Source organism: Phaseolus vulgaris, chromosome 1 (assembly GCF_000499845.2).
Source record: "Phaseolus vulgaris cultivar G19833 chromosome 1, P. vulgaris v2.0, whole genome shotgun sequence".
Classification (NCBI taxonomy): Eukaryota; Viridiplantae; Streptophyta; class Magnoliopsida; order Fabales; family Fabaceae; genus Phaseolus; species Phaseolus vulgaris.
Window position 1 is genome coordinate 6935558 of NC_023759.2, and position 72089 is coordinate 7007646.

General features: G+C 30.6%; 4 protein-coding genes across 11 annotated transcripts; 1 reads left to right on the forward strand and 3 right to left on the reverse strand.

The window, feature by feature from the left end:
* Nucleotides 1-6321: 6321 nt before the first annotated feature.
* LOC137813411 (RNA polymerase sigma factor sigC) lies at nt 6322-11490 on the forward strand. Of its 4 annotated transcripts, none has more exons than XM_068615636.1 (7): nt 6322-6592; nt 7091-7248; nt 7482-7988; nt 8071-8301; nt 9672-9812; nt 9918-10115; nt 10776-11490. In XM_068615636.1, the coding sequence occupies exons 1-7, from the start codon at nt 6493-6495 to the stop codon at nt 11055-11057; spliced, it is 1617 nt and encodes a 538-aa protein (XP_068471737.1). In that variant the 5' UTR covers nt 6322-6492; the 3' UTR covers nt 11058-11490. The 4 variants fall into 4 exon arrangements, 2 of the variants coding, with proteins under 2 accessions (XP_068471737.1, XP_068471738.1); XM_068615637.1 differs by having other exon boundaries at nt 9918-10088; XR_011081423.1 differs by having other exon boundaries at nt 6334-6592; nt 9932-10115.
* A 14461-nt stretch (nt 11491-25951) lies between these two features.
* Nucleotides 25952-29084, reverse strand: LOC137815425 (protein CUP-SHAPED COTYLEDON 1-like). Its single transcript, XM_068618560.1, has 4 exons — nt 28935-29084; nt 28564-28786; nt 27876-28147; nt 25952-26666 (listed from the first exon to the last, which is right to left on the reverse strand). Exons 1-4 carry the CDS (start codon nt 28938-28940, stop codon nt 26097-26099), a joined length of 1071 nt encoding a protein of 356 aa, XP_068474661.1. The 5' UTR covers nt 28941-29084; the 3' UTR covers nt 25952-26096.
* A 5196-nt stretch (nt 29085-34280) lies between these two features.
* Nucleotides 34281-41088, reverse strand: LOC137813413 (group 2 truncated hemoglobin 3-2). Its single transcript, XM_068615639.1, has 4 exons — nt 40845-41088; nt 40631-40761; nt 34674-34818; nt 34281-34592 (listed from the first exon to the last, which is right to left on the reverse strand). The coding sequence occupies exons 1-4, from the start codon at nt 40979-40981 to the stop codon at nt 34499-34501; spliced, it is 507 nt and encodes a 168-aa protein (XP_068471740.1). The 5' UTR covers nt 40982-41088; the 3' UTR covers nt 34281-34498.
* Nucleotides 41089-46823: 5735 nt separating this feature from the next.
* LOC137813414 (exocyst complex component EXO70A1) lies at nt 46824-50447 on the reverse strand. 5 transcript variants are annotated; one of them, XM_068615642.1, is made up of 3 exons: nt 47747-50447; nt 47156-47207; nt 46824-47060 (listed from the first exon to the last, which is right to left on the reverse strand). In XM_068615642.1, exon 1 carries the CDS (start codon nt 50023-50025, stop codon nt 48013-48015), a length of 2013 nt encoding a protein of 670 aa, XP_068471743.1. In that variant the 5' UTR covers nt 50026-50447; the 3' UTR covers nt 46824-47060; nt 47156-47207; nt 47747-48012. The 5 variants fall into 5 exon arrangements, with proteins under 5 accessions (XP_068471743.1, XP_068471744.1, XP_068471745.1 ...); XM_068615643.1 differs by having other exon boundaries at nt 47156-47276; XM_068615644.1 differs by lacking the exon at nt 47156-47207.
* Nucleotides 50448-72089: the final 21642 nt, after the last annotated feature.

The window sequence follows — 72089 nt, forward strand, 5'->3', positions numbered from 1 at the left end:
AAAAGGTCCACATATATCAATGTGTATAATTTCAAGAAGCTGAGTACATCTTGTGGCTCTCTTCTTTGTGTGTTTTGTTTGTTTGCCTTTAATACAATCCACACATACATTCAGATCAGTAAAATCCAAACTTGGAAGTATTTCATTCTTTACCAATCTCTCCATCCTTTCTTTGGAAATATGTCCCAAACGTTTGTGCCACAAGAAAGCAGAACATTCATTCACCAAACTACGTTTAGTGCCAACATTATGATGCGAGGTCATAAGAGTTTTAGCATATAGATTATCGAGATTCAATCTATATAATCCATCATAAAGAGTACCAGATCCAATCAAATAGGTACGCTGATATAAACTGAAACATCCATTCCCAAATTTAAAAGAGTATCTGGCAACATCAAGTTTAGACAATGAAACTAAATTCCTAGATATACTAGGTACATAAAAAGTATCCATCAAGTCTAAATAAAATCCAGTGTCGAGGATTAAACGATAAGTCCCGACTACTTCCACTGGAACCTTCTCTCTATTCCCCATGAAGACAAACTTTTCATTTGGCTTTATGGTTTGGGTTGAAAGGAATCCTTGCATCATGTTAGAAACATGAGTTGTGCATCCAGAATCAATCCACCAAGAATTATGTGGAACTTCAGTTAAGTTTGATTCAAAACATACATAATAAGCATTCATGGTGGTTGATGTACTCATTAATGTCTCAGCAAGAGACTTATCATCTTTTTGGGAGCGCTCTTCCACAAATTTCATAAACTCTTTTGCATTGTCGGTTTTGGGAAGAACATACTTAATATTGTTTGTTATGCTCATTCGCATAAACATCAGGCTAAGTCTATTTGACTTTTCCCAAGCCCCTCTAATGAGCTTTCTCCTCATTGCTACTATCATCAGTAATAGCAACAGGTTTCTCAATTCGAATGGCCAAATCAAGATCCAATACACCTAAGTGAAATTGGACCTTTTCACTCTAGTCAGAAAAATTTAGACCATTAAAGACAGGAACAGACGTAGCTTGCGAATGTAAGGCTACAGGAACAGATACTGCAATTACACATGCTTAACATTAATACTTTGAGTCATAAACTAAACATACAATACAGATTCAGAAAACATTCTATGTATACTAATGTTCTCCTTTGGGAGATCCATTACTACACAAAACATAATGATGCTAATAGTATTAACTTTATTTGGCAAGATATATGCATTAACTAGAAACACTTGTTATCTTTGGATATACAAGCAAAACTAATAACACATACTCACTACCAACAATCATATCCATTAATTATAAGGACAACTAATCAACCTTTGGGTGATCCAAAAATGTCTTATAATAATGAATTTCCATTTACCCATATTTAAATAATTTAGCATCCATTCTATAGGTAATTGAAATAAAATTTATCAGCAATCTGGAATTAAATAAAACTTAACGATTTGATCACTTTGATTATTACAAATCTATCATACAAATAATTCCATAAATAATATCTTCAATTGAAATAAAATTTCATCCATAATTTGGAATTAAATAAAACATAAAGATTTGATCACTTTGGTGATTACAAATCTATCATACAAATAATTCCAAAATTTTAATTTAAAAATAATAATACATAAAGCGGAAAAATTAATTTTCCATTCCTCACTTTCAATCAATTAATTAAACTTTAATTTAATGAACATAATAAAATTTCATTAAAACTCTGATTTAATGTAAATTAAATTACATTAAAAAAAATAATACATAAAATAGAAAAATTAATTTTCCGTTACTCACTTTTAATTAATTAATTAAACTTTAATTTAAATGAAAATTGAATTACATTATAACATAACGTAAATTTGAATTAAAGACTTTAATTAAAATAAAATAAATTTTTTTGACATAAAGTGAATTAAAAAAAAAAAACTGGGACAAAAAAGCTACCCACATATTTCACAATCAAAAGGCAGCCAATGACGTAAGGTGCACATGTGATTCATTAATTGAATTAAAAAAAAAAAAAGATAAGTGCATGAATGAATGACCTAATGTGCAGGAATAAATTCATGCGTGAATCCATTAATTATATTTTATTTCATTCCTAAACTTTAAGGTGCATGTCTTCGCTTTTCGTTTTCTCTTTCTTGCTAAAAAACTAATTCTATTATTCATGCATCACAGTTGCCATCACCCTGCACCACGTAATCTCCTTGCTGCGCCGCGCAACCTCTTCGCCACCGCACCCCACTGCGCGAACCACCGCTCCGCGCGCAGGTCAGAAAACGTAGTCGCACCGCGCGTGCCACCGTGCGGCCACCGCATCGTGCCGCACTACTGGCACCGCTGCAGTCATGGGTGGTGACGGAAAAACGCAGGTTGACAGCAGCGACGGTCCCACTTATAGGTTCATAGGGTGCTTAACGTCGTTAATGGCATTGAGTGCAGATTAAGGTTCTTGAGGAATGGAAACTTTGATCCATAAACCCTAATTTTAAAATTAGGGTTCTTCAATTGGGATTAATTAAATTCGGAACAGAATTAGGGTTCTTAAAATTTTGGTGCTTAAGAAGAACAACAAATTAATGATCATGAAGTTAACAATGAACCTATAGTAGAACAACCACAAGAAATAGTATTAGGAAGACCTCAAAGAGAAAGAAAGTCTGCTATTTCGAATTATTATGTGGTTTATCTAAAAGAGTCAAAAAATGACTTAGGTATTGATAATGATCCAGTTTCATTTTCAGACACCATCAATGATGATAATTCTGATAAGTGGTTAGATGCCATGAAAGATGAGATTAAATCAATGGCACTGAATGATGTATGGGACCTTATAGAATTGCTAGAAGGATACAAGAGAGTCGGGTGTAAATGGGTCTTTAAGACTAAACGTGACTCTCATGGCAATATCGAACGTTACAAGGCCCGACTTGTTGCCAAAGGTTTTACTCAAAAGGATGACATTGATTATAAGGAAACATTTTCACCTGTTTCTAAGAAATATTCCTTTAGAATTATCATGGCATTAGTAGCTCATTATGATCTTGAGTTGCATCAAATGGATGTCAAAACTGCTTTTCTGAATGGGGATTTAGAAGAGGATGTTTATATGGACCAACCAGTGGGGTTCATTGAAGAAGGAAAGGAACACATGGTGTGTAAACTTAAGAAATCAATATACGGGCTTAAACAGGCTTCTATGCAATGGTATCTTAAGTTCAATGATACTATTGTGTCCTTTGGGTTTAAGGAAAACATCGTTGATCGGTGTATATACCTGAAGGTCAGTGGGAACAAGTTTATATTCCTGATTCTGTATGTTGATGATATATTGCTTGCAACTAATGATCTTGGTCTATTAAGTGAGACTAAGAAGTTTCTCTCTAATAACTTTGAGATGAAAGATATGGGTGAGGCATACTATGTGATAGGAATTGAAATATTCTGTGACAGATCACAAGGACTGTTAGGTTTGTCTCAGAAAGCATATATTAATAAAGTTTTAGAGAGATTCAGAATGGATAAAAAATGTTCGACATCTCCTGTTCCAATACAGAAAGGAGACAAATTTAGTCTCATGCAATGTCCAAAGAATGACTTGGAACAGAAACAGATGGAGAATATACCTTATGCATCTATTGTTGGGAGTTTAATGTATGATCAATTGTACACGACCAGATATTAGTTTTGAAGTTGGTATGCTTGGTAGATACCAGAGTAATCTAGGATTGGATCGTTAGAAAGCTGCAAAGAAAGTTTTAAGATACTTGCAAGGAACGAAGGATCACATGCTTACTTATAAAAGATCTGATCATCTTGAGGTGATTGGATATACAAATTCAGATTTTGTTGGCTGTGTGGATACACGAAAATCTATATTTGGTTATGCGTATCTTTTAGCCGGAGGAGTGATTTCATGGAAAAGTGCGAAGCAAACAGTCATTGCTACATCCACCATGGAGACTGAATTTGTGTCATGCTTTGAGGCCACAGTTCAGGCTAATTGGTTGCGGAATTTTGTTTCAGGACTTGGAATTGTTGACAGTATTGCCAAGCCGCTGAGAATTTATTGTGATAACTCTGCAGCCGTATTCTTTTCTAAAAACGACAAGTTTTCCAAAGGTGCTAAACATATGGAATTGAAATACTTTGCCGTTAAAGAAGAAGTTCAGAAACATAGAGTGTCAATAGAACATATTAGCACTGATCTTATGATTGCTGACCCTTTAACAAAAGGGTTACCGCCCAAAACATTTACTGGTCATGTTGTAAATATGGGCATTATGTCTACTAGTGAATGATGAATGTTGTTATTAATGCTTATTTGACACTCTGAGCTCATTGAATAAATAAAGTTTCTGAAATTTATGTTTTCTACTTTATGTATATGCATGCAAATTATGTTGTGGAAAACAAATTATGTTGGTATTGATAAAAAATGACATTATGTTTGAACCTATTATGGATTTCTCATTATAAAGTCATATTAAGGAGAAAGAATGATATAGTAGTACATGGAAGGAAATGTGTTGATTAAAATGACATGTAAGACCTTTTAAATGCGCATTTATGTAATTATTAAATCATGAAAGTGTTATAACTCATATGAGTCAAGTGGGAGAATGTAAGAAATTATGTAAATTAATTTTTATAAAGTGGCTCACATGACTTAGAGTTTGGGCTTTGGGCCCAAATATGATTTAATAATAATAATAGAATAAAGGGCTCATTGGTTAACGTGAGAAATATATATCTGATGATATACCTAATGAAAACCTACATCTGATGGAGATTAGGAACTAAATGCTATAGGGTTTTGTCTCTGCAAATAATAGTTGTCTCACTATTAACCATCACGAAAGTGTGTGACAAGAACGGAATTGCTAAGAGATAGATTGGGACAAAGGAGATAAAGTAACTGCTCTATTAGGATCACTCATGAATCAAGGTAAGTGCCTATTCCTTCTTGATTGTATGATTGTGTGAGAATCATGATATGATAAGATTTATATGTGAACATTATTGTATGTGTTCAATTTACATTTATTCATGTTTTAAATTTACATGACTCACCACATGTCACTCTTCCATTGACTCTTCTAAATCCAGGATTTTAATTTGAATTTGAATTTTTAAGTTTTTGCTCTCTTTTGAACTGACCCTAGCATTATAAATAAATGTGTTCAACTCATGTAATTTTCAGCTTGAATGAGAAGAGTTATATTGCCCAAATTTGACTATAAACACTTGTTCTTGAGCTCCCTCTAGGATAGTTTCTTAGTAAACCTAACCCTAGACTTTTTCATAGTGAGTTGACTTCATCTCTCACTCTCCAAAACTCATTTCTCCACTTCAAACAAAGATTTATATTCCTCCATTTACAACAAACTTCTGCATTCCACAACTTCATTCAAAAATTTAAACCAAAGCCATGCCACAGAGGATGCTATCATACTATGTAACTAATTGTTACCTCACACATAAACCATAAGCATGAATTTATGGTTGCCATCCTTAAACCTTTTCAATTTCCCACAATCATAGGATCGTTTGACACCTCTCCATTCTTCACAACAAAATTATTCTTATCTTTACCATTTTCTAGATTGCCCTTGTGATATTTGCACCCATGACACAAACCCACACCATAATTAAAACAACCTTACCTTAAGTTTCTTATACACATGTGCAACATAATCCAACAAAATTATTTAAGAATCCATCAAGATTCAACCGTATTTATTACCAAACTTCGCCACATAACTTCTAGAACCTCAAATACATTCCTCATTCATCCAACAAAATTATTTAAGAATCCATCAAGATTCAACCGTATTTATTACCAAACTTCGCCACATAACTTCTAGAACCTCAAATACATTCCTCATTCATGAATATAATCGAAAAACATTCCAAACTAGTTAAATTGAGAACAATACCTTCTTTTTCTAACTCCAAACAACTTTGATCAAAGGAAAACCCAAAATGTAAAGTTCTTCTTAAAATTCTTTTTCCCTTATTTTGAAGGAGAATATTCACTCCTTACAACTCTTCTTTTATCTTTAACAACACATCCTACATAACACTTTTATTGATTCTATACAATGTTACATCTCTAAAAACTAATTACAACAAATGCCGAGGATAATTAAAAACAATAATTTCAAGAGTTGAAACAATTAAATAAAAGTACAATTTACCGTCATTAAAAGCAAAGTTCACTTATTTTCACAAAGTCTAAATATAATTATTTGAAATTTGAAGCGGATAAAAATAATAGACGATTACTTAACGCATATTTAAGTAAAAATATTAAATAAGAAAGAAAAAATATTGCAGCCACTGGGAGGGAGATGAAGAACTGGTGGTGGAAGTGACAGCAACGCAACGCGATATCCACATTGCGCATTGCTTAACGCATTTTTCAACCACCGTTCTTTCATGGACTCTCTTTCTCTATCTCTCTCTCACCCCAACAAAACGATATGGGACTCACGCTAAACCCCAACAGACTCAGATATTGCGTGCCTCTTCATACCCCTCATTCCTTCACCAATTCACCTGTTTCTCTTTCTCCATCTTCTGGTCAATTCTCTTCTTTCCTTTCACATCTTCATCTTATTATTCTGTAACTGTATATTTCTTATTTCTTGTTGTCACACTTTACTTGTCACAAACAATCACTTCTTGTAAAAAAATTGTGTACAAACTGAGAAAGCAGATTTTATTTATTCATCCAATCATAGAAATTTAGAATTTAGAATATGGGTTATGCCTGATTGCATGGAATTACACTGTCTTGTTGATTTTTACTATAATTATCTTAAAGTTTAGATCAACCATTAATTCTGATTACATAATCGTGATTGTTAAGTTTTATTATAATTATTTTTAAATTCATTGTAAAGATTATGTCCGAATGCATAGAAATTGAAACTGAGAAAGACTTAATCGTAAAGGTAGTAAAATCATGATTATATTTTTTTGTTGTTGTTAAAGTGTAATGTTAACATGCTACTTGCTTTTGTATTGTGTTTCGAATTCCTTTCTATTGTTTTGAATTTTGGGTGAAATATGGGGCAGCTGGAGTCAAGGAGACTTGTTTCAACTGCACGAAGTTGTCTTTGCCGACAACATCTTATGAGGAAGGAGAAGCTTTGCAGAAAGATTTTGGAAGGGTTTATGCATTTTCTGCTTTGGATACCTTGGAAAATGAGTCATTAGGAAGAGAAGAAACCGGGGTACGACATAATTCTTTATGATGAGTCTTGTGATTTTCTTATTTTGACAGTAACAAGTATATTGGGATTTGACTCCTTATGGTGTGTATTGTTCTTGATTTGAATTGTAGTATTTGATAACTTCACTCACTTTAAATTAACGGTGATTTTATCCCTACTTTTTCACTTTAGAAGTCTAGAACCCATCATATTGATGGCCAAAATATAGGTCTTATGAAATGCTAATTTTCCAGGTAAATAAAGGGAAGAGGTCACTGAGTGGTGTACATGAAATGTTTGATGATACCCAAATGCCTTTTGGAGAGGTATCTAGTGTGTCTAAGAAGTTTGAGTCATTCACGCCACAGCATTTCCGTTTGTTAATGAAGAACCTTGATGTTTTAGAAGAGGCTTTTGCCGATTCAGAAGCACTGAGGTTGGAAAAGGCTATTAGATTGCAACTAGAAAAGCTTGGTGCTCTCGAGATATTCAATGTTTATCTATCACTTGTGACAGACTATGCTGATAAAGTACATAACAAGGGCAAATGTGTTGTCCCCTCTAGCAAGAAAAAGCAAAATAAAACTAGAAGAAAGAGAGAAATTGGTGTCACAGCAGTTTCATCACAGTCATTGACTTTAAAAGTTAATCAGGAAGATCTATTAGGATTCTCAGTTTCAGTTGTGAAAAGAGCAACAAATAGTAAAAATAAAAGAATGATGGTTGCTAAAAGGGAGGCAGAGATGGCAAAAGGTGTAAAGGTTAGTGTATTATCTAAGAAATAGAGAGATTGTGTTCCGTGATTGTAAATTACATAAATACTGAAATTCTGCACTACTCTAGGTGCTAGCTGAGTTAGAGAAAATTAGGACAGCTTTAGAAGAGGATACCAAGCGAGTAGTGTGCTTGAATCACTGGGCCGAAGCATCTGGAGTTGATGAGAAGGTGCTACAGCAGCTATTGCATCATGGCTATTATTGTCGGGATGAGCTCGTACGGAGTTCTCGTTCCTTAGTTCTATACCTTGCCAGAAAATACAGGGGTATGGGAATAGCTTTGGATGATTTACTTCAGGTTAGTTCCAAATGTCATTGTGCATGATTTTGTATGTAATTTGCTATTTTTTATTAACGAGGACAGGTTTCTATTTGTGCACTCATTATCTGTAGTTGTAAATTATATCTCAAGAACCCAACTTTCCTAATTAAGAGTCGATATTATGGTGCCAACAATGAACAATTTCTGAGAGTTAAAATTGAAGCAATTAATTCAAGATATATGCATGTGTGTACCGTGGGTGAGGAGGGGGGAGGGCGGAATGGTCATTGAGTTGATTGTATCAGTTGATTGAAAGAAAGGACACGCAGAGAGGCATAGCGTAAATTACACTTTTCCTGGTCACATCTATATTAATTCCACTGCACCAACAATTTATCACCTCTAATTTTGAAGACAATTTACATGTGATCTTTTATTATATTATCTTTTCATTATAAAGTGCTCTGATCTTACATTCTTACCACTATGCATTGAAATTTATATTCTCAACTAGATAAGAGGTAAGATTGTGTTCTGAGGAGTGTGGATAAACTAAAAATAGAAAAGTTTTAAGTGGAAAAAGTTGCACCAAAACTGATTCTTTAGTAAAAAGAGATTATTATGGCCATGAAAAATACTAACATCTTTAATTAAGGGAGAGAATCATACACTTCACTCAACTCCCTGTTTGTCGTAAGTAGTCCTTTCCGAGAGACTGACAGCCAGCTCTGGTACTAAGTGATAAATACCCAAACACTTGGAGAATCCACCCTTAAAAGCTAGCTATTAAGGGGGGAGAACCAAACTCGTAAATACTCCATCAAACATCCCATACTACTCGATATGAGATTTAGGCAACCCATAATTATGAAGTTCCTATCATAATTTGTGTTCCTTGAATCTTCAGGGAGTACAAGGGGTCTGACACACAAGACTGGTTTTCTTCTTTTGTATTTTTTTGGAGGGTGGTTGTAATTTGGTGGTATATATGTCTAAAATAGTATAAAACAAGAAACCTAAGCCACTGACAATTTTAAATCGGAAGTTATTAGGCAGATGTAGGATATAGGCCCAAAACATCATAGGATTTAAGTCCTCTCCTCCCCAAAGGTCATGCTGCTACGAATCTAATGATTTTTTTTCCTGTTAGTTTTATTGGTTAGAATCAACGTCACATGCTTTTCTTTGTTGTTTTATGATTTCTTATTGAACATTTTGTAAATATATGATAACAAAAGGACAATTGAAATTTGCAATGAGATTCCATCATTGATACTTTGATCAAAGTTTTTTGTGAAGTTGACTGAAAGTGCAAATGTAGAATTAAAATGTTACTATCAAGACCTGCATGAATCCTATTTCGATTAGATTTTCATTGACCCATACGTTTTCTTCACGTTTCATAGGCAGGATATGTAGGTGTTCTCCAAGGAGCTGAGAGATTTGACAGTACAAGGGGATACAAATTCTCAACCTATGTGCAGTACTGGATAAGGAAATCAATTTTAAGAGTGGTGGAACGATATTCTCGAGGAGTCATAATTCCTGTATGTTCTTCTTTTGCTTAGGAGATTGTTTCTTACTACCAGTCTCATCCAAGACAACCTAAATTTTGATCCCCGTGTTCTTTTAATTTTCATTATTCTTTTTAGTGGTCATTAAACAGGGCAATAAAGCAAATCCAGAAAGCTCGAAAAGTCCTGAAAAGTACACACAAGAAAAGCCCAGATGATTGTGAAATTGCAAAGATGACAGGTCTTTCACTAGATAAAATCAAATCAGCTAGCAATTGTCTGAGAATAGTTGCTTCAATTGATCAGAAGGTGGGGAATTTTAGCATAGAATATAATGTAAGACTCAGATTCTCTCTGTCTTTGCCTCTCTTACCTGCAACCTATCCGTTTTATTGTGTTATGATCTAAGTGGTGGTATTTTGTTTTTAATCGTCAATGGCTTTGTCATGGAAGAAGAAAGAAAGATGCAGAGCCTTATAAATGTGTGGGAGTATGAGAAAGGCTCCTGCCTTTAGGAAAAGGAAGGAAAATGGAAAATTAATTACCTGCCTAGTTTATTACATCAATCAACTAATACAGAAAAACATGTTCTCTTGTGTGCATGCAATGTCCTTGAGAACTACATTTTCTTCCCTGTTACTAATTTTATTTTTGCTCACGGGATTTTGTTGATAATGTATATTGGTATGTTCATGTTTTGAGAATGCTTTCCCAAAGTCAAGGTTGAACTGGTGTTACCGCTATTTGAGGAATGTATTTTCTTGTCACCAATCTCACCTCACTTATGTAACTCAATCGTTTTATTTTTTTATATCCATCGAGAGTCATAAAGCATACAACATTCTTATTGGGGTAGGAGGGTACAAAGTTTCCATCACACTGTTTTTCACTTAATCTGCAACCAGTTAGAACCTGTGCAGGGATACTAAATTTTGAAGAACAATTATCTTGTAATCTTATGTCAAGTATAACCTGCTTTGTGGATTAATGCTGCAGGAACTTCTTCCCGATACAACAATCGAGAGCCCTGAAAATGGTGTCCTGAAGCAACATATGAAAAAAGACGTACATGATCTTCTGAAAGGCTTGAACTCAAGGGAAAGGCAAATATTAAGCCTACGCTTTGGCCTTATTGATAACCAGCCCAAGTCTCTACAGGATATAGGGACGCTTTTCAAAGTTAGCAAAGAGAGGATAAGAAAAATAGAGAAAATTGCTCTAACAAAGTTAAGGAATGAGGCAACCACCTCAGATTTACATTATTATTTGGATCTGTAGTACATATATATTGTATCTTTAGGTTCTGATAAGCTTAAATAGTATCTTGGTTTCATCTGGCAATGAAAGATGTGTACAAACTCTTGGTCCTGAATTGGTTGGATGCAATATGTGTAAAGTTTGCCATCCTCTTGACTTTGTGTTTCTCCTTCCTGGAAAACTCAGTTGTTACCACCACTGCGGCATTTCACCACAAAAAGAAAGGTGTCCACAACATAGAGAAAAGCTATATCAAGTTGATGATCTCTTTTGTGATCATACTTCCAATCATGTGATAATGCTTATATCTGCTTGTTCTTAATTTGGCCTTCAGAATGAATGACAGAAGATTGTGCTAGTCTATCATGTATATTCAAAATACATGTCATATCATGGTATATTTGTAAAAAATATTATATATATTTTTTTTCATATTTACCATCAATTTTATCTATGCTCACTCAATGTCATGACAATTGCTTGGTGATGATTTTTTACCTACACCCAATCAACTTTAGAATTTCCAAAATTATTTTTCATTCCGGAATTGAAGATATCGAATTAAAACATTTTGGAAAAAAAAATTCAGAATAAATTTTTGTTATGGAAGTGAAATTCTGATATAGAATTCGAAAACTAAAATTTATTTTTGGAAAAGCAATTCCAAAAATACAAAAAAATGAAAAAAAGTATTCCAGAAATTCTAGAAAAAACAATTCTAGAATCCAGAAAAGTGTTTTGGAAATTTAAATATTAAAATGTATTTTAGAATACTAAAATTTGGAATTTATTTTGATCCGCACCCTCTCTTATTTAATAATTAAAAAGCGCATTTTTATTATTTGACATAAAACATCAGGTGCAGGTTAAAAAAACATGGGTGCATAAAGCAATTGACTAGTGTGACTTGAAAATATGTCCGATGCATGGATTGGATATATTTAATAGTTTTTCTTTTACAAAGTTCATTGCATATCAAAATTAGGCAATTACTTCCTGCACCCAATCAATTGCTTCCTGCATCCAACGTAACTTTTTAAACCCAACTTTGCCCTTGTTACAAATTTGCTTACGGATATTAATATCCGGAAGTCACAGATTTACTTATGGACATCAATATCCGGAAGTCACATAATCAACTACGGATAAAAATATCCGGAATGCAATAATGAACTACGGATAAAAATATGTGGAAGTCAATAATGAACTACGGATAAAAATGTGTGGAAGTCAATAATGAATTACGGATAAAAATATCTGGTAGGCATGTCAGTGTACCTTGACTTCTTCGACGATGGTTCATTCTCTAACTTCAGAAACTGACCGTGGCGGCTGATGCTCTGCCTGCGATGATGAAGGTCACTGACGGTGAAGCAAACGAACGGAGACGAAAGTGACTGACGATGGCTGACGGTGGTTGCAGCTGCTGCTTCACGCACAAACGAAGAAGAGAAGAAGAAGAAGAATAGGGTTGGGTGCATGACATTGGGTGCATATCACACTTAAGGTATTTTCAAATTCATTAAGGGTAATTTGATCTTTTTCTATATGTGATTAGGTGCTAGTTCAAAATATCAGATACCGGGAGAATCAGCCTCAAAATTATTCTTAAAGGTTATAAGAAGAAACAAAAACGTAATTAAAATAAATTACATTAATACCTGATGGTATTCTTGAATTACATTTATAGACATTTTTAAAGTGACCTCCCTAATGAAGGACTTTGATAACTGCGGTTGTAACGCCGAAAATATTAGAAAAATTACTTAAAAAATATTGATTTGTGAAACTATATTTTTAAACTTGAGATTCGAACAAGAAATGTATCAGTACTTTACAATAAGTATATTATTTTTATTTTTAAAATATTTCTCTTATCCTAAAATAATTAAAATATTAATTCAAATAAAGATTAATATGTGTTTTATTATTTTATGCTTAAACTAGGTATCATTTTTTTTTATTGTGGTGAAATATGATATAAGAAAAATATTATTATTACATTTTTATATATATTTAACTCGAGAGGAATCCAGTTGTAATGAAGAATAGTTATTAATAAGAGAATATTTGTGTATTGACAATTCTTAAATTTGTATTGTTTTATAATTCAAACATGGTTAAGAAAATTGAGAGCTACATACCAAAACCAATTTATTAATATATTTTTTTTTTTAACTATTTTTGTTTTATTGCATTAAATTTGATACATTTTTTGTTTAAAAAGTATTAAGATAACAAGTTGGCATAAGTTTCTTAAATTTTATAATTAAAAATATATCAAATCTAATTAACTCATTGTCTATTTTAAATATTATTATAAATTTTTAATTAAAAAGAAAACTTGGCTTTAATAGTTCCAACATATTTACTTCAAAAAAAAAATTGTACATTTTCAATTCAATTTTAGGAAAAAGATTTATATAATAAGTTGTCATAACTTGCATCCTTAACTCCTTGAATGAAAAGAACGTAACATTCAATTAATTCATTATATGTTATTAATGATTGTAATTTTTCCTTAAAACATAAGACTTGATTCAATGTTCTATCCAAAATATAATATTATAAATTTTGTATGTAAAGATTAGAAAAAAAGAAGATAACAAGTTGTGTTAACTTGTAGCTTTAGAACTTAGAACTAAAAGAATATCAAATCTGAATAATTCTATTTTCAGTAAATTCTATTTTTGTTAATATATATAAAAAGGTAAAACTTTTTAATTGCTAATAAATCCTAACTAAAATTATAATATATCATTATTATTTAAAAAAAATTTAAGACATTGTAACAATTTATGTCTTAAAATTTTATAATTAAAAAAATGTCAAATCTACATAATCTTTTTTATAAAAAATTATTCTAAATATATTTATTACGAAGTGGACTTTAAGCCTAACTCAATCCCATAAAACCGGCTCTTAGAATTGAGGTTTGCACCCATTTATAGGCCCAACAAATACTCGCTAGGATAGGCTCGAAATGACTCTGATACCATATTACGAAGTGGATTTTAAGCCTAACTCAACCCCATAAAATCGGCTCATAGGGTTGAGGTTTACACCCATTTATATACTATGAAAGGCTCTAATATCTAGTCGATGTGGGATCTCCAAAAGAAATATAATTATTATAATATTTATTATATTAATATCATTCTAATCAGGAAAATATACTTGTATAGAGTAGTACATGGTTTTAGTTAATTAAAAAGTTGAATATCTCAAAATCATAATAATTTATTTTAATAAAATGTAATGAGAAACAATATGTTAGTGTAATTCGAATGAGATAATTAATTAATTATAACAAAACATAAAAATAGTACACCATGAAATCATACATTAAAAGCCTATCTTATATGCCCTAAATAAAAAAAAAAAGAAGCAATTATATTGGGTCAAACTCATTCTGCTTCAAAGTTTATAAAATAAAAGATATTAAAAAGATGGGATAGGATGTATAAGAGACATTTGAAACCCTAACATTATGCAATATTTCTAACGACAGAAAGCTTTCATTTCACCACTAAGAGGGAAAGAAAAATGACAATTATTCCAAAAAAATGTAATGTTTTTAAAACAACTAGGAGGTTTCTGTGGGATTTTTTAAAATTTTGGGTGTAAGTGTAAGTTGAAAAAATTAAGGGATTTTAGTGTAATTTATCTTTTTAATTCATATATCACTACAAGAAAACCATGAAATAGAAACTAATTTTAAAGACAAAAAATAATTAGTTGCAATGGTAACTAAATTAGAGATCATTTTAGAAACTAAAAAAAAATTGGTTTCTAAATTAGTTTCTATTATTGTTAAATAGTTTTTAAATTTGTATCTAATTAGCTACCAAGGTTTTAACTACTCAACTAATTATTTTTTGTCTTTAAAATTAGTTTCTATTTCATGGTTTTCTTGTAGTGTATTGTTTAAAATATGATTTGGATTGAGTTTAGAAGTATTGACTTTCCATATGTGATTCTCTTGGACTTATAATAGATTGAATTGACAATGTGAATGATTCTTTTGAATTTTTTATTATTTTGAATTTTTGTGATGTTCCCTATTACAACAATTATACTTTCTAAATTTTATGTAAGTGATTTTAATGCATGTGATTATGTGAAATTAATTGTGATGATTGTATATGTTGTGGGCAATTGCAATGACATTAAGGGATTTAAAAAAAAATAAAAATAAAGTATGAGTTACTTGAGGTAATAATTTTTATGAGTGTGAAAATTAATATCATCACAATTGCTTTGGTTGGAAGTATTTGATAGAACCAAAGATATACTATAGAGTCAAGATAAAGGAATATGAGGGTGATGAATTGGGTTAGTTGTTGTAAATAATTACTTAGGTAAAACTTGTTCTTGTTGACCGGATTCTTTAACTATACTTTGTCATTAGAGTGACTAATATTGTAATATTGTATTTGAGATTGCATTGTGTGAACAATTACTACTCATGTTTTTGCAAGACTTATATGTGACTAGGAAGACATATAGGAAAGTTGTGCATGATTACATGTACGTTAATGGTGGAAGAAGACTCATCCTTACTTCTTTTCAGAAGAAGAAAATGACTACATCATCCATGGTAATGAGACGTATAAGTTTTGAGTATGATCATGTGCATTATTTTGCTATGAAATCCTACCACACCATATATGATGATACTGTTAGATCTTCTCCAGATGTGTATGTTGCTTTCTTTTATGGACATGATGAATGGGTTATCCCTGCTAATTATACTTTTGAAAGAATGGAAGATGAATAAGTTACAACATATCCTTTAGACTTTGACCAAGTAGATCTTACTTAAGAGAAGATAATGATTTTGGAGGAATAGATATAGATTACTAGGTTCTCTAGTTAGCTTTACTACTTTCAAGTTTTTGGTGGTAAGAAATTTTATATGATAAGACTACATTTCTATTTTAGCATGTATTTTGGTTTTTGTCATATTTCTTGTGCCTGCTACATTTAAAGAGCAAATTTCTTCATTTTATTTTAAAAAATTCTTGATATTGTATTTTTTTTTATACCAAGGTAAATATAATATATATTGTTTTAATATCGATCTTGTACTTGTATAGGCTGAAGGGTCCAGATAGTACCAATGACGGATGTACAATTGTTAACATGTCGGTGATCTTCAAATTCCTTTAAGCCTCCTTCCTTCAATGTTGATGCTCGGTCGACTGGGGGATACCTGTGATTGCACTCCGACGATCAATTCAGTCCTCTGATTCAGGTGTATTATAGCAGAATGTAGAAATATACCTTACTTCTTCTCAGAAAACTCTATTTATAGTACTTGGTTCATGGGCCTTGACCTTTATGGTCCAAATATCAGTTGCTTAATTGATATGCATAGCAGTTCCTTAATATATGGGGTGTATGTTTCTGTTTAATCGATTTTATCTGTTATGTTAGAGATATCATCTGTATATTTCAGAGTGTGGGTTGACTCATTCAATATCATCGTAACTGATGTTACTTACCACATTTATATCCTTTGACTCAAACGGTCGATCATAGGGACCAAGAGTGATCCCTCCGATATCGATCGATACAGATCTCATAAGATTTTCTTATTCTCTTCATACTTCTAGAATTTTACATATTAATTTCTCCACAACATTTGTGAAATTTAACAAATAATTATATCTTGATTTGCATGCTCAAGGAACTATTACAAGTTTCTTATCTTTGGTTGTTGTTAAGAATACAAAGTGGATATAACATATTTACCTCTACAATTATTTTATTTATATTGTGAAAATGTGTTGGTTACTCCATTCTTTTTGTGACACCAAAAATGAGAAGCATTAGAAAATAAATAACAAAACTTGGATGCATTGCATCAATATTCTTCTAAACTAGTAGTTTATTGTATATGTTATATTATGTTAGCTAGTTGTTATTAAGTACTTCTAACTATGTAACTATGTCCATGTAAAACTAACTTTTTTTTTAAACACAACAAATAATTCTTTTATTCATCACATCATTTTTTTTTTATAAAATTTTTTCATGTTAGGCATCACTATGCAATTTGACATCTCAGCAAGACTGACACCTCAAGTAACAACAATCATCTGCCATCACATGAAAAAAAATATTATTAAAAAAAAGAAAAAGAAAGAAAATACAAAAATATAGGTAGGCTAAACCCTAAACCCTAAACCCTAAAATACGAAAATCATATGTTAACAAAAACGATACATAGGTAGACTATACCTATTCATAAAGAATTCTAAGAACAGACTATATGGAAGTCTATTATACCAATGAAATGATTCTCTATGAATAAATCCTAAATTAGTCCACTTATCAACACACACATTCTATTCACGAAAAATATGAGTAACCCTAAACCTGATTGTCCCACAAAAATTAAGACAAGTATTTCATCGATTACGAAACATCCACTTAATGTCTATGTAAAACTAACTTGCACCTTTCATAGGACAAAGTAATAAATTGTAATGCTCATTTGATCAATAAAAAGAATCGCTATTCTTTTTTTATTTTACTTTGTGTTTTCATTATTTTGCTTTTCCAGTTGGTGTAATTCGTAATTATTATTGCATTGGTCTTTGTACTCCTTTCAACACTAGGTGCATAATAATATTAAATAATATTTAATATTTCAAAAATATAATTTAGAAAAATATTTTTTTGTCATAATTTACCAAAATATTTTGGTTAACATTAGGAAGAATTTTTCTCGATTTTGAGTTTGTCCACAATTATTTTGACAAATATCCAATTAAAGTTAATTTTATAATATAATTAATGTTATTATTTAGTAGACTTTTTTTTACCATTTTCAAGTAAAAAAAATTCTTCAATTAACATTTGCTAACAATCCTATCAATATTAGTTGAATATTAGAAAAAAGGTCGTAGTCAACTTTGAACAGAAATTAATATCAATAAAACAAATCCCTACAAATATTAAACAAAACAGTAAATACGACAAATATAAAACAAAAAAATGGTATTATTAACATTGACCAACAAAACCGATCAACTTATATTTAAGAGATGAGAGATTAAAAAAAATCAAATTCTATAAATTTAAATAATCAATTTCTAAAAATTTAATTTTTTTTTGAAAAAAATATAATCAATCAATATATGTTGATATAAAATATTTCAAAACCTATAAATTTTTCCTATCCAAATACTCAAAATGTATTTGAAAATACTTAAAGAGTGAGCTAAGTTGAGAGGTATATAAACCTAATTTGTTGTTATCATCTTTACTTAGGTCCTTAAGTTTACATATATTTACGTTGATACTTTATTGATGCATTGTTTAGTGTTCTTCGTGACTTCCAAAAAAATATACTAATTTTGATATATTAAAAAAGTTAATATATTTTAAAATATCAAATCAATATATGATAAAGTGATAACACAAAAAGATATTAATAAGTGATTTTTAAGTATAACTCAATCATATATTTATGAGGTAAGATTTGCAACTACTTATACACTATGAAATGTCAAAATCTCTAGTAGATGAAAAATCTTTAATACATCATTCTCACACCAAGATTATCAACTCGTGCGGGGAAGATTATATAGTTATGGATAATCCGACAATGACCTAATAATTGATGGTCTGATAATCTGACAATGGCCTAATAGTTGATGACCTAAGATATATTTTAAATAGTTATGATATCATATTAATAAGTGGACTTTAAACCTACTTCAATTCTGTAAAATCGATTTATAAAGTAAAATTTATCGTCACTTATATAACATGTGATATCTATGATAGAAAAACAAAATCAAATTGTGAATATTGTTATGAGAAAGAATATGGAAGTTTCCTCTTATTAAAATAAATATTTCTAAATGGTTCTCCATTATTGAGAATTGAACTTGTGAAGGTTCTATGAAGAATGACCTCCATGGATATAAATGCATGGAGTTACGTAGTTGATTTTGCAAATGTTGTTCACCTAACAAAACATAACCAATTCACACACGTCACCACTTCAAGTTCAACAAGTTCATGATCAAGAAATTATGTTCCTTCATTGCTACCTAATAATTTGTCTATAGTGTGTCACTAAATATCTAAATTAACTGCTTAAGATACATATTATTAAACTAATTCACATTTTATTGATTGAATTGTGACAAACTCCAGTGCTTATTCAAAACTATTTTTTATTTTCAATTATATGATGCATTACGTAATAATGAAATATACAGCAATATATGAAATTTTAAATTAACGTAAATATTCATATTATCACTTTTAATGTAAAATAAAATTAATATAAAATTAATGAAAGGTATTCAAAGTCTCATATTAACCGCTTTATAAAGGTTAATTAAGAGGGCGAACCGACATTTCCATACCTATTATTAATATGTAATCTTACATACTTTTTTCCGCATTCTGGAAAATTTTTATTTGAATAATTTTTTTTTGAATTTTGTTAAATTAAAATTTCCTAAAGTTATTTTAAACTAAGAAATAATCTATTTATTTGATTGTCTAATATTTGATTAGTTTTCAATATTTTGTGATAGTAAACTTTCATCTACATAATCTATACTAGGAACAAAATAGAACTAGCTATTGTGATATATTAACTTTATATTTTATATTTTCTAACACATTTATTTATATAATTTATTTTTATTTTACGTTATTTTGATTAAATTTGAGATATTATTTTAGAAAGTTAAATTTAAGATAAAAAGAATTTGAACTCATAAGTTATAGAGAGAACAAATGAGATGGATGTGAGGTTATAATAAACTAAGAAAAGAAGGTCTATCTAAAAAATCAAGATTAACTAATCCACTAGCATATTTTCTTCCTTATAGTTATAATAATTCGAATTCAGCTCTCCAGATAAATCTGTCAAGTACTGTGACTTCATTACTTCTCTTGTCTTAAATCGGATGTTAGAACTTTGATAACTCGATCGACCATCCAATCATTCGATCGACCATCCAATTATTCTTTCTGTAAGATTTGGTTTCACTAGTGCAAAAAGAAGAAAAGGATAGCTTTATTTAGTGCGGCTTTTGCGCTACCCGCTTTCGAAAACAACGCGGTGGCATTTTTGAAATTATTTTGATTTACGAATGCGGTTATTTGAATAACCGCATTCGTAAATCAAAGCGCTTGATTTACGAATGCGGTTATTTGAATAACCGCACTTGTAAATCAAAGCGCTTGATTTACGAATGCGGTTATACCTTTAACCGCATTCGTAAATCCTTTTTTACCTTAAATTTTGAAGCGCGCCACACACAATTTCAAACTTTATTTCTCGTCTTTGCCTTCGTTTCGCGTTTGCACTCTGAGTTCGTCTCCTTCTATCGCATCTGCATTCCATTTGTGCAATGTAAGTTTCTTGAACTCTCTTTTTTCCTCTTCATCTTCACAAATATATGCATAAAAGTTTTTCGTTTTTCTTATATATGTTTTTTTCCTTGCATTAGTGGTCTCGAAGCACTCTTTCATTGTCTTCGTGGTTTCTTGTGGATTTTTTGGTTTGCTCCGTTGCTGCTTCCCTGTCCGTCGTCGCTTCTGCTGCCGCCACCGTTGTTCGCTCCCGTGACTCTTCATCAATCTTGGCTTCACACAAGATTGACGATGTTTTAAAATTTTTAATTTTTTTTAATGATTCGGCATATACAAGTGCGGTTAAAGCAAATAACCGCACTTGTAAATGGTATTTATAAATGCGGCTATATAGCCGCATTTATATTTTTTGATTTACAAGTGCGTGTTGATCAAATGCGGTTATAAAGCCGCATTTATAAATTCAAAACAACCGCATTTGTTTTATGTTTTTGCACTAGTGTTTTACGAGGATTTTCATGATCGGCTAGTTAGTCCACACTATTATGCTGTGATTTTGAAAATACGTCTGCATTCTCCAGGCGGTTAAAACTAATGCAAATATCACTTTCTCTATTGTTTGATATCGAGTTTCGACATCATGCAATGTCCGATGAACGAAGTAAACCGGTCGCTCATCTTTATTGATGTCTTGGACGAGTGTGGCATTAGTAGTGTCTTCCAAGATCGACAAGTAAACTATTATTTGTTGCTTGAGGTTCGATTTCAAGATTATAGAGGGTGAATCCAAAATGTCCTTCAATTATTGAAAGATTTCCTCACACTTAGCGTCCCAGTCAAATTTTGTTGCTTTCTTTAGGAGTTGCACCATTGGTCACGTCCGTTCGATTAGCTTCGGGATGAATCGAGTTAGGGGGGTTAAACGTCTGATAAGTTTTTGCACCTCTTTAACATTTTATGGGCTTCTCATCTCGAAAGTTTCTCGGCATTTGTCAAGAATTGCTTCAATACCTCAATATGTATGTCAGCATGAATCCCAAGAATTTCCTTCATTCGACCCTGAACGCACACTTTTTGGAGTTGAGTCGCATGCCAGTATTTTGGAGTGCATCAAACATTGCACGTAAATCCTTCGTGTGTTGGTCGCATGAGTTAGAGTTTACCACAATATCATCAACATAGACCTAAACACTTCGTTTGAGCATTCCTTTGAAGACTTTGTCCATCAGCCGTTGGTAAGTGGCTCCAACATCAGCTCAAAGGGCATGACTTCATAATAGTAATAGGCATCGTCTGTCATGAACATTGTTTTTTTATTTATCTCTCAGATGCATGTTGATCTGGTTGTACCCAGAATATGCATCCAAGAAATTCAACAATCGGTGTCCGGCTGCGCTGTCAACCAGTCGGTCAATGCTCGGTAGTGGATAGGCATATTTTAGGCACACCTTGTTCAAGTCTATATAATTTATGCACATTCGTCACTATCCGTTCGGCTTTCGAATCATCACCACATTAGCCAACCATGTGGTATAATGAGCCTCTTGTATAAATCTGGCCTCGAGTAGCTTCTCAGCCTCGGCCTTGATCCTTGCGGTGCTTCTCTTTTCTTCACCCAACTCTCTCTTCTTTTGGAGATCAGTCCAGCCTCCTTGTAGACAAAAAGACTATGAGTGATTACACTCGGGAGTGTTCCTTGCGAGGTTCTTAGAAGTGTTCTTTGTGAGGCTCACAGGAGCATTCCTTGTGAGGATCCCGGGATCGCTCCCTATTAGTAGAGTCCACCCTTAGAATAGTAACATAGCACTCTCGTGTCACCTTTTGATCTCCGTGACTATGTCCCCGTACGTGGAGGAAAACTTCATGGTGAGGTGTGGAGTCGACACTATTGCCCGAAGGACATTGAGAGAAGGCCTCCCCAACAAAAATATTATAGAAAGTGTTAGCTTCAGCTATCGAATGCCTTATCTTGATAGTTCAACAAAGATGTTTTCCTTCACCAAACGTGGTGTACAAGTCTATGTACCCCGAAGTTTCTATCCGTTCTCCAAAAAAACTGATCATATGGTCATCATACCATTGGATCTCGATTCTCCAAAATCCTCATCTTTTTAAACATCTTCCTGTAAAAGATATCTACTAAACTTCCTTGGTTGATGAGGGTCTTCAAGATATAGAAATTATCTATGTCCATGGTGATGACCATAAGATCATCTTGTGTTGGGTCGATGATCTTAAAGTCATCATCCGTGAAGAGTATCGGCGACATCATCTCTTCATTTTCCTCACGAAGGATTTGTGTCTTCTCCTCATTCTTCTGGCGTATCTTAGCCATCTGCTCGACTTTTGACATCCTCTCACTTACCATGTTCCTTGTTGATACCCTTTGCCTCTGTGATCTTCAGTACTCTCTCAGCCCCACGGTGGGCGGCAATTGTCCTTGTATACGGGACTGAGACAGTAAAGGTAATGGTTGAACAATTGATTCCTTCTCTTTGTTCGTGTTTCGCTTCTTCCTTCCTTTGTTACTAAGTCTCAAACTTCGGCTCTCGGTCGGGAGTGTATATGCAAAAGATACTATGATTGTTAAGTAAGTGTTCAATATTTGGTATGTAATGAGTGTTGTATTAATTACTTCTCTTTGATTTGTCGTGTGTGTTTATTTATATAGTTTTTCATTGACTATATTATTGATGAACCATATTTAATGTGCATAATCATAAAAATGGAAATACCTGATTTTTCACATATTCCTTTGTACCTTGATGTTTTTATCTTTAGTGGGTTGGACGACCTTCGATATCGGATGCTATAGATCGTCCATCCCCAACCAGTACAATAAGTATCCAAAAAGTATTTATTTTTTTGAAAATTATTATGATTGATATTATTAGAAATAAACAAAAAAAATAACTAAATTATTAAATTTTAGTTTTTAGTAACAACCTATTTGTTCATAAAATTTATTTATAAAATATTTGATATTTGAAGAATTTCAAGTATGTGTAAGTACTCTTGTTCCAAACATCTTAGTTTTTATATTTTTTTTAAAATAAAATAAAAAGATGGTTATCTAAAAATAGTAAGGATGATTTATATATAGCAGATACCACTACAAGAAAATCATGAAATATAAACTAATTTTAAAGAAAAAAAAAACTAATTTGTTGCTATAGTGACTAAATTAGAGACAATTTTAGATACAATAAAAATTTGTGGTTTCTAAATTAGTTTTTATTATTGTTAAATGGTTTCTAAATTGGTGTTTAATTAGCTACCAAGGTTTTTGCTACCAAATTTATAATCTAAATAATTGGTAGTTAAAATCTTGGTAGTTAATTAGATACCAATTTAGAAACTATTTAACAATAATAGAAACTAATTTAAAAACCATTTTTTTTAGTTTCTAAAATGGTCTCTAATTTAGTCACTACAGCAACTAATTATTTTTTGTCTCTAAAATTGGTTTCTATTTCATGATTTTCTTGTAGTATACTTTTAAAATATGAGTGAAATTTTTTTTTTATAAATTTAAAATATAATTAAAGATAAATAAAAATATAAAAAAAGTATAATTATTCTCCTAGTATATATTGATATATCTATTTCATATATATATATATATATAAACTAAATATTAAATGATAATTATTTTCTATGTTTTGAAAATATTATATACAATTTTCTTATAGAAAATTTTTGTTTAATAAATGGCCTAATATTTTTGTTTCTTTTGGTTTGAAAATCATAAATAGCATGCACCAGTTTCTCACTTTTACTATTTACTATGAAAGGAATAAATCGTGGGAAGATTTATACATCTAGTGCAAATTTGTTTCGTTTTTATAAAAATAAATAAATTTTAAAAAACTAAAAAATGGATAAATTGTATAAAGGAGGATGATATTAATTTTAAGAAATTGAGCTTAGATGCCTAACTTCTATTTTGATAAAAAAAATTCTAAATTAGGAGTCCTTCTTTAAAACATGACTTATTTTTTAACTGTAGTTGTACATGACTTCTTATTTTTTTAATTTTATTTTTTAATTGAAGTTATTTGGAAGTGTGACTTTTGGATTTTTTTTCATTTTTTTTTTTTGTTTTTCAATTTTATTATGTTATTATTAAATATTTATTTAAATTATAATAATAATTTTTCTATAATAGAAAGAAAATAAAATCTGATTGACTGAGTATATAATAATGATATATAAATTAAAGTTAAGTAAATGCATGTTGAATTTTTTATGTTATTATTTTTAAAATTGTATATTTAATTGTTTTTAATTGAATATAATTGAGATAGTTTATTATTATTAAATAAATATTTAGTCAGCTTAAGTAATTAATTATTTTATTTTTTAAATTGTGTATATAATTATTTGTAATTGAATATAATTTAGATTGAAAGTTGTATCTTAAAGTACGACTCTTTGGAAAAAAAAAATCATAGAAATAGAAGTCATGCATCTAAACACTTCAAAGTAAAATCGTACTGCCCCACGGTTTATTCATTTTTTTTTATAAACTTTTAAAAATTTGTCCACTTTTATAAAAAAAAAAAAAACAGAAAGAAAAAAAAAATACATCAGATTTATAAATTTCCCTAAATAGTTTTTGGAATAATTTTCTATAATATATATATTGAATTACATTGGTGTATATATTGCTGATTTCAAATTAACATTGCAATGTTATGATTATGCAGGCAAAGTTGGAAAACGCTTTTATGCATGTTAGACAAAATCTAAGTTCGAGACTTTTGCATTGCATGCAATAAATTTGGACAATTTTTGTTCCTTCCTTAGTTTTCCTTAATTTTCTTTCTGAATCTTTATTTAGTGTGGAAGATTTTACATCAATTAAAAATTAAGATATTTTATAATTTATAAAGTATAAATTTTACTTTATAAATTAGTTTTATAAAATTAATTTAAATATAAAATTCACTTCTTAATACTTAAATCTGAATAAAAATAAATTATAAGCAAAGATCCCTTCATCATATCAAGCTCAATATACATAAATATTAATATACACCTTCTACTTCTATTAATTTAGTTGAGTTTTCCCTCTATTTTTTATCCTTTTACTCTTCTTTTATAATATGTGACCTATTTGCTGAAAAAAAAACCCTATTCCCAACAGACTTAAACAGGGTTGGGGAGGACAGATTTTGCAAATGATTTGCTGTAATTGGTTTGATAGTGAAAAGATATATTGTTCAATATGCATATTGTTTTGATATACCTTGTCCCCTGCATTAAATGACAAAAAATATAAACAATATATAAGTTAACAATTTAAAATTAAATTATTTCATATTACAAAAGTTAAAAATAAATGAAAAAAATATATTTTACTGAAATATTATTAATCTGAGGAAATAAAAAAAAATTGTAAAATAGGGTCTTTTGTCAAGTAAAATAATTTTCTAAACAAAAATACAAAAAGTGATGATAGATAAGGAAAGAGAGGCTAAAAACAGTGATACAGTAGTTATGAATCTAATAGAGAGAAAATGAAAAACATGAAAAAAGTGTCTTTGCAGGAATAGCACAAGTCTTGTGTTGCAAAGTAGTTTTACCTGAATGAGACATAAAAACACTTGAAAAAGCATAAACATTTTTGGTGATCCAACAACCATAGTTTCAGTACTAGATCATATATATATATATATATATATATAACTTGTAATGGGTCCCAATTTAGTAGGAAGGCCAGTAATTGTCTAGATCCATGCAGTGGTCCATGGCCATGTACCTATTGCCGTGAGAATTTGCATTGGCCATGTCTGCACCATACCCTACATTGTGAGCAGCAAGAGCAGTGTGTGTCACCATGTTGGAACTGAAATCATGGTTGAGTTGGGCCACAGAAAGTGGGTGTGGTGGTGGCATCATTGGCCTCAAAAAGGGTTGTGTTTGTGTGGTGGCACCTCCCAGGTTCAAATTAAGGCCAGAAATGGTGAAACCTGCTGTTTCTGCTCCTGCTGCTGCTGGATTGTTGAAATGGGGGTGCATTGTTGGGAGGTTCATGACATTGGCACTTGTGGATCCACCACCTCTCAAGAGCTCTGAAGGGTTTCTTGATCCATAAGGAAAATTGAAATGAGCAGAAGGATCTCCCAGGTGCATCATTGGGGGTGGCACAATGCTAGGGCCAACTTCCACACTGTAAGGATTGAGTGTTCTGGTGTTGGTGTGGTTGGAATTTGATGGGAACTTTCTTGCTCCGCCACTCTTCCGGAACACTCGGCAAACCACCCATTCATCTTGCTGCATATCAGAGTATTAGGTCATGCTATACATATCCTTTGCTTGAACCCTAAGATTGCTTCTTTACATATCCTTTAAGATATAAATTGTCAAATGGACTAGATGATCATATCATGGTTAAACAGTGGTGGAGATATATTATCGACTATTGCTTATTAATATGATTATTCAGAATAGATATCACTTCTATATAAAATACAAAAAAAATATTACTTTTACAATTATAAATTGAAATATTCTAATAAAAAATTATTTCTCATCTCGATAATACTCATAAAAATAAAGTTTATTTGATCATTTAATAGTAAAAAAAATATTTAACTATTTTTAGAATAAAATATTATGTTTGAATAAAATAATATTTTTTAGTATAAAATAAATTAAATTGGTTCAAAGATATCATTCTCCATATAAATTTATATATTTATTTAATAATTAAATTTATTTAGAGATAGAAATGATCTAACTAGCTTCTATATGTTTGACGTTGTGTTCCATAAAAAAGCTTAAACCACGTAGTTGAAAAAGATTTATTTGCAGACAATTAATTACAATTTTTTATCGGCAAAGAAAGAATTAATTACATGTAGGATGAAGATATGTTGGTTATTACTTAAAAAAAATATTAAATAAAAATCAATTTTAGAAAAAAAAAAATTAATTATTATATATTGACAAAATTAGATACTTAAAGTTTACAAAAGTTATTAATTAATTATAGATAAATAGTTTATAAATTGGTATCTAATTAGCTATAAAGAGTTTTGCTACCAAATTTAGAATTTAAATAATTTGTAGTTAAAATATTAGTTAATTAGATACCAATTTAGAAACTATTTGTTAATAATATAAACTAATTTAAAAATTAATATTTTTTTAGTCTAATTTGTATTTAATGATTTATAGTAGTGTATAAAAAAGATAAAATAAATAAATGGAACAAATAATTTGGATGAGAGATATATGTTACAAGTTATTGTATATATAGTGATAGTTTGTAGAGTAAATCTACAAACAAAAAAGAAAAAAGGAGTAAGAATATCTAACTTCATTGAAATGTTGTAATTTGAGAAGTGAAGATCTGAAAAAAATCATGACTACCTTCATAATTGGAGGGTATTATTTTGTTTGATTTGAAATTGGTTATTGAAAGAGGCATATTAAGTAGAATAATGTAGTTATAAATAAGTGTATAGGTGCAATATATACCTTATCGATTTTGAAGGTGGATTTTGAATGAATGCGATATTCATGCATGACCCAGTTGGTTTTCTCTCCTCTGGGAGCCCTACCTTTGTAGAAAACCAAAGTCTTCTTCATTCCAACCAACTCCGATGTAACACTGTTCAAGATTTCCTTGTCTTTTCCAGTGGTTTTCCAGTACCCTGTGTTCGTTGCTCTGTTCGTTCTCACACCTGTCGGATATTTACGATCCCTTAGGTTGAAGAAGTACCATTCTTTTTGCCCCATCTTCGCCTTCCCTATTTCATCCAAATATTAAACCCTATTCATTTTTCACAATAATTTCCTTTTAAACCTTAATTATCACAACACAAACGTATTGAAAAAAAAAATTATGTTAATTAATTAGTTATATTATAATATGATGAATTGTTGGAATAAGTGTATCCATGACTTGCTTGTGAAAAGGGTATGTGGTTTATACCATAGAGAAACCCTAGATGGCGTTGACTATTTTCAGAACAACATGGATGTAAATTAGATCAAATATGTGATAAACACTGAAATTGCTGAACAAAATGAAGCACATATATGTATAGTTTCCACAGATCTAAGATTTGTTGATATAGATGAGTTTGCAAAAGAAAAAGTGAAGTGTGTGAATGTTGAAACAAAGGAAAAAACATGGTTTTGTGTGAGATATATATAACATTACCCGGAAGATCCCATGGCTCACATTTGTTGAGATCTACAACAGCTATGGCTTTTCCTGTGAAATTAGAATCTGAAATCTTGTTTGTGAGGTAGTAAGAAATGAGTTCTTCATCGGTGGGGTGAAACCGAAATCCAGGTGGTAGGGTTTCCTCCTTCTTCTTCTCATCACGAGTCCCTTCCATTTCAATGTCTTCACCCTCTTTGCTGACAACTTCTTTGTCTTTCTGTAGCACACAAAAAGTAACATGATGTACAAATTCATTTAACTACTACCTTCTGAACTTTCTAAACTAAAAGATGTACAAAAAGAGGTTAAAGATTTGAGAAATGAAGTTTATTAGGATGTTGTATAATAATGACTCGGTTGCTTACTTGCATGGAGAGAAAAACTTTACTTGGATTCAGGTTTTGATGATTTATATGAACAAGCTTGTTCACAAGAAACGCTGACTTGAGGGTTACTGCAACCGAATGCTAATTGTAAAAGGAGATGAAGAGGGTGGAGCTTTGTAACTGGTGCTCACCATGCATCAGAAGTTCAAGAATTTAAGTATAAAGAAAAAAAGGGACAAGTGTGTTTGTGAAGATTTCACCAAACATGGGTTTTTTACCGTCTAGTTGCATTGAACAGCTATGAATTCCAAGAAAGATACCTAGACTTGGATTAAAATTACTCTCTTGACCTTGTCGTCGTGTGTTGTTTTTTTAATGGACAATGCTATGCAGTGTTTTGAAAATCCGGAAAATGTTGAAACTTGTGAAAACCAACTGAATATATTTCTTGCATGATGAAATTTCTTCATGTCTGGTGTGCTAAGTTATATAACATACTAACTATATGATAAAACACCCGACAATATATTTGGCAATAAAGATATAGATAAACATTCATAAATCAAACATGCGTAAGAGTAATTTTTTTTTTATATTCATAATTAGGTTTAAACTTAGACTGTCTAATTGGATTAACCTTGTACATGTTTAGCATTTGCTTATGAGATAAATGGGGAAATTGTTTGACTTGTCAAAAAAAAGAATTAAATAACTTATCAAATTGATTGGTGTAATTTTTTATGTATTTCAAAATGGATTATTGCTAAGTATTAATAATTGCATCAATAAGTATAATGGAATTGTTTTAGATCTTATTTTTACTTGGCTACAATCATACAACTTATTTTAAGGATATTATATATATATATATATATATATATATATATATATAAGAGTCACTAAATATTAATCGTAAAATTAGTCTTCATCAAAAGTTGACACAAAAGGATAGAAATTAAATAGTGTCAGTTTAGTATTACAAAACGTGTTCACACATAAAACATTAATGTTAATTCAATACTGTAAATCTCTCTAACAAATGCTAATAGTGTAGGCTAAAACAACGTTGACAACAATTCTTGATCAACATGACATGACAAAGGTTTCACTAACACAGATTGTCGATATAAGTTACAAGTATTATTTGGACACAACCATTTTAGACTAAACTATAAGTATTTTTTAGACACGACTCCTTTTAGAAAAACTATAAGTATTATTTGGACACAACCATTTGCTAAACTACAAGTATTCTTTATACACAACACTTATAGCTACAACAAGTATTGTTTGGACACAGTCACTCATGGCTAAAATACTTTGATAAACAAAGGTTGTGATCTAAAAGCTCACGGGGTTTTACTCACTGAAAGAGATTAACTTCCTAATATGGATACAAGATTGAGAATATTAGTTAGCCACGGTCACAAACAATGTTCTTCCTCACAAACACAAGGCTTATTATTACTTGAAATCTTGATAGCGTTAATAATAAATATCATAAGCGTCGTCAACCTTTCTTCTTCGCAAAGATCTTTTTTATATAGAATTGAAAATAAAAGATTCATTACAAATCCCTTTGGAGTTGTTGTGAGGCTTACAAGCCTTTCATCTTCTTCGTCTATTGTCTATCCATGATCAAGCACGTAGATGCATTATATGCTCTTCATGCAACCTTAAATGCATGTGGCTTCTGATACAATACATAACTTATCATATTTAAGCAAATACCTTCTTTCCTCTTTAGCGAAAAACTTGGAACCTAATATAGTTGGCTAACTCTACAACACAGACATACCACCTTTTTCAGAAAATTTGTTTGCAATGAACAACTTTAAGCACCTTCTTAAAGAGATCTTGATGTAGACATATTGTTGCAAGATCCTCTTAAGAAAAAGAAAGAGACAAACATTCCCTGCACACAAAGAATAAGTATTTAAAAGTCTTTGATGTGTACTATAAAATGTTTAGGGCTTATTCTATGTTAGATGAAGTAGAATTATCATTTGTCCTAGAAAAAACTTATCAGACAAAGAGTACTAAGCAAGGCCTTTCATCTGCTCAGTCAGACAAAACACATAACAAATAGTACTTGCGTTGTTCAACCAAAACACTTGGGTATCAACTAAACAGGGAACTTGCACATAAAGAGACATGATACTATTAAAATTATGTTTAATACTTTATTGTTAAAGGGTCGGTTGAACTTTGATCAAACATTTTCATTTTTTAAAGCTTCTAGTTATTGAGAAACATGATGTGTTAGACAACTTGTAATATATTGTCCTTTCAGTGTTTATGTCCTTTACATTTTTGTGAAGTTTGATTCTATACAAGAAGTGTTGTATTTCATATCCACCCAATTGAGTGTGAAACCTTATAGAAAGACCATTTCATTGTTGTATAACTTGAAGAACTTGAAGTGGATTTGTTTACTTAATCTATAAAGGTGTTGTGTGCTTGTTACTAAACGCAAGGGGAGTTTAGTGGATGGAGAAACTTTATGTAGTTGTGTAATTCAGAAGTGAGAGTAACAAATACTTGCAAGCATTTGATTATTTATGAAACTCTTTGTCATTTACATTTTAGAGAACTAGATGTTGTCCAAATTAGGTGCGAACTAATATAAATATAAAGTGTTCATTGTCTCTCTATACTACTCGCACAAAGCTTCTCTTGGTCAACTATTAAAACGTTTTAGAAAATTTTTGTGAACACTTTTATTTGTGAAAACCTTCAACGCATTGTTTTAGCTCTATTAAAACCCATATTTTCAAGAGCTAACCTTTTCTTTAAGTTTTTAACATGCCTAACAAAAAATAATAATACTATTCACGTTTTACCTTTAATACATGGATATGAAATTCTACATTTTGTCTCAACAAAATAATATAACAAACTAATTATATGACAATTATTGCTAATGAGCAACAAATACATCACTACAAGAAAATCATCAAATTGCAACTAATTTTAGAAACCAAAATAATTAGTTACTATTTGGTTACTATTGAACTAAATTAGAGATCATTTTGGTTTTTTTACCACAGTGGGGTTTTTTTTTTAGCCTTTTAACCCAAATGGGATCTGTTTCAAAAAAATTACAAAAATGGGGTAAGTCGTGCCAACTTGACACGACTTCATATGCAGAAGTCGTGCCAAATTGGCATGACTTTGACACGTCAACCTGAATCTGCCACGTCAACCTGAAGTCGTGCCAATTTGACACGACTTTGTCCACGTCATTTTTTTATATTGAGTAGTGAGTTATGTAATATTTAAAATTAATTTGATACATAATTTTTCAAGGATGTTAGTTTTAAGCAATCAAAAAATTAGATTCCAAATATTTGAGAAATGTTATTATATTTGGAAAATAAATAGAGAATTATTTTTGTGGATGATTCAATTCCAAATAAGCTAAAAAGATGTTCACATTATAGAACTGAATGTCACAATAGAAGCAATTGTCCGCACAGACAAGTTTAATAATAAAATTCAATTCCAAGTTTGATTATTAATTTCCTAATTTTCTTTACCTATGTATTTATTCCTTCGTAAAAAAATTTATTTATCAATTTAATTTCAAATATTACATAACTTATAATTCTAATTATAATTAAATAATTATAGTATATATTTATTTTAAAAAAATATGACGTGCACAAAGTCGTGCCAAATTGACACGACTTCAGGTTGACGTGTCAAAGTCGTGTCAAGTTCCGACTTGCCCCATTTTTGTATTTTTTTTTTTGAAACAGACCCCATTTTGGTAAAATAGGGAAAAAATAGCCCCCAATGGTAAAAGAACCAATCATTTTAGAGACTAAAAAAATTATTGGTATATATCTAAATTAGTTTCTATTATAAACAAAAATTTATAAAGTAGTTTTTAAATTGGTATCTAACAATTAGTTACCAAGATTTTAGCTACTAATATTCTAATTCTAAAAGACTAATTAAGACTAATTTAAAATCTAGAATATTAGTAACTAAAATCTTGGTAGTTAATTTAGATAATTAATAATACTTTAAATAATTTAGAAACTACTTTAAGTAAAAATAATTTTTTAATTTCTACAATAATATCTAATTTAGTTACTATGACTAATTACTTTTAGTTTGGTTACTATTTAATGAATGAATTTGTTGTAGTGAGTAATAAAATATAGTACCAGGCTTGAGAGAAGGGACTCGTGATTCATATGTTAGCATTGAATGGATTCATCTCCACAAACTCATTTAACTAATTCAAATAATGGTAGCCATATTTGAAACCTTGGATTGTCCACTCATTGAATTGTTTCTCACTTAACCGTTTATTGAACTTGGTAAACCACATTTGACAATTACATTAACAAAAAAAATTATCACACAACTAAAGCTAATTTCTTGTAAATTTCTCACCCGCAATCCCTTTAAACCTCTTGAAAAAGTTATTGTTTTTTTAACCATTTATGCAACCTAATTAACCACATTTAACAACTACATTAACCAATTTTAAACCCTCAAACCCCCTTAAATCACCACACACACGTACCCAACAGACATGAAACTGTCTTTAACACATTGTAGCCTTTCTTTATATGTGAGTGTTGAATGATTTTCTCATTGAACCATTTTATCAACCTGAATAACTACATTAATCATTTTTTTATTCAAAAACTATAAACAATTATTTTGGTTGAGGCATTTTCAGAGACATCTTTTCAGCATTTTACCACCTTTTTCAAAAAGAAAAACTTACCTTTAGCAGACAAATAAGAGACTTTCTTAATCCTTCCTTTCCAATTGTTAAAATCTTTTGAAACAAAACAAAGTTGCTCATACTCTTCTTTTCCCTTCTCTGCATTTCATTTCACTCACATTCTGCCCACGAAAGAGCAATGCCATGTCACCTTTCACTTTCATGTCACGGTGTTGAACAAAATGGTGAGGTACTTCAAACATTTTCCTTACCTTTTTCGTTTAAAACCAACAATTAATCATTGTCATAAAATACTAAGTAAGAATAAAAAACATAATTTATAATTTTGAAGGATGAAAAACATTTTTGCCTAAATCTAAGCTTAAAACTTGTTTCTTCTACAAGGAGAAACATATTAAACCTAAAATAATACAACATTAAGAAATTAATATAAAAAAATATCTTAAATTCTTTTAAGTGACGTTTTCAAACATTAAGAAATATTGGTACAAATACCAGTTCTTTTTCAAATAACGAACAGGGTCATCAAACTGGTCCAATTCAGTTTTGAAAAAAATTATATCAACCAATCAAAAACTCAAATTTGAAAAGGAAAAATTATGCTAGAATGAATTCAGGGAAAAATCATAAAAACTTCTGAGTAAGGATTAGACCTGTCAATAGTTTAGTGAGTAAAATTTAAAGGCAATTCAATACTGTTTTTTTGTATTTTCTCAGTGCACTATTGATTCTGAGCTAACAATTATCAACCTCGTGTCACTTGAGTTGGCAAGTGTGTAACGTGACATCCCTTTCATCTCTCCAACTCTGGGACAATTCTTTTTCAACCATTTTTTATACAAAGTTTTGCGATAAAGAAGGCTATAAATAAAAAGGAAATTGAACCAAAGATTTATTAATCATCTCTTTTGGCTGCATGTTTGCAGGGAATCTGTTGGTTATTTTTATTCTTTAGCTCATCTCCAGCTACCAAAAAATATGCAGTGTGCCTGAAAGAAAAAAATAATAACGTCAACATTAGCAAGAATAATCAATTGCCAGGAAGTGGGACTTTGGGTCAGAAAATAAACCTGAAAAAGTTCATCATTTTGGTCTTTGAGTCATCATCTATATCTGGAGTACTGTCTAATGCTTGTTGCATGTGATGTAACCACCTCTCTGCAGCTTGATGCGTTACAGGAAATGGGCGATGTCGACCAATTAGAGCAGGATGTCCTGCCAAATATCAAGAGAAACCAAGGTTCAATTTTCAAACTGCAAAGCTGCTAGGTAAGTCGAAGAAGCATTTCACCCTCCCCCAAGATCAGTGCAGAAAACATATAGTCAATTATAAATTCCAACAATCTAATTTTCGCTGAAAAACAAAAGATTTAGCCACGCCATTTAAATAGGTGTGCAAAGAACATGGATAGGATAAATGGATGAAAATGCAAATGGACATGAGCACAGAAACTTATTCCTCATCCTGAGAAAATTTTAATTAGTACCTCATCTCACCTCACTTCACTTAAGTTGCTAAAACTCATCTAGATTAGCTTCATTCCTCCTGATTGATTTGGATCCTGTTCTGGTCTTCAGAAACTCGATGTATTGTTGGAAAGAAAGACACATGCAACGAAACCACAATTTATTTGTGTTTTTCTCTCACTAATAGGATCATATTAAGCTGTTTAACAAAATATCCAATTAAATTCCTAAATACCAGTTAGGAAATTAGTTACTAGGATTTAAGCACAAGAGGAGAGTCCAACCGAAAAGACTACTCTATAGGTAGGTGAACCTCAAGACTTAATTATCACATCAAATAATCTGTCATACTTAATGCAGGAGACCTAACATAGTAATCCTTTAGTAGGATTGCACCTAGGTGGTTTTCACTCAATCAACACTGACCTAATAGTAACCCTTTTCCCTTTGACAACTTCATTCACCTATCAGTATTTGATTTGAGCCTTAATCTAACTTAAAGGAAACCCTTTTTGTAGCCCAACTCTTAACAAAAATATTAGCTGTTTAGACTTAAACACAAGAAGGAGTACAACCCAAAATTAGATGAGAGAACCTAAAGATTTTAGTATCATATTCTATTAAATGTGAGACTTAAAATATTGTCTCACCATCTCTAATATAGGAAATTGTATAGGGCAAGTCACTGATACAAACTCTTTTTTGTCAAGATAATCTGCACAGATTGAACCGTGGAGATAGTCTCTTAAGGCTACATTCATCCAACCTTCCCAAACCCAACTAGGTAAGTTGAAACAGATTGGTATTTCTTCAAATATGCGTAGCACGTTTAGAAGGAATATATCATGAAATGTAAACATAGATTAAATATATACACCACACAGTAACTAACAAAATGTGAAGGAGAAAATGATTCAATAGTTTGTAGCAGACCGAGAGATCCTTCATGATGAATATGAGATCACCTAAGAATAGGTGATATAGAGAAATTAGAATTCAAAGGAGGAAGAGCTTAGAGAAGAGTAAACACATACAGGAGGATGGAGTGAGACTCACATTAAGCATCTCCTACTTTCTATTCACTCCCGCGTATCCACATAGTTCTTCCTCCATTTGGGCTCCAACTATTTCCTCGTAGACCTCCCTCATCAAGATGCAGGCACTTTGGGAGTTAGTTGCCCCCATTTAAGCTCCTTAACCCACATGTCTTTGCAGGTGTTCCTCTCTCACCTCATGAATATTTGTTACCCGCATCATAACTCTTTCCCATGAAACTGACCTTGTCCTCAAAGTCAAGTGGTGGAGACAACTGTTCTTGTTCGTCATCCAGTAAGTACTTTGGTATCACCTAGTGTTGTGGCTCACCAATGTACTTCTTTAATAGTGACATGTGAAATATGGGTTGAATACGGACTGTATCAGGAAGATGTATGCAACCAATCCAACTTTCGGAATTATCTTGAATGGGCCGAGGTCTATTCTACAAACTTCTGGTTTCTTAATGCTATTGAGTTTTTTCTATATGGTTGGAGCTTAACAAAAACATATCCTGCCTCAATAAATTAGACATCTTTTTTATCTGCATAATCTTTCATTCTCTGTGCTTGTCTTGCTCCTCTAGTTGTTATCTCACACTTTATCATCACTTGCTGAAGGTTCGTACTTTAGAATTTTGGGGGGATCACAACCAAATACTGCACCATAGTGTCATGCTTATAGCTAATGAAAGGTAGAGTTGAAAGAAATAGATTATGCAACAGGTAGTATTACACCAATAAGCAGCTCATGCAAGTAATTTATACTAGGATTTCTGCTGAGTAAAACAGCATATACATTTCCAAGCATCCGTTAAGGACTTTGGATTGGCCATCAATTTGTGTATGGTAGGAGGAGCTCGTGGCCAATGTTTTTCCTTGGACTTGAATAGGTGTTGCCAGAATTTTCTAGTGAATATCTTGTCCCTATTCAAGATAATAGAATGTGGTATTCCATGAATCTTGATGACATTGTGTTAGAGCATCTTCCACCATTTTTGTTGTGAGTTGCTGAAGGGGATGAAGTAGGAAAATTTCAAGAGCCTATCAATAATAACCATGATAATAGAGTACCCATGTGACGAGGGAAGCTTCTGATAAAATCCATAGCTATATCTTGCCAAATATATTCTGGTAGTGAAAGGGGTTGTAGGAGCCCTCCTAGTGATTAAGTGAAGTATTTTTGTCTGTTGGCAAATGGAAGAAGATCTCTCGTATTGCTTAACATAAACAAGATCTCATATATTGCTTAACATCTTTGTTGACTCCCTGCCACAAAATTGGGTTGCCACAAAATTGGGTTGATACATGGGCCAAGGTTCGTGGAAAACCTGCATGACCACCAACTGGTGAATCATGAAATTCCTCAAGAGTTATCTTCTTGATAGTGGAATGAGATGGAATTGACAATTTTCCTTTCCAAAACCATAACCCCGTATGGTTTTCCACAATGGTATTATAAACAATTGCTATTGGAAACTAAACCAAAGGATCATAATGTCCTAGTTCCTTTCATAACTCCTATACAAATTCAAAATGAGGGTTGGATAACGCCAAGAATAATTGTTAGAGTGCATCTACCACTTGGTTCTCTTTACCTCGTTTGTACTAAATGGTAAAGTCAAACCACAGTAATTTTGGATGCCAAGAGTATTGCTCTGATGGTTGAATCACTTGTTCCTAAATTTCCTTTTGACTTTTATGGTATGCTTTATTGACAAAATCTATGGGCAAGTAAATAATGCCTAAACTTTGCTACTACCTCTATCATCGCATGCATCTCCCTTGCATACGTTGACTAACTTTGCATTGTCTTGATATCACTTAGGGAAAAAATGCTATAAGGTGATTATTTTGACTGAGGACATCCCCAATAACAATGGAGGATGCATCTGTCTCGAAGGCAAAGGGTTCTACAAAGTTTGAAAAAGCAAGGACAGGTGCATTTGTCAATATGGATTTAATTTTTATGCAAGTTGTTTTAGCATGATCATGCCATCAGAAGGCATTCTTCTTGAACAGGTTTGTAAGGGGTGCAACAATTAAGGCAAAATCCTTGTAATAGCTTGCTAAACCAGTGAGAGCCCTGAGTTGTTTAATCGAGGATAGTATTGGCACTATTTCATGCTATAATTTTAAAATCATCCACCTTCATCCCTTCCCTTGTCACCACATTCCCAACATAGTCAACTTAAGTCTATCATAGGAGCATTTCGAGAGCATAGTAAACAAAGAGTGTCATTTCATCAATTGCAAAACTTGAGCCAAAATGGTCAATGTGACCATTCCAACTTGGACTATACTCTACATCCCTACCCTTGTCACCACATGCCCAACATAGTCAACGTAAGTCTAGCCAGAGGAGCATTTCAAGAGCATAGTAAACAAAGATTGTCGCTTCATCAACTACAAAACTTGAGCCAAATGGTCAATGTGAGCATTCCAACTTGGACTACATAACATATCTTAACAGTAGAATGAATTTTCTCATACATGCAACAAATATGGAATTCATAAGTGCTTGGAAAGTTGTTGGTGCAGTTGCTTATCCAAAAGCAATTCGTATAATCCGTGGTGAGTTTGAAAGGTTGTTTTGTGTCTATCTTCAAGTTTCATCAATATTTGGTGATATCCAGACCTCAAATCCAGTTTTGAGAAGTGCTTAGTGACGAACAATGCATCTAATGATTTGCCTACCAAAGGCATGGGAAAAGAATCTTTGATGTTACCACATTTAAAGCACGATAATTGGCACAAAAGCCTAAATTCCATCTTTCCTTTTTACCAGCAGTATGAAAGGGAAAAAAAGGACTAGAACTAGACTGGACTATCCCAACAACTATTCTTTCAATCTCATTCTTTTGGCTATTATGATCATGCGTACAATAGAAGGTAACCCATGAGGTTGTGTGAACACTTCTTTGTATTGACTCAATAGCTTAGATACTTTAGGTTCCAACAAAGTAGGCATAACCTAATAGATGCTCTGATGAAATCTCTTGGGTACATATCTATAGTGTATAAGACTTTGTTATTTCATTAGTAGACTTTAAATGCTTTAGGTGATGAAATTGTGCTTGACGAGGGTCAATAGAATCCCCTTGTAGCATAATTACTCCCCATTCATATAAAAAGTGATGAACATTTGTTATAATTAACAAGGTGTGTATCCAATTTTCCTAACCATTGAGTACCAAGAACAATTTCTACTGCAACAATTGAGAGAAAATATGCTAAAACTATTAAACAGTGACCTTGAATGTTGACTGGAATGTGTTTGACTTGACCCTCACATTCCAAATGGTCACCATTTCTAACTACTACCTTAAATTGGGGTGCCTTGTGAACATGTAACCTCAGAAACCTTGTAAGTGTTTGTATCTTAATTCCATTAATAAACCTCATGAATCTAATTGCACCTCTTGTTAAGGTTCCCTTCAAAGCATGGTATGATAGATGATGACCATGACTCTCTTCATGTAGCATGTCCTCCTAGGATGGTTGTTATACTTTGTTCACCTCACATTATCTACTTCCTCATCCATTTGTATCAAGAAGTAAGGTTTATTGGTTCCCTTATGATTGGCAGAGAACTTTTCACCATGTTTAAAGCGCAATCCCTTTTCCAATCTAGATTTGCCACAGCTTGCTTCACTCTAGCTTGTCTTTATGAAATGAAAGCATCATTAATGAGCATGTTTAGCTCAGAAGAGTGGAAAACAAGCAAGTTTAGAACTTCAAAAGAAGGGAGAAAAGTAAAAATGTAGTATATAGTCAGTTTTGGAAACCTTAAAAGTTACTGCCCCTCTTATGGTGGTCCTTTGATTGGTGGATTCGGATGCAAAACCCACAATGGGATTCATATATGAGAAGATGGATTGTGGAAAAGAAAAGATTAAATGCAACTTTAATGATATCAAGAAAGGGTAACATTTTTAAACTTTCTTTCCTTTTAAATTTAATTACTTATGTTAAATATTTGTTAAGGTAAGTAAGTGAGCTCAGTCTAGGCGGAGAGTAGTATCCACTCCAGTAATCCTTTTGTAATTTTCATACGGTTGGATATCTCATGGACTAGAATTATGGTCAAATTAATATATATATATATATATATATATATATAAATAGATGCAAAACACAACTTACAAACTAATTTTGTGAAGTTGAAAACTTAAAGTCCACCTTTAAGATGGTAAGAGAGTCTAGCTTAACAAAAATTGTTGAGTTTATCATGTCTATTCGACCACCAACAAATATTCCAAGAGACCATCTTTAGTCCAGGGAAATAATGAGTTAACATTTTAAAAAAGAAATTACTGAAAACTGTTCTACTATCTAGCTACAGGATTCAGTAGATTTCAAATAATCAAATCAAATGCATTTTTTCTAAGTAATGTACGAATCAAACTCGATATTTCAGTTCATTTTAAAAGAATTATAATAATTAAACATTGCAGACACAAATATAAGTGATGTATATTTCAGTTCAGCAGCAAATGCAAGGTTCCTAGAAAGGAAAACAATACCTCTTCTTTGAGAAAAGAGAGGAGGTCCACCCATTCGTTGCACGAAGAACTCGTATTGGTTTTGAATTGCGTTTTCTTTCTCAGAATCAGCGAATATTGAACGAAACCACTCTTCCTCGTCACCATATACCCTGTTCCCAAGTCAAAACCCAACAAAAAAAAAAAAATTAAGAACAGAACATAAGTGGGTTAATTGAACAAAAAGAAGAAGTACCTGTTGTAGAAATTGGTGGAGAGGTTAATGAAGGTTTGAAGGCCAAGCTTGTGAAAGAGGTTGGTTGTGTCGATGGCGAAAGCTTCCTCTGTCGCAACACCACTCCATTCGGAAGCCTTTTGTTGCAGATTCTGCATTTTTCAATTGAACAACAGTTATTCCCGGAAACTGCAGTGATGTGGATCCGTGAAAACCACGCATTGCCACTTAGGTATTTATACAGGACCACCGTGGAAATATTTATGGGAGAAAACATTTTTAGATTTTTGTTTATTTATGTACATAAATTAAATAAATAAACAAAATACTTAATACTTGTTTGTTTATTGTCTATAAAAATTCTTAGGTTTTTGTTTTCAGTTTTTAATCTAAGTTATAATGATTAAAAGTTTCAAATTTCTTTTATTCTGATTTTTTTTATTATTAAGAATAGCAATATTAACAATTTGGTGATTTTGATACATCACTAGAAGAATATAATATAATAAATAAAAAGTGTACTTTATGATATTCTTTATTTTTCTTATAATTAAATAGACTTATGTTGAATTAATTGATGAAAAAATAAAATATTTTTTCAACAATTATATACGGAGAAAAAAATGTCGATGACACTTACAATAATAGTTACCAAGTTAGCATAGGAATGACTCCTTTTGAGACATTATATGAAAGAAAGTGCATCACACCTTTGTGATGGTTTCAAGATGGTGAGAGTGTGTTAATTTGACCAAAATTAATACAACAAACCAATGAAAATGTCAAAACAATTCAAGAAAGATTGAAAACATCTCTTAGCAGGCAAAAATCTTATGCAGATCAAAGAAGACCTTTAGAATTCTATGCGGGTGAGCATGTATTTTTGAGAGTTACACTATTCACTGGTGTAGGAAGAGCAATCAAAATCAAGAAATTGACTCCTAAGTTCATAGGAGGACTTATCAAATTCTTAGGAGAATAGGTCCTCTGGCTTATGAAATTGCTTTGCTTCCTCCTTTAACTAACATTCACAATATTTTTCATGTATCCCAGCTAAAAAAGTACATACCTGATCTCAGCCACATTCTAGAGTTTGATTCCATCCAGGTGAAAGAAAATCTGTCATTTGAAGTCAACCATAATTTTAGATTCACAAGTGAAACAACTATGTGAAGAACTATTCCCATAGTGAAAGTATTGTGGGATCTCATCTCTAGAGATTCCACTTGGGAAATTGAAGAGGAGATACAAGCATCATACCCTAATCTCTTTATTGGTAAGTTCATTTTTTAGGAAGAAAATTTTTGTAGTTGGAGATAATGTAACAGTGTTACAAACAAAAGTCACAGACAGAATTATGATGCTTTGGTCAGTTGAAAATAGTAATCCTCTCAACTTATTCTACTATATATTGAATTTTTGTTTTGTTTGGATAACTTGCATTAGGTCCTTAAATCTTAAATCTTATCCAAACTAAGAGGATAAAATTCTAGAAGTTGCTTGGAAAACAAACAATTATGGTAAGGGAAGATAACTTAACTTTCAATAGTACCTTAGATTAGAAGATCTGAATGTGGAGGGGACGTGGTTCCAAGTTTCAATTTCTCTTGCAGAAATGTTAGTTGATAAAATTGTTTAATTTTATGTTGTGTGAACATGTATAAATATTATATTTTGATAGTTTGAAAGTTAAATATTATTTTTGATGTTGAAAAAGTTCTTGAATGGTATGAATTTTTAAATGTCATGTGATTGAATTATGTGTATTATATATGAATGATGAAAATTGTATGAAATTGATGTCATACATTTAGGATAATGTATGAGTTGTTGTTTGATGGCATTAAGTACGAAAAGCCTATGAGTTGTTTTCTAACTTCACTGATGATCTAAGTCATATATAGACTAAGATATCAGGTGGTGAGAAGTTGAGAGAGAGTTCATACACATCGGGTCCTGTTGTGGACACTCAGTAATGGATGTTCGAACTTACTTTGATCCTTTCTCTTGGATTCGCTGGTGATCTTTGGATCAAGTGTTAATCTCTGGTAGGGGCATACTTAATGAGTCTTCCGGAAGACGATGGATTCATGTGTAGTCAGTGGGATTGAAATGAAATCCAATGATTGTGATTGAAAATATATCCATGTGTGATCTATATGAATGATGAAATTGGTATTGAAATTTTATATGACAACATTTCTATGTTTATAAATGATTAATTTGATTCGTTCTTTTTGCATGAATTAGATACGTTGTGGAATTTTTTTTCATTAGCTTACCTTTGTTTTTCTTGTTGTGTTTAAACTACGATGATTGTACTATGTACACAAACAGATGATCATATAAGTGTCGGAGACTCTGGAAAACTTTAAGATATTGTTTTGAAACTTATATCGTAAATATTTGTATTTCTATAAGCATTTCTATAAGCTCTAATAATGTATTAGGAATATGTTTTGAAAAAACTCTAAATAATTCACATCATCAATTGTCACATCAAGTTTAAGAAAACATTGCAAAGTTACACGTGTCTATGGTTGAAGAAGAAAAAGATGAAAGGGAAAGTCATAAGGAGTTGAACTTTGATTACCCATAATAACAATAGCACGTGATAAACAAAAACACAAGTGAGCTTCTCATTATTATCCAACATGAATATATTGGTCAATATATAGTCATACAGTAAAAAAAAAAAAAAAAACTGAAGTAACAAATTTCAGGTTCAAATAATATTGTCTCTGATTACTTCGAGTTCCTAAATATGTACATCTAAATTATAAAGGAAGTTAACAATAATATGGCAAAATTTCACAATTAAAAGAAGATTTAAATAAACAATTATATTTTTTTTATATATACAACTAGATAGTATATGAACAGTTTTTGAATCTTCCTTTGCACCAGAATCAGTTTAAAGTACTTTGAAAATGTTGTGATCCATAAGTTAGATTAATCCTAGTATTTCGATTAAAAGACAAGAATGTAAAATAAGTAATTAAAATATATTAACAATAATATGTAAAAAAAACATTAGAGTATATAAAAGATTATGGAATTAGACATTACTTAAAATAATATATGTTGTTGGGGGACAAGTGTTTTGGGAAAGCCATGAAGGATAGGTCATAATTTAGACATTATTTGCTGTCAACTACATTTCCATTTCATCATTGGTGCATATATCATATAAAGGTCACAAAACACATTTATTATTCTCACTATTGCCTTCAATGTCAACAATCACTACTTCTTTTGTTTGTATAAAAAAAATCATAAATAAATTTAGAGAAAAAAAATTATTGAATGTTATATTAATTAAATTAAATAGTATTTTACAAACTAAATAATTATTGATATATAAAGTGGTCTCTATTATTAATAAAAATTATAAAATAGTTTATAAATTGGTATTTAACATTAGCTATCAATGTTTTACTTGTCAATGTTTTAGTTACTTTAGATTCTAAATTAGTCTCTAAAATACTAATAGAATAGTTATTAGCTAAAATTTTGGTAGTTAATGGTTAAATACTAAGTTAGAAACTATTTTATGATTTTTTATTAATAATAGAAACTACTTTAGATATCAATAAAAAAAAATTAATTTATAAAATAGTATCTAATTTAGTCAATATAGTAATAATTATTTTGGTCTCTAAAATTAGTTTCTATTTAATAATTTTCTTATAGTGTAAATATTATTATAACTAATTTTAATTTATTTAATTATATCATTTATAAAATAACATTAACTTAATTGAACTTTAATAGTCATTATCTTTATGAAAATAGAAGAAATACATAATAAAGAATGTTGAATTTTGTATTTAGAACTTTTGAAAACTTTTGCAAATAAAATGTTTGATAAAGTTTTAACATATGTACTGTCAAAACATTATTGAAATCTCATCTTGGGAAAGCTCTATTTTTATTAGTGACAAATTAATAAAATGCAATTCAAAGAGACAAGGATAGAAAGAGATTTACAATAGGTGTTTTTATATTAGTTTGTCTAAAAACTCAGACGATGTATAATTTTTGGTCAACATTATCAAATTTCATTAGCATACTAATGTTGCAAGATTTGAGACTAATATTCTTTAGACTTTCATAATTTCTAACTAAACATATAATATTGTTTTGACTGCAACTACTCCTAGTTAAACATTAAGTACTCTTTAAGCACATAACAACTTCTAACTAAAATTTAAGTATTATTTATTTAAACAAATTTGATAAATAAATAAATATGATCTAAAATACCATAAGGTTAGCTCACTAAAATAGAGTTAACATCTTAAGAAGAATACTCTAGCGCGAGTGTGTGAGAGTATATGGGATATGTGGTTGTATGTGTGCATAGGCATACATATGTGCGTGTGTGGGTAAATGGATATGTGTGAGTGTGTAATACTCAAACAACTACCTATATTGGTAGGACGAAAAACTTCATTGCCATTTAATGAAAATGGGAAAAATGAGAATTTTAAAATTGATGAAAGCCTAAAGGGAGATATGGGGTGTAAAAAAGTAGTTGACTGAATATGCTAATGGAAATGACGAGTCTCTTCAACCATTTATCACATTCTGTCTGTAGCCTTATAACTCAATTGGCAAATGGGAAAATATATCAGGCTTAATTAAACTTTTATTACATAGTCTTTTCGTTTTGGTTCCTACTTTTTTTTGGTCAGATTTTTTTAGTCCATACTTTTAAATCTATGTTAATTCTAGCAATAATAAGGATGTTATCACATGACATGTTAATAAAATTGTTAATCCAATACTGATAACTTTTTTAAAATTGTTAAGTCAACATATGATGTCATTAGAGATTAAAAAAAAAAAACATATTTAGATTTATGGGGAATAAAACAAAAAAATTAGAAATTTTCTTTTATTTCAAAATATAGCGGGTGTATGATTGTTTGGAGGATTTATATGTTTAAAAGACTGTCAACGACTAGTTCATCTCTCACAGTAGAGAACTTGTTTTTTTTTTTATTAAGCAGGAAGAGAATAACACTTTGAAGTTATATACATCTTCAACTATGAATTTTTTTTTAAAAGTTTTAATTGTGGTGTAAACGAATCTTCAATCTTATTTGCAAAGGAAAAGTTCTATTATCAAAACATTATTTTTAATTTATGTAACAATTTTTTACTCCAACTTCTCTTATTTCACGTTTTTCGAACCAATTTACTGACATGTTTTGGTATTTCCATTTCTAAAATAATTACAAATTGCAAATAATTTTTAAAGTAAAAAATATAATTTATTCAGTTAATTGTTGTGAATTTTTTACAATAATAAATATAAGTATATTTAAACAAAATGGATAAATTGTGTTAATGTTAAAATAACTGATTTAAACTTTTAAAAAAAGAATTAACATCTTAAGTATGTTTTTATAATGTCAGCTTTTAGTTTACTTTCTTTTCAGTCTTCATATAGATGATACTTTGATTAACCCAACAAATATTTTATTTTTAATTTTAGTTTAAAAAATTATATCAATTTTAATTTTAATCACATAAATAAATATTCTTAAATCCGTACAAAAATATATCACATACCCTTTTTATTACCTGAACAATGCTAAGTTAAGAATTTTATTCATGTTTAAGTAAAAAGTTATTGGTCACCAGTCACCGTTACAATTAAAGACATACTAGAAGAAAAGTTGAGAATGACAAATACTTTTTTACATGTAATTCAACCACTGTTTTTACATGAGAAGCCAAGATATTATTCACATGTTTCAATAAACTATTCATGAGCATTTACAAAATGAGAAAATAAAATGGAAAACTTGTAGAAGTTTCCATTAGCTAAAGTTAATGATAGGATATTAAAAATAAACTTTCTGAAAAAACTAATACAATTTCTAACAATAGAACCTATATCATCACCATCATTGACAATTTCTGGCAACAAGGAAGTGAAAACAATGTAACGTTGTTGAATAAGGGGAATCAAAAGCAATGACAGCCAAGAGAAGAAAATGAGGACTTTCTGTTGAACAGAGCAAGATAAAACAAGCACAGACAACAGGACATTTTGAGTTTCTCTAATATTGATTCACATCAAATAAAGGCGGAACTCGAAGATATAGGGGAACATGGCCAAAATGCTTAAAGGGGAACATGGCCAAAATGCTTAAAGGGGAACATGGCCAAAATGCTTAAACTTGGCTGTGATCGAAGAAATCCTCAGTCCAACTTGTCCTTGTTCTGTTGAGGTTCAAAATAATGGTCACAATTGATATTACAGAAATTTTAGTTAATACGGCCACAGTTCATAAACCCTCTATACAGATAAAATCAACCTTATTTGTAGATCAGGACTGAGAAAAAAAGAATGTTATAATCCTGTCATATCTGCAACGAAAACCAGAAAGTCAGCAGCAACAATGGCCTCTGGTTTCACAGCCAAATAGCTCCCAAAACCTTAACGAAAATAGCATCAAGGAGAAAATGCTTATAATAAACAGAACTAGTATATTATATAGAGGAAAAGAATTTAATAGTCAAATCAAATCAATGCAGAAACATTATCTTGGGCCTTCCAACAAATTCATTGACAAAATACGTCTTATTTTGGAGGCATCCTTAAAAAAGTAAATGAAACAGGCAACTCAAAAGGGTTTCTGCATTTACAATTAACAACTTCACCGCCCCCACCCTACCCCCTCAATACTGATGAGTCAATATGAATAATATTCTGTTCATCTAAACTTCTAAGTCCGTGTATACTAAAAATTGTACATAAAATTTTCAAAATAAAATGATCCTGCTGCTACAAACAACTTAATATATGAAGATGATGATTGGATAAATTACTTCAGATGGCAGTATGACCAAAAAACCCTCATAAGCAAGGTGTCCACACTACTTATTAATTTAAGCTCATAACTTACTGTTTTACAGATGGCCTAGCTTTTGCAGAAACCTCTGAGCAAGGGATATAGTAACCAGTTTTTGCATCTGAGAAGAGAAACTAAACTTCATTTTCATGAAATACATCAGACATTCAAAGTGCTCATGAACTTCCTTCTCAGAAACTAAGAAAAGCCTACATTATGCACCGCAGGGTCCAGAGAAAAATTATATACAGTAGCCATCCAGCTGATGAGGGGGAAATATTATCCCTGTTGTTCGTTTATAGAAACACATGACTAGGAAATTACACAACTGCAGATGCTGTTCTGCGAAGATCAGGTACACCATTACCATATTTTGCACTAAACGTCGGGCTTCTCAAGCTGCCATGTCTTAGAGGCCTTGGCCGATAAAGAAACAAGAGCATTTCCTCAAGCTTCTGAACTGTGTACTTTGCATATTTTGTGGAGCTAGCATCTTGCTCCACCAAAGGACCATAATTCTGCATGTAACTGCGGTATACAGGCACCACAGCTTGCACTATAAGCTGACATGTCTTCTCCCTCAGATCCCGTTCTGGCATTATCCAACTTGACTGCTTAGTATACATCTCATCAAAAACTTCATTGAACTTCTTCAACCTTTTCTTAACCAGGTCACGGGCAGTGGCACGTCCTCCAGAGAAAAGAATCAACCCTTCCCTACTCAAATGTCCAGGAAGCTTTCCCCAGCTGTCCCTCAAAAAGATTGTGGAGTAATATTCCTTATACTGTTCGTGATTCTTTAGCCAGGAATCCCCCAAGAGTTCCCCAAGCTTTGTCCCTTTCAAATGCTTGCACAGATGCCAGTGATTGTTCATAGCAAAAAAGTGGGACAGTGTAGGATCATCATAAGCCTTGATCCAAGTCTCCACATTCTGCTCAACAGCCTTCACAATATTCAAAATCTCAGTAACAAGGAGTCTATCCTGAAAGCTTTGGCGCTTCCAACTTCTGTGAATGATCAGAACCTGAGTCAGTATCGGCTTATAGTCCTCCCCAAGGAGCTTATTACAGTAATCAGTGATAAAGCTCACCAATCTCGGCACACTGCCATCCACTGGTGGTGGATTCGGCCTCTGCAACTCCACCTGAACAAAAAGCTCCCAGAAAATCTCTGCAGCCCCATCAATCACCCTCTTAATAAGATCCCGAGTCAAATTCTGTATCTCAGCACATGGCCCACCGCCAAAAAGTCGGTTGAAATCCAATCTCAACTTGCTCAACGAAGCGAAAATATCCAACAACTTTAAAAGCTTAATGGGGTCCTTCTTACTCTCAGTAACTGTCTTCCCAAACTGAAGAAACGCCAGTATACCCGCCTGCGCAGCTATCTTCGAAAAGCAACCCATCCACACATCCAATCCAATTCTCTCAAACACATCATTGCAAAGCTTATACTCAGCCTCAAACAAATGTTTCACCGCAAACTCCAAATGCTTCCCCCACTGAGCTATATACCCCTCAATGCTCTGCACATCATTGAACTCCGACACAGAAATCTCAAGGTAATCCAAATTCAGCGCCTGCAAACTTGCCCTAACATTGGAACTCCTGGCCTCAACATAAATCCCCACACACCTATCCAGCCTGTCATTGGCAATCAACCGCCCCAGAATCGCCTGCAGCTTCTGCACAACGGATACAGGCAGCGGCGACGGCGCAATGCACGCCATACCATCACCGGCCACCGCCACCGACATCGGCAATGGCACGCTATTCTCAGTCAACAGCAACCTGAACTCATCCTCCAACTTGCACAATGCAGCCTCCAACAAGCCACCATCGAGTTCTCCGTGCTGCGACTCGCGAAGATTCTTCAACTCCTTCTTCAAATTCGCCAGATAAACCTGATCAGCAACGGAATTGTCCTCCAAATACTCAACTATGTCCTCCAACCACTGTATGGCCAACCCGCAATTGTCCCCCAAGAACCTCAGCGCCTCCTGGAGACGTTTCAGCACCGACAAGTACCCGGCGATGTCGCTCCGGGGATCCGACAGCAACGACTTTTCCAGGCCGTGGACGGCGTCAAAAACCTTGAGCACCGCCGCGGCGGGGCCCACGGCGCGGTTGATGTGACCGCCAACGGCCACGAGAGCGTCCCTCTCAGCGCGAATCGGCCGCACCGCCGATCCCAGCGACGGCAGCCGCTGCCTGATTTCCGCCAACCTCGGCCCCGCTTTCTCCAATGCTAACCCTACCGACTTCGATTTCTCTAAGCTGAGCCTCAGCGATTTCTCAGCTCTGATCAAATTCTCCATTCTAGAACCTTCCATTTTCGCGTGATAACTGATTCCAGATCGCTTCAGATTCTTCTTCTTCTTTTCCCTCTATCTCACTCCCGTTTACCTCGGAATCATCGAAAAGCAGTGTTTGGATGAAGTTGGAAACTTAGGCGTGAAGTAGAAGAGGACTCCAAAATGAGAGTGAAGATTCTGCGGTGAAAGGAAAAGAAGGAGAGTTGATGTTGCGGGAGAAGGCAAACGAGTTGACTCAGCAACAACGAGTTTTGAGTGAAAAAGGAGAAACGAAAATGGATGTGAGAATCTGAATCTCTGGTTTGAATATGAGAGAGAAGAGAAACCCTAAGGACGAAGAAATTAGAAAAGAATGTGAAGAGAGAGAGAGAGAGAGAGAGAGAGAGAGAGAGAATGTGGCACCTTTTTAGGGTGTGGCAGAGTGCATGACAGAATGCAAAAATGCTGTTTCTGTGTGTCTATGTAGTTTAATTATTCTTCTCTCTCTCTCACTCTCTTTTCAATTTTCTTTTTGCTCTTTCTTTTTTTCTTTACTTTCCCTGGATTACACTTTTCCATTTTCACTTAATCAAACAATTAAATGTAATAATCATTATCATGGAATTAGTAATTTACAAATTTCATATATAAATTATTCATTATTAATATTTAAAGATTATTGACTTCCTCAAAAATTATATTATTTCAAAAAATTTATTATACTGATGTGTACAATTTAATAATGACGTAAATAAATTTTAAACACCCAATTACGGATGGATAAGTGAACCAGTGTTTTAAATGAATCACGTGAGTTTGAATTTGCAAAATAAATGATAATTTAACTTATAAAATCTATCAAGTTAATTGAAATTTATTTATATTTATCAAATTTAATGAATTTCCTTTTTTTAAGTTTATTATTTATGTGATTTTTTATGTCTAAAAGTTGAGCCAACAAGTTCGTTTAAATTCATAAATTAGAGTTGTAAATGTTTTGGATTTAATAAATCGAACATGTAATATAATTGCACTAATTTAAGAAAATAAAAGTATGTTATTTTTTAAATTTGTTAACTCAACAGACCAATTTATGAACTTGGATTTATATGCCACTCCGTTCAATAATAATTTTTAACAATTTTTTTTTCATTATGATAGAAATTGAAATTGAAATAATAATTAACATTTGAAATTTATTCTATTTAAACTAATTGTAATATTGGTTATGGTTGAGTCATGCGTATTAATTTTTTATTTCTCTTTAAGTTATGGGATAAAAAATATTAATGATGCGATATAAATATTTTTATAAAATCATCATGCATACAAATTTAGATTTTTTTTTCTACATAGCATAATGTGCCTTATATTTTTATAAATACTATGTTTTTTTATCTTAGAATTCGGTAATCTGTCAGAATTTGATTCTCGATAAATCGAATTCTGAGCTGATTTTTTTTTCTCATTTTGATTTATTAAATAATTAATTGAAGGAGAAAATTTAGGTGAAAAAAATTATAAAAATAATTAATTGAAAAAATTATTTGGATAAAATATTAAAATTAATTTTAAAAATAATAATACTAATTTATTATACTCAGTACGTGTCAAGGATTTAATTATTTAGAGAAGTAAAAAATTAGATAAAGAAATATTTAAAAATATATATATTTAAAAGAAATATAAATAAGTATATTTTTTAAAGAATTAGAAGAAAATAATGGAATGTGTGTGATCTAAATTAATTGATTGAGTTAAAAAAATATAGTTTAAAAATAATTGTATGTAATATATTAATTTAGAAAAAGATAGTAAACAAGTAATTATAAGTAATTATGTAGGTTTATTTAAATTTAAAATAATAATGAGTTAGTCTTTGTTTATAAATACAAAACGTTATTTAGGAGATGTTAAAAATTAGAAAATGTAATTAGTTAAAATCTGGACTTTATAAATGAATGGATTAATTTTGATTGAGTGAATAAAGTGAATATTTTAGATAATGTGTACGGTTGTGCACATGTAAAAAATAAAAATTATGTGAAACTAAAAATTGTAATATTTAATTTTAATGAAATTGAAGTTTAAAAACACATAAAAAAATTAATGTGTAGAACTTTTACCACTTGTCATAGTCATTCGAAACATGTATACTTAGGTTCAGTTGGATTAGATGTAATCATAACCTGCAGTAGGTGGTTAGAGTGACTTAGTACAAGTGTTCAAGATTCGTTAATGTCACTTCATACGTCTGCTGAACACGATCAATCTTCGTCTTCGGTGGAATGTTACAGTGACGTAATAGGTTATTGATGTGATTTCAAAAATCTGTCATCAAATGCACAAGCATACTGACATGCATTTAGGACTTGTTCATGTCACTAGGGACAGATGGTAAATCCATTATGTTTTTTTTATCATAGAATTCGGAAATCAATCAGAGTTTGATTCTCGATAAATCGAATTTTGAGCTTATTTTTTTTTCATTTTGATTTATTAAATAATTAATTGGAGAAGAAAATTTAGGAAAAAAAATTATAAAAAAAATTAATTGAAAAAGTTAGTTGGATAAAATATTAAAGTTAATTTTAAAAATAATTATACTAATTTATTATACTCAGCAAGTGTCAAGGATTTAATTATTTAGAGAAGAAAAAATTACATAAAGAAATATTTAAAAATAGATATATTTAAAAAAATATAAATAAGCATATTTTTTAAAGAATTAGAAGAAAATAATGGAATGTGTGTGATCTAAATTAATTAATTGAATTAAAAAATATATAATTTTAAAACATAATTGTATGTAATATATTAATTTAGAAAAAGATAGTAAACAAGTAATTATATAGGTTTATTTAAATTTAAAATAATAATATGAGTAAGTCTTTGTTTATACAAAACGTTATCTAGAAAATGTTAAATATTAAAAAAATGTAATAGGTTACAATCTAGAGTTGATAAATGAATGGATTAATTTTGATTAAGTGAATAAAGTGAATATTTTAGGTAAGGTGTAATAGGGTTTTGCACATGTAAGAAAAATTAAAAGTGTATGTGAAATTAAAAATTATAATATTTAATTTTAATGAAATTGAAGTTTAAAAACACATGACAAAAAAAATCAATGTGTAGAGCTTTTCTAGATGAGAAATTTTATGAATTGTCATAGTCATTGGAAACGTGTACATCTAGATTATGTTGGATTTGATGTAACCATAACCTACATTAGGTGGTTTGAGTGGCTTAGTATACGTGTTCAATACTTGTCAATGTCACTTCATATGTCTGTTGAGCATGATCAATCTTAGATAGGATGTTACACTGACATAATGGGTTATTGGGGTGACTCAAAAAATCTGTCTTCAAATGCACAAGCATACTGACACGCATTTAGGACTTGTCCATGTCACTGAGAACAAATGCTAAACATTTGATGGGATATTTTATAAATGGACCCATATACCAACTTAATGTCACAAAGACACAACAATACCTTCCAGAAAACCAAAACAAATCCATTATCTCCATACAATCAACATTGAACTTCGTTCATCTTCAAATGGAACACTTAAACATCATAAAGATCGGAAATTATTTCAATTCGCATCTCATTCCTTTGTTTGCAAATAACCAAATTACACAAGGCAATGAAGATGTCAAGTTCTAATGTCAATCTCCTAAACTATTTTGCCTACCACACAACTCCACCTTCAACTCTTTAAGGACAAAGTTTGCACTACTTGAACCTTCCAAACATTGCACCATTAAACAACTTGTATTACCGCCAACCTACACTCAACGAACAAGGCTAACTTAAGTTCACAAGATATATAAACCAAACTATGACATTTTTCAACCAACCCACCTCAACCTCTTTTGCAAACCCCTGTACCATCATTTTCATGCAAGCAATACTTTACTTCGAGTGCATTACTCTACGAGTCACCATAACGAAAAGTTGTTGTGATCTTACTTACAGATGTAACAATTTAAGAACAATCACAATCCAACACATTTGGTATTTTCATCAACTGTTTCACAATACAACTCAAGTACTACAATACAAAGTTCACAAAGAAGTCATCGAAATAAACTATTGTCATCCCCTTAGAGTGGTTAATCAAAAAATAGTATATGATTCAATATAAATCAAAATTGACGATGTTGCACAAATGATTAATCATTGAAAAAAAAAATACTCAATTACTACATACAACTATGCCGTAGAAACAATCGTGGGGTAACATATAATTTTTTATCCAAACTACAATTTTACAGCAAGCAATCATTGACAAATCAGTTCGTAAGTTAGAAGACAATATTTATATCAACCACCACGACATCAAAAGATTACATTGACTAATTGTTTATTTGTTTAATTTTTTTTTTTACTTTTTATCGAATTACCTGTATTATCTTTAGAAACATTCATTTCAAATTTCAATTCCTCTTTAACTAATCATTCAAATGTTTTGTTATTCATTTTACTTTACTTCTTTAAAAATATGATATAGTAAAATTATTAATATAAATAAACTAAATCATATGATAATGCATTTTTCCAACCTAATTTTCAATTTATTTATTATACAAATATCAACTTTCTTTACATTCATCAACCTCATTATTATAAGCATACAATAATTAGAATAATGTTACTTCAAGTATTTGTTACTTGAAACTTTTATTTCTATATATTTCTAATTTCCTTTCTATCAATATTTCTAAAATACTTTTTTCCAATTCATCAATCTTTTATTTAAAACATTGATCATACACAACTCAATAATTTTAACTATATTAAAACTTTCCAATCATTTTTTACAAGTATTTATTCCTCTACTCATTCATAAATTTTATTTATTTACATATTTTTTAAATTTATATTTCCTTAAAATATGTGTACTTTAAACTCATTATTTATGGACATTTTTATTTCTCTAAATTTATATGATATAATATATTTTATACAATAAATTTAACTATGTCATATACATTTCATTATTTGCTTACAATCTTTTATTTTTTTCTAGAAAATTTCTCTTCTTTAAAATTTATCTATTTTTTAAATATATCTATTTTTAAATATTTCTTTATCTAATTTTTTACTTCTCTAAATAATTAAATCCTAGACACTTACTAAATATAATTAATTATTATTTTATTATTTTTACAATTAACTTTAATACCCCTCCAAATAATTCCTTTCAATTAATTAGTTTTATAATTTCCCCCTAAATTGTCTCCTCTAATTAATTATCTAATAAATCAAAATGTAAAAAAAAAAAAAAAAAAAAACCAGCTCAAAATTCGTTTTCATGAATATCAAATTTCTACTGATTTTCTGGTGTCAACTCAGTCAATCCAAGATCAGAATTCTAATTTTTAAATATCAAATTCTGACCTAAAAAATAAATCATGACATCGATGTAAATATAAGACATATATTGTTATGCAGGAAAAAATAACCAATCTATGTTATGCAGGAAAAAAATTCAATAATTTGATGCATTAAAAACCAAAAAAATATTGTTATTCAGTTACATATTAATAAATAATAGGCAAACTTAGCTGCCATTGTACTAAAAAATCATTAAAAAAATTTCAAAGATGCACGAATATACCAATCTGAATGCATAAAACAAGAAAAAGAATATTTAAAAACTATCTTACCAAAAAAAGTATAAACTAAATACATTATATTTGTAATTTTTTTAATTATAATGTAAAAAAGACAAAAAAAAAAGGTGATAGTGACTAAAATAGGTCTGAAAAGGCCCAAATACTTTATGTAAGTTCTTGGAATCCACGTCAAGAAACTGATAATCTTTTCACACGTTAATATATGTAATTGTATTTGCATATATTTGTGTATATTGTTTATACTTTATACTTTATTATAACTAAAAAGATATAATTACTATTTTTGATAGTTGAAAAAACTTTATTTGTTTTTATTTTTATAAATATTATTTTTTTGTTTCGGTCCCTGTAGATTCAAACAATTGAGAGAGACTAAAAATAATAGGATTCATGATTTTCTTTTTCATCCCTGATAAAGTTTACACAACAATAAGGATTAAATAAATAATGAAACTTAAAGTAAGTTATATGACTGCAAGGATTAATTATATAATCATGCAAATATTTCTTACCTTTTATTTTTATACTTAATTCTGTTAATTATTTTAAAAATATTAGAGTGGAACTCTTTTTATATTATATTAGCTTTTTAAATGTTCGAAAAATATTAACGTGTATATCACTGAAAAATTATTGTAAGGGTTATAAAAGGAAGGTATTTTTTTAACTTGATATAACTTTAAAAGTAATTAATATAATTTACTCTAAACCTGAATTAAACCTTAATGGATGTAGTTTATTGTGGATTTTCCTTTTTATCATGTGAATGTATGGTCCACTTAAAAAACTTTTAAAAGAATAATAATTAATATTTTAAAAAACGTAAAGTAATATTATTTTATTAATATATATATATATATATCAAATAATTTAATCTAGAAATTAAAATAAATTTTATTTTAAAAATGCATTTTTATCAACAAACCTAATAGCATTGTTAACATAACCCTCGTTGTCTCCTAAACAACTAATTTCTTCGTCGATGAGATCATTGTTCAGTAAAACATGACAACTCAACTATAAGAAGGAAGTACACTTGATAAAATGGGCTTAATTTCAGAGCCTATCTCAAAAAGTCTACATTGAAGGTCATTTTTGGTTTGGTTTATTTAGGTTGAGTGGACCCATTTTATAAAATAATAATTATATTTAAAAAATAAAATTATGTAATAAAAATGTTAAATGTAACATCTTTATTTCACTCACATATAATAATAATATTTAATTATCATATATATATATATAATTCATAGTTTTTCAAAATGGTGATAATATGGACTAGTTAGTCTCGCATTTGGTCAATTTAATAACCTTGCAAAAGTGATGCAAGTTGAATTTATTGGTCCGCTCCATATAAATGATGGTCCACAGATGTGTGGGTAAGTTAGCATAAGGAAAAATTGTATTTTTTGGTTAGGATAGTTTTTTTTTGAACCTCTTCAAATTTCCTGCACCTCATCAATTTCAAAATTTAATTTCTATAATATAAAAGTGAATACCATAAATGAAAATTTAGATGAGAAAAAAAAAACATTTCAGAATAACCTTTCTGAAACAATTATTTTATCTTTAGAAATCTGAAACAACTATTTTGACTTTCAAAATTTGATTTTGAAATTGATGGAGTGCAAGAAGAAATTTGATGAGGTGTTGAAAAAAAAAAACCTTTTTATTTTTATGTGGGCTAGCAGGCTACCTGCCTTGCCCGGGCGGGTTATGCTGGTTATGCAGGGCGGACCTAAGTAGGTTGGCGAGCCAAAATAGTGGGCATACCTGCGTTTTTTTGTAGCGGACTGAGGGTCTGCCCGTACAACCTGCCCCGTATTTCCACCCCTACAAAATATATATGTATCCCTCTTTATAGGGATTTTAATATATACATACATATAAAACAAAGTAATCAAAATAAAGTAGTAGAGACTCCATCTACTCACTGAGGAACTCTATCACTTGAAACATCACCTGCTCCTAAGTAAAAAATACATGATCATTACAGAAAAGAAAAATAAAACATAACACAATTCACAGGGTAAACTAGCTATATTTTAAAACTTCAAATACAATTTTAAAACATTAAATAACACATATATGAACTCATCAATTCTAATAAAGTTTTCACACAACAAACAAATGTCTTTCAAAATTCCACATTCACATTTCTCATGTCCGACTTGTATTGACTCTCATACTCATACACTTGCCTCTATTTTCGAAAGACTCGTGCATTGACTTAGACGCAAAGATCTACACCTGTCATACTATGTCACTAAGAATCCACATAGCTATGTGCATATAAATCTCAATATCTCGAATCACCATTTATGACAGAGTTAATTCATATGAATATGAAAGACCAGGTTCTTTTTCACACCCCAGAGAACTTCACATTAACCTTTTTCGACTCTCATCACTTGAATAACTTTATCTAGATCATTTAATTATATCAGTAGACTCAGGATACCTCCTTCTAGACGCATCACTAGTCAATGAACGTCCTAAAAATCGTAGCATGGTATTTTTTTTCATGAAAATACTATCACGATTATAACTTCATAATTCACATCTCACATTATACAAAACTTAAACCCTTTAATTATACAAAGCTTTAGAAAGCAAGCAACCTCATAATTATTTAAAATTCATATAACATATAACATATAACAACTAAAGGTTTTAAATTAACTATATAACCAAAATTTTCATATCAAACTTGAACTTCATCAACAATTAAAACCACACATTCCCTTACTTGAGCTTTTTAGCTGGTGTTCACAAAATGCTTCAAGTCTTACAAAAGATTTAGGATGACTTAACTTGCACAACAGAGTCCTGATAAAAAATCTAACTACATCATTAGAACCCTAAGCTAACTGGGACTAATCCTGAAGCTAGAAACCTCACATGCAACAACATCTACCAAGATAGACTTAACATTTCAAAAACTAACTCAAAAGAAAAAGGAAAAAAATGAACTTACCTTGTTTAAGATTTTGATCAGGCAATATTGTAGTGATCGCCGTAAGGAGTCTAATGGCAGACTCCAATCATTAAACTGATGAGCGAGGATGTCAAAATGTTAGAGAGAAGGTAGAGGAAAGGAAAAAGGAACATTTAGAGATATAGTGGTTCTTTTAAAATGAAACATAAATAACTGAATTTTCTATTTATACACTCTTTTTACTTTAATAATAAAATATTCCGCTATCATTTAAAATATACCACTTCTATTCTGAAGTTATTTTCTACATCCTTACATTAAAAACTATTTTAGTAAAACATATTCATATATTATGTGACTTAAATTAATTATATCTAATGTTATTAATATGACTTAAGTTTTAGACATAATATTTTATTTTTAATTCTTTATTTATAATAGTTACTTATTTTATTTTTTAAAGCGATTGAAAAGGTTTGTTAACTTAACATAAGTTCGAACTAACCTATTAAATATTAGTTTATTTAAATGGTCAAGTTGACACATTATAAATTTATTAAGTGGTCCATCAGACCAACTTTGGTATAAAACCATAAAAAAATATTTTATTCCTCCCTTTCTAATTTCTCTCTAGCTTCTCCCTAATTTCATTCCTACAAATATCAATTCTTTCAGAATTTGATCACACATTGTGATAACTAGGAAGCTAAGGATCATTTTCAACCAAACATATTTTTAAACAGAGTAAGTTACAAATTCTTAATTTTCTTCCTTTCCTTATGAATTTGTCATCAATCTTGGTTGGGTTAATTGAGAAATGTGACCCTCTTAACTTGGTTAAGCTTATATTGAATTTTTATTATGTTTGCATACTTTGCTTTAGATATCTAGATTTTGTTCTCATGCTAGAGAAGAAACTTTCTTTAGATCAAAGAATTACAATTAAATGAAGTTATTTGTGTTTTCAATAAAATTTTAGATATATGATCTAGATGTGAATGTGTCTTTGTCACATGATCTTGATTTCTATGTAGGGATTATGTTTGGTTTGAAAACAATTTGAATGTTAAAATTGAGTGAAAATGTTATTTGATTTTTGGTTAATAGATGATTATTTTAAAATGCTTTGAACTTGATACTCTTGCTAAGAGTTGATATAATGTCTAGATTATGCATGTTAAAGTATAGAATTTCTTAAACTGAGTTTTAAATATGGTTTAGCCAAGTATAATTAGTTCTTACAATTTTCCATATATTATTTTGTTAGTTTGATGTGAATATATATATATTGAATTTAAATTATCAAGGTTGAATTAAAATGAGTAAAGGATGATGTTTGACCAAATTATGGATTGTACTCATCATTTTGAATTATTTGAAATTTGTAATTATTAAACTGGTTCTGGATAAAACTTTTCTCTTGGTCCTATATTCGCTCAAGTGAGAATAAATTTGATACTTGACCTTTTCCTTTGCTCCGTTTTTGCTCAAGCAAATGATTTTTCGCTCAAGAAAAAATAGAGTTGAAAATGAACCTTGCTCTTTACTAGATTTTTGCTCAACTGATTTGTTTTTTTTTTTGCTCAACCAAGAAAATTTTCACTTAAGGAAAAAGTTTAATACCTGCATTCATAAGCCAACAACAACCAATACAAAAGAAAGAAAAATCTCCTCCAACAAGTATAGCCAGCAACCCTTGAAAAACATAACCAAGCCTCCCTTCCACACCTTTATCTCTCTTGTTCTTATTTTCTTCCTTCCTCCTTTCAATTTTTTCCTCCTAAATCTTCTCTATTTCAAAGTGTGATTGTACCTCATAGTGACCGAAGAAGCATAGATAAATTCTAACCGATTAGAATTTCAAACCGAAGTTAATAAGATTTTGGAATAATCAAACTGTTGATTTCAGAAAGCTCTTTGGAGACAAGTTTTCCAAGAAAGGGAAGCTAGTATTCTTTTTCAATAAATGTTAATTTATGATAAGGATTGAAAGTTTTAAAGAGTTGGATGAGTGATTGATGATTTAAATTGATTGTGGTTATGAATTATGATGTTAATTTAGGCTTTTACATCTGTTTTTTTAAATAAATTTGAAAATATATTTGAGTGGTTAGTGTTGAGGATAAGTAAAGATTTCCAACTTTCATGAAGAAGTGTTTGATGAAGGCAACTAGTTTGAAGATGTATGAAAAATGTATTTCATGGTCTTAGGTTAGAATTGTATAAGTAGTTTTTTGCTCATTGATTTAACCTTGTATCTCATAAGCCATGGTGATGAACTTAAGCACAAGGGTCTCTTAAAATGAGTTTTAAAAATATGCTCCAAGTTTTTCAAAAACTATTTTACTGCACAAAAAATAATCAGTTGTTTGACAAAACAATTGATTTATTTTGTACTACATCAAAACTGGTTTGCTTTTTCAAAATTCTGTTTTGACTTCAAAATTATGTTCACACTTTCAGCTTTCAACTAATAAAAAAGTGGTTATGTTACCACCAAGTGTAATTTCAAAATACAACATGTTCTTTTGAACTTTAATTTGTTGTTTTATAACAGTTTTCAAATTGTTTTTGAAAAACTGTTTTGATTTGGACTCTATAAAAGGAGAACAATATCTTAGTCCAAATCATCCCTTGAAATAAAAATTGCTTACTGATTTCAAGAGTTTTCTTTGAGGTTCTCAGGTGCGTTTAGTTTTTGGAAAGTTTTTCTGAAAAACTTTTGAATTCTTGTGTTGTTCTCACATTGGCTTGAGATTAGAAGTTCCATCAAAGTGTTGCAACTGTGGAGATCCGGTTTGTCTCTAAAGTCTACATAACAAGGTGTTTTCTTTCCCTAATCTTTTCTCTTTGTAAGGTGTATTCGTTAGCTTCTTGATAAGGTTTCATGAAGTAGAAAGTCGCTGAAATAGTATTTTCCAACTTGTATCCTTGGTTCTTGAAGGGTTCAAGAACTGGCTTGTTTGTCATCTTTTGTAAAGATTGTTGTATTTTTAGTGAAATCCATCTTGGTGTAAGATGGGACTGGATGTAGCTCAAGATTGAGTGAATCAGTATAAATCTTTGTGTGTTAATCCTCTTTCATAAATACACTGCCTCTAAGTCTGAGAAACTTGTAGAACTATAAAAATTGAATATGTTGTTTTAATGCAATATTTGTTTGGTTTATATTATTATGGTTTCAAGATTCTGGAAAGAATTTAATCAAACTTAAAAATTACAAGCTACCTTTGATCTTTGACAGATTTATACTTAAAATCAAGTCATCAAAAACCAAGTCTCTTATCAAATCAATATATTGAAGAACTGATATGAATCTAGCTTTTAAAAGAATACTGTTTTTCTTAAGTACAGTGTGAAACTACTCTCAAATTCTGTATATGTTTTCAATGCTTTTGTTTTAAATCAAAGATTGAAATAAGCACTTGGTCTTAATCGATTTGGTTATGGTTTCAAAATTTTGCTTATCAAACTAAACTTGAATCTTTGATAATTCATTGTGTTTTAGAAATATTCAAGCTTTTATCTTTGAATATTGTTTTTTTTTATAAAGTTAAGAACAACTTATAATAGAATTCTTAAGTCAAAAATAAAATTTGAAGATCCTAAAACCAATCTGTTATATTTCTAAAACTGCTTCCTGAAACTAATAAATAATTTTTTTTTCTTTAAATCAATCTGTTCTTTTTCTGTGAGGATTTCTTAAATAGTATTTTTGCGAAATTTTCCCTAAGTACAATTCATCCTCCTCTTGAACTTAGACTCCCATAATCTCAATAGTTAGATATGTTAAAATACTTGTATAAACATGGTTTTTAATCGCTCAGAGCATTGCCTAAGAGGATTCAGCGCTCTCCCTATGCTTAAAGCAGAATTTACATGCAGAGTTAGGGGAGATCTAAATCTCCAAGTTCGCTTAGTGAATTTCCATCCGCTCAACGAAATAGAGTTGAGATTTTGGGGTGCTCTCTGTCCCAAATTCACTCAGCATTTTTCCCTACGCTCAACGGACTCAAGATGTAGTTTTCGGGTGCTTTATGCCCCAAATCCACTCAACCAAATCCCATGCGCTCAGCGAATTGGATATTTCAATTTTTGGAAATTTACTGTGTCAAGCCAATTTTCCTAGGGCTAAGCCACTTTTAATTTCGCTCAACCACTTTTACAACCTTTTTTTTTAGTTTGCTTAACTACCTTTTATTTTTCTTCTATAAGTTATAAAACTCTATTAAATGTTTTGAAAATTTACCATTTTGCAAGGAGAGGGTGAATGAAGGAGTGAAAAAGACTGAAGGTGTGGAAGAAAGAAGAAGTAAAGAAAATAGTGAAGTCGGGATTTAAAAATCTACCACTTAAAAAACTCCCAGTCACTTTTATAACGACGGTTCATGGTGAACCCGTCATTGTTTTTGCCTGCAAACACAAAATAATTACAAGTTTGTCACCGCGCCTTTTTAAACGATGGTTATGTAAAAATCGTCTTTATATAGGATCGTCGTATTGATATTTTGTACGAGTGTAAGTTTTTGTTTTTTGAATCCCATTTTCACACCTTTGTTTTGCACCACCATTTTTTGACCTTTTGTAAAAAAAATGTGTTTTTGTTAAAGCCCTTACAATATGAGACCAATTTACACAATTCCTCACCAAATATAAAATCACAACCAACTGCTAAAAAACAGAGAAAAAAATATCCCACATTTAGGTGCAAGTTGCATTTGATAGCAACCAAACTAAGGCACATTAAAGCAAAGCAAATTGAATCCTCTCACAGCAAACAAATATCAAAAGATGTATAGCTACAAAGAGTGACTCTTGCTCCATGTACTTGAAGACTGTGCATCTTTCTTCTGCAGTTTGAGTGTCAAGCCTATGCCAACATCAATCAAGAAGATTCCCATAATGCATTTGCTTTCGATCATCTACAAATCACGTGATGTCTATATAATCGAGGTTTCCCTTCCCTATACCCCCCTTGTTCGAAGGATCCGTCATTTTGTTGCACAATTTGGTATGTAAATTTACAACACATACTAGATCGGTCCTTCCAGTATATAATATCGGATTTGGTTTTTATATCCAATGGACCAATCTGGTATGTGGTTCAAAAAATGAGGTGTACCAGCATCTATAATCCGGTATATAATAACAAAACGAAAATTAAAAAGCGAACGAAAACTGTTAATTCACCTTCACGTCTGACAGTCACCTCCAACCACCAACAACCATCCACAAATACCACTAAATCGGAACCTTCAAAGAATAACTTCCCAACTTAAACAAACCCTAAGATATACTGTCAATGATATATTTAGCATTTTAAAATTTTATGAAGGTGTGGAAGAAGTTATTGAAGGACAAGGAGAATTTGCCTAAATTTGTGTTGATAGTACTTAATCTGATTCTAAATACCATAGTTTGTTTTTTATATAATAATTTGATATATAAATTATAATATTTTAATAAAATATATTTAATATTTTTATTTTCTTAAGTACATATTTTATAAAATGGGGTTACCCATAGTCACGGGACAGCCTGCCCTATATTCATTTACACTACAAGCTGATGGGGTACACAAAAGGTGGTCTGACTTAATTTAGGATTATTTTTTTGTTTGACATCATCTATTTTATGGACCTTTAAGGCTCAACCATAGACTCAAACCCATATTCAAACTCTACCCATTAACAACTCTAATTTTAACTTACACAACTAATCTAATATTTATAAGAAATTACATTGAATACACAAACAAACAAAAATATTTTTTTCATTAATGAAATCTTCTTTAAAAAAATAAGCTTATTTTTATTCATATTAATGACTTACTGATAATTTGTGTTTATTTGAATTTATAAATAAAAAAGAAATGAAATAAAAAGACAGAATAAAAATATTATTTTTTACTAATTTAAAAAAAAAAAGTAAAAAGGTTTTCTATTTTTTTCAACTAGTGTACATGAGGAAATGCGTGTTACAATTTTTTGTTTCACTTTATTTTTAAAATTATAACACAGTGTAATAAATAGCATTATATTTTATAAACTATAAAATACAGTGATTGAATATTTTAGTTAAATTTAATTTTTTAAAATTCTTATAATTCATTTATATTTATTGTTTCATTAATCCAAACAAGTAAAAATAATTTTCTGAGTCTTCTGTCTAAACACCATATTTTTTTCACTTATATTTTTTTTTTCTCTTGATTTCCAATCCTTATTCCACTTCAAAACAAAATTTAGATGAACTAATTAAGGTGTATGGTGTAAGGACAATTGGGTTAATTGTCAACAAAAATCTAAATGCAATTGGTTGAAATAGTTGAATATTAAGTTATGAAGGGTTGTTAGGGATGCATTATGCAAATGTTCCCCACATATTAAAATAGCAAATATTGACCAAAGTATTTGAATATTGTGACAGGTAGGGTAGGTCAATAATTTCAGGTGGAATACGTTGTATGCACGTTAAAATGTTTAATGTAATATGATATTGTGGAATATATATTATGGGTACCATGTTTTGTCAACTACTTTTGACTTTCAACAAATATCTTAGCTGGCTTATTTTGTTGGGAACTTCTTTATTATTACACATTCACACAAAGAAAAATAACTTCTTTATTAAGCTGCTTAAAGGGTCAGAGAGTTGGAGTTTTAGAAAAGTATGTTATTTCATATTTGTTTCTCTCCTTAGGGTTGATTGCATGCACTGCACCAAGGTTTCTACTAGAAGATAGTTCTGCATGGACTAAATCTCATCTGAAAAGAAAGAGAAATTAAAAAGTCAAAACCTATGTACTTATGACCACACGAATCAAGTTCAGACCATAATCCATTGTAAGAAAATATAAATAGATTAAGCATAAAGTCTATTAGTTTGCATAGACTCATATAAACTATTGTCTCCAAGACCTAAAGGTAAGATGAGAATTGTTGTTTTAAGAAACAAGTGTGGTTTTCAAGGTGAAAAAGAGTAATATTATTTTTAAAAAGTTGAGTTTAACCTTTTGAGAATTGATGCTTGAATTGTTGATGAAGAATTATTTTCTTACACTTAACTTAGTAAGAACAAAAAAATTATAAGTAAATATAAGAATTGATGAATAGTTCTTGTGTGATGGATATCTATTTACAGGTTTTTTTAGGTTTTGGCTAAGGTATTCAAAATATATTTAAAATAAATAAGAGATACAATTGATTATTGAATATTTGTTATTCAATCAATTATACTATATAATCCAAGTTATACAGTTGCATCTAATTTGATTTGATTGGATTTTATATTATTACGCATATCTCGGTATATCTTGGATATGAGTAGGTACATAAGCCCCCTAACTTGGTAATGTTCTGACCTCAAGTTCATTAAGATAACATCATTGAAGTCAAAAACCGCATCCGAGATATTGTCCTCTATGGAGCTTTGAGATCTGTCATGGTTTTTGTCCTTAAAAGACGCTTTGAAGAGTTAAGGAATGAATGTATATTTAAATTGTCCTTGGCCTCAACTCTAAAGCGATGTGGGGCTATTGGGTGTACCAGAACAAAACCCATTTGAGGGCTAAAAAGGGTTATTTTCAAACTAATTTTCCATCCTCATAGACGATGTCAATGTTCTGACCTCAAGTTCGTTAAGATAGCTTTGTGAGAGTCAATCACCACATCTAAGGTAGTTTTGGTAAAATCTTACAAATAACTACTGACAACAATTGTTGCATCAAGATGTGACAATCAGGAGACTTCAACCCAATTAGTTTCAAATCTTGTATAGATACTGGGCTCTTAACATTTGATGAATGTCCTTGTGATACTTTCACACCATTTAGACATTGGCAAAAACTTATTTTTTTCTTCTTCTTTCGACATGGTGTAACATGTTGGGGGCAAATATGTACGCTTACCTACTTGTGTTCGTGTCAACTCCTCTCGTATGTTTAAGTAAATCAAATCCAAACGAGCATTTAGACCATCCTTCATCTTCCCGTTAATGTTAAGAAGTGTATCAATTAAGCTATCACACACATTCTTCTCCACATGCATTACGTCAATACAATGTCTAACTTTTAACTTCGACCAACACGGATGATCAAAGAAGATTTATTTTTTCTTCCATATGTTTGTCACAAATGACTTCTTTTTTTACTTTCCGAAGGTTTGGTATATGTTAGTTATCTTTTCATAAATCTCAACACTAGGTAATGGAGTTGGTGGACTGTCATTCTCTTGATGTCCAATAAAGAATTTTTCAACCTCCAGTAAGGATGCTGACTTCTAAGAAATTTCCAATGCCGAAGATATATTGTATTCCTTCCATGTTTCAATTGTTGAGAAGCGGTGTCTTCTTCGCATATTGGACATGTTTTATGATTGTTGACATTATACCCTAACAAGTTCCCATATGTAGGCTCATTGATGGTGCAAAATAACATGGCATGCATCTTGAAAGTTCCATTAGCAAATTTGTCAAACACTTCAACATCTTGATCCCACAACAACTTTAAATCTTTAATTAGGGGACTTAGATGAACATCTATGTCATTTCCTGACTGTCTTTGACCAAATATCATCATAGACAACATCATATATTTTTTCTTCATGCATAATGTAGGAGGTAAGTTATAAATGACTAGTAAAACAGGTCATAAACTGTGATTCATACTCAAATTACCAAATAGATTCATTCCATCTGTAGCTAAACCAAGTCGGATATTTCTCGACTCTTTACCAAACTTAGAAAACTCATCATCAAATTTCTTCCATTAAATAGAATCAACTGGATGATGATACATGTAATCACATTTCCTCTCATTTGCATGCCATCAAAGGTTTTTAGCATCATTGTAGTTTGCAAACAGACGCTTAATCATTGGAATAATCATAAGATACCACACAAACTTCATAGGTGGTCTATCCTTTGTCATCTCTTGAATATTATTTTCATCTTTGTCGTTCAACTTGTAGGGTGATAACCCACAACTCAGATAATTTTTCAAGAATTCAAACTCCTTCCTTTATAATATGCAACCATTAAGACATGCATGTATCCTTTTATATTCCATACCCACCAAACAAAGAATCTTTTTGGCCTCATAATTATGATTAGGTAGAGTATTTCCCTTTAGAAGCATTTTCATTAATAACAAAAGCAATTGTGTGAAGCTTTTATCAGTTCATCCATTAATTGTCTTCAAATTCATCAATCTTAACACTGTCAACAACCGTGTGAAGTTAGGTGGTCCAGGATACAAGGGAGTATCTATATCACTTGACATACTTTTGTATCCATGCAATTCTACAAAAGGCTCATCTCCAACATCACGAATCATGTCCTCCAACCTGATCATCATGTTCTGTATCATCCATGGTAGACTGAACATATTCTTGGGAGACTGACATACTTGGTAAATGTAATAATTCACCATGCCATGTCCAAGTTGTATAAGATCGTATAAACCCATAACATAGAAGGTGCTCCCTGATTTTGTTAACATCCATTTCTCTCCCATTCAAACAACGATGACACCTAAAACTTTACTCTATCACCACTACTATTGACATTACGTTGCGCAAATTGTATAAATTCTTCTACTCCTCTTTAATACGCATCCCTTATGCAGGCTGAATTAATCCAATCTTGATCCATATGTATGTTTTGTACTGGTCCTTGAGGTTTTGACTAATGCAGGTAGAATCTCACGTTTTTTTATTAAAGGTATGAACATATCCCATTCAAGAAGATTCATTTTTATTATAATTCAATAATTCATACACTTTGGTCATCATCTCTTATATTTCATGAAACTTCGACAACATTTCACAATGATTTTCAGGTGACACAATCAAATATGCACCCAAAGAACAACACAAAATGCAATTAAGCAAAGTTATGTAAAATATATGAAATGTAAATTACAAATTATGTACTAATGAACTAATAAAAAATGATTACCCTTCCAAACTGTCTAACCGGACAATTCAAGATTTAATACATTTACTATCGATACATCCTCTTTTACTTTTTAAAATCTAATAATTTTTCGAGATCGAATATCCCCGGATCCAATACCAACATAGATTAAACAATTATAATCATGCATGCAATTCAAAAGTTAATCAATTGTAAATTTACAATTACAATTAATAATCTAACTAATAATTTAAATAATAATCTAACTATTAATGTAATTAATAATATAATTAATAATTTAAATAATAATCTAACTAATGCTCTAAACAATAATCTAACTAATAATATAATTAATAATAAAACTAATAATTTAAATAATAATGTAACTAATTAATGAATTCTAATTTTACAATTAAACTAATAATTTAAATAATAATAATTTAACTATAATTTAAATAATAATTTAACTAACAATGTAACTAATAATATAAATAATAATTTAAATATAAATATAACTAATACTCTAGATAATAATATAAATAATAATTACATTACTAATCTAACTAATAATTCATTACAAATAATAATGATAAAATTAAAAATAAAACCCTAAAACTACTAACTTTGTAACTGAGCAAAGGTTGTAGAGGAGATGAGCAGTTTCAGAAGGGGACACAACTGCAGTGGCGAGGAGAAGATGAGTAGGTAGTTTCAAACTCTACAACCTAACTCGTTCTACATTGAAAATGGAGAAAAACGAATTAAAAAAACACAAGGTATGAAAACAACATAAACACAATAAGAAAAGCATATTACAAGCAATGATAGCAATGAGAGCAAAGAGAGGGTACATAGAAAAAAGCAATGGGAGAAGCGGAAAAGAAAGCTCGAAAGGGAAAAGTTTTGTAGGAGAAATAAAAATCCATATTGACGACGGTTCAGAGCTAATAACCACAATCTATATGAAACAATGAGGTATAAGCGATGATTGCCACAAAATCGTAGTCTACATTGAACAAAATAGGCGACGATTGCCACCAAAATCGTCGTTTATGTCCTATGTTTTCAAATATGCAACAGATGTAATTATAATTGTCACCTATATATTGCTTTTACTCACAATATGGCCACTACATTTTTTTAGATGACGTTTCCGTTTGAACCAGTGTTTATAACTTCGTCAAACCCCCTGTTAGGATAGACCCAATAACATACAGGCCTAATCTATGTTAACCTAAATCTCACATATATAAGTGAGATATTCTAGAAATAAGGGAGGAAGAGAAGAAATTAAACCCTAGTTTAGTAGTCTTAGTAGTCTGTAGGCTTAGTCATAGTTAATCATAGTATAACTATTTACTATTCTAACACCCCCTTTAACACTAGTGTTCATATGTTTATGATTGAATTATTTGAATCTAAAGTTATGTTGAAAGTTTTAAAATTCTCTAGCTTACCCTACTTTTTTATTTGTGTTTGTCTTAAAATATATGATGTTAAACGAGAGCATAGGATGTTGTAGGTGGTAAAATTGCATAGTGAGCAAATGGAGTTTTTTACTTTTCTTTTGATGTTTTGTTATAATATATGTATATATTTAAAAATTCTTACAAGAAGAAATATATTTGTGCAATAATATTTGATATGATGTGAATATTATATATATATATATATATATATATATATATATATATATATATATATATATATACCTGCATCATATAGCGTCCAGATGATATAACTAGAAATGTTACACTATTCTAATGTATAAAGTTTCTTTCTACAATAAATATGTTTGTTTGAGTACAAACTACCTACCTAACTTCTAATTTAATAGATTTCTCAATTTATAATAAAATTCATTCAGTATGTTCATTTCAATTTCATGCTCCCTCAACTTACCAAACAAACCAATAGTGGTCAATATAGTTCTCAATAGTGGTCAAAAGGTAACTTTCAGCCATTCTTTAAAAAAAAAGGATCAAGACTTGAATAGTTCTCAACAACTTGCTCTGATACCAATTGTAAGAATCATTGACCAAAAATAAAAGGGGTGAATTGTTTTTCAAAAAGATTCGCAAGGATTCAAGTCAGACTGAAAATTCTTATAAAATCAATTGATTGAAAATGTGTTCAACCGATTAAAAAAAGGACTTAACAGGAAGAAATAAAAGAAAATAATTAGTTATATTACTTTAGATTATTTAATCAATCAATTGAAATTCTAAAGAGAGGGATAGAGAGAATCACACAAAATTTTTATATTGGTTCACTCTTTCCTCAAGAGCTACATCTAGTCCTCAACCACACCAACTGAGAATTCACTTAAAAACAAAACATTACAATGGAGTACAAGCAATAATTAAATTCTTGAGCCCAACAGAACTCTTACAAAGAAAAATAACAAAACCCATTGCAAAAACTAGACACCTTATCTAAATCTGCTCAATACTGTACAAAAACTTTAATAAAGGATGGAAAACACTAAGTTACAGTAGAGGAAATCACTTTTGGAAAAACTCATATGCACTTTCTTTACAAAAACAAGATGATCCGAGAACAAGAAAAATTATCTCCAAGATATTAAAAGATATTGAAAACAAAGTCTTTTCTCAATTTTTGATTCACTTTCCAACTCTTTCAAAACACTCAGATAAACTATTTTATAAGTTTTCATGGAAACACAAACTTTTGAATTATGAAAGTAATTCTAAAGTAAAAAAAGAAAACTAACAGTTTCAACAAGTTGATTTCTCGAAATAACTTGTTGATTTCACTTATCAGTTAAAAGCAATCACTTTTAACAAATTGGTTTTTCGAAATAACTTGTTATTTTCACTTAACAAAAAAACAATTAGTTTTAAACGAATTTTCAAAGTAAAGAGATTTTGTAAAACATTTGTTATCTTCTGGAATAAAAAGTACTGGATAAAAACATATTTGAAAACAACAGAAAAGTTTAAGTGATTTTAATATGTTGATGTCCTAAATCAATAAGTTAAAATACCCAATATAGTCCATAAGACTTCAGTTGAGACAATTTTAACAGATTAATACATCAAAGAACTAATTAAATATACTTAGTAGATTTTCAAAAATAGTTTAAATATCAAACTTGGAGACAAACTTGATAACAAAGCACGATTAAGAAAGTAATAAACAAATGCATCAAAATCTACCTAGACACACACAGACACTCTTCATCTTCATGAATGCACCAACATCCAATCTTCAAAGTAGGATTTAGATACATCAAATATGAACTTGGTATGGTCTTCAAGTTCTAGAGATTTATGACATGAGTGGTATAGAATGAGTTATTTGTAGGAATATGATTGTTTAATACATTGAAATGGATGAAGTGTGATGATTCATATGTTTATGATTGAATTATTTGAATCTAAAATTATATTGAAAGTTTCAAAGATCTCTAACTTACCCTACTTTCTAGTTTGTGTTTGTTTAAAAATTTGTGATGATCATGTGTTACACGGAACATAGGATGTTGCACGTGATAGAACTCTAGAATGAATAAATGGATCTTTCTACTTTTATTTTGATGTTTGATTCATATATATATATATATATATATATATATATA

Bases quoted from the DNA above. Each gene is read 5' to 3' on its own strand.
- LOC137813413 (XM_068615639.1), bottom strand. From the start codon at position 40,981: ATGCAGAATCTGCAACAAAAGGCTTCCGAATGGAGTGGTGTTGCGACA. The intron at 40,762-40,844 runs GTACTTCTTCTT...ACTTGGGAACAG, and splicing joins TCCACCAATTTCTACAACAG to GGTATATGGTGACGAGGAAG. The intron at 34,819-40,630 runs GTATTGTTTTCC...GATATTTGGCAG, and splicing joins TCTCTTTTCTCAAAGAAGAG to GACATCCTGCTCTAATTGGT.
- LOC137815425 (XM_068618560.1), bottom strand. The intron at 28,148-28,563 runs GTAATGTTATAT...TGGATGAAATAG, and splicing joins TGAGCCATGGGATCTTCCGG to GGAAGGCGAAGATGGGGCAA. The intron at 26,667-27,875 runs GTATATATTGCA...TCTGATATGCAG, and splicing joins CCACCTTCAAAATCGATAAG to CAAGATGAATGGGTGGTTTG.
- LOC137813414 (XM_068615644.1), bottom strand. From the start codon at position 50,025: ATGGAAGGTTCTAGAATGGAGAATTTGATCAGAGCTGAGAAATCGCTG.
- LOC137813411 (XM_068615636.1), top strand. From the start codon at position 6,493: ATGGGACTCACGCTAAACCCCAACAGACTCAGATATTGCGTGCCTCTT. The intron at 6,593-7,090 runs GTCAATTCTCTT...AATATGGGGCAG, and splicing joins TTCTCTTTCTCCATCTTCTG to CTGGAGTCAAGGAGACTTGT. The intron at 10,116-10,775 runs GTAAGACTCAGA...TTAATGCTGCAG, and splicing joins ATTTTAGCATAGAATATAAT to GAACTTCTTCCCGATACAAC.